This window comes from Chiloscyllium punctatum, chromosome 29, assembly GCF_047496795.1.
Source record: "Chiloscyllium punctatum isolate Juve2018m chromosome 29, sChiPun1.3, whole genome shotgun sequence".
In the NCBI taxonomy this organism is placed as follows: Eukaryota; Metazoa; Chordata; class Chondrichthyes; order Orectolobiformes; family Hemiscylliidae; genus Chiloscyllium; species Chiloscyllium punctatum.
The window spans coordinates 49,197,988-49,264,839 of NC_092767.1; positions in this window are offsets into that span (position 1 = coordinate 49,197,988).

Here is a 66,852-nt window from a genome sequence, read left to right on the forward strand (position 1 = left end):
TCCCAGTGCAGAGGCCAGTGAGGGGAATCGAGTCCCAGTGCGGAGGCCAGTGAGGGGAATCGAGTCCCAGTTCGGAGGCCAGTGAAGGGAATCGGGTCCCAGTGCGGAGGCCAGTGAGGGGAATCGAGTCCCAGTGCAGAAGCCAGTGAGGGGAATCGAGTCCCAGTGGGGAGGCCAGTGAGGGGAATCGAGTACCAGTGCAGAGGCCAGTGAGGGGAATCGAGTCCCAGTGCAGAAGCCAGTGAGGGGAATCGAGTCCCAGTGCGGAGGCCAGTGAGGGGAATCGAGTCCCAGTGCAGAAGCCAGTGAGGGGAATCGAGTCCCAGTGGGGAGGCCAGTGAGGGGAATCGAGTCCCAGTGCAGAGGCCAGTGAGGGGAATCGAGTCCCAGTACGGAGGCCAGTGAGGGGAATTGTGTCCGAGTGCGGAGGCCAGTGAGGGGAATCGAGTCCCAGTGCAGAGGTCAGTGAGGGGAATCGAGTCCCAGTGCAGAGGCCAGTGAGGGAATCGAGTCCCAGTGCAGAGGCCAGTGAGGGGAATCGAGTCCCAGTGCAGAGGTCAGTGAGGGGAATCGAGTCCCTGTGCAGAGGCCAGTGAGGGGAATCGAGTCCCAGTGCAGAGGCCAGTGAGGGGAATCGAGTCCCAGTGTGGAGGCCAGTGAGGGGAATCGAGTCCCATTGCGGAGGCCAGTGAAGGGAATCGGGTCCCAGTGCGGAGGCCAGTGAGGGGAATTGAGTCCCAGTGCAGAAGCCAGTGAGGGCAATCGAGTCCCAGTGGGGAGGCCAGTGAGGGGAATCGAGTACCAGTGCAGAGGCCAGTGAGGGGAATCGAGTCCCAGTGGGGAGGCCAGTGAGGGGAATCGAGTACCAGTGCAGAGGCCAGTGAGGGGAATCGAGTACCAGTGCAGAGGCCAGGGAGGGGAAACGAGTCCCAGTGCAGAGGCCAGTGAGGGGAATCGAGTCCCAGTGCGGAGGCCAGTGAGGGGAATCGAGTCCCAGTGCGGAGGTCAGTGTGGGGAATCGAGTCCCAGTGCGGAGGTCAGTGAGGGGAATCGAGTCCCAGTGCAGAGGCCAGTGAGGGGAATCAAGTTCCAGTGCAGAGGCCAGTGAGGGGAATCGAGTTCCAGTGCAGAAGCCAGTGAGGGGAATCGAGTCCCAGTGCGGAGGTCAGTGAGGGGAATCGAGTCCAAGTGCGGAGGTCAGTGAGGGGAATCGAGTCCCAGTGCAGAGGCCAGTGAGGGGAATCAAGTTCCAGTGCAGAGGCCAGTGAGGGGAATCGAGTTCCAGTGCAGAAGCCAGTGAGGGGAATCGAGTCCCAGTGCGGAGGTCAGTGAGGGGAATCGAGTCCCAGTGCAGAGGCCAGTGAGGGGAATCGAGTCCCACTGCGGAGGTCAATGTGGGGAATCAAGTCCAAGTGTGGAGGCCAGTGAGCGGAATTGAGTCCCAGTGCAGAAGCCAGTGAGGGGAATCGAGTCCAAGTGCGGAGGTCAGTGAGGGGAATCGAGTCCAAGTGCGGAGGTCAGTGAGGGGAATCGAGTCCCAGTGCAGAGGCCAGTGAGGGGAATCAAGTTCCAGTGCAGAGGCCAGTGAGGGGAATCGAGTTCCAGTGCAGAAGCCAGTGAGGGGAATCGAGTCCCAGTGCGGAGGTCAGTGAGGGGAATCGAGTCCCAGTGCAGAGGCCAGTGAGGGGAATCGAGTCCCACTGCGGAGGTCAATGTGGGGAATCAAGTCCAAGTGTGGAGGCCAGTGAGCGGAATTGAGTCCCAGTGCAGAAGCCAGTGAGGGGAATCGAGTCCAAGTGCGGAGGTCAGTGAGGGGAATCGAGTCCCAGTGCAGAGGCCAGTGAGGGGTATCGAGTCCCAGTGCAGAGGCCAGTGAGGAGAACCAAGTTCCAGAGCAGAGGCCAGTGAGGGGAATCGAGTTCCAGTGCAGAAGCCAGTGAGGGGAATCGAGTTACAGTGCAGAAGCCAGTGAGGGGAATCGAGTCCCAGTGCGGAGGTCAGTGAGGGGAATCGAGTCCCAGTGTGAAGGCCATTGAGGAGAATCGAGTCCCAGTGCAGAGGCCAGTTAGGGGAATTGGGTCCCAGTGCGGAGGCCAGTGAGGGGAAACAAGTCCTGGTGCAGAGGCCAGTGAGGGGAATCGAGTCCCAGTGCGGAGGCCATTGAGGGGAATCGAGTCCCAGTGCGGAGGTCAGTGTTGGGAATCGAGTCCCAGTGCGGAGGCCAGTGAGGGGAATTGAGTCCCACTGCGGAGGTCAGTTAGGGGAATCGAGTCCCAGTGTGAAGGCCATTGAGGGGAATCGAGTCCCAGTGCAGAGGCCAGTGAGGGGAATCGAGTCCCAGTGTGAAGGCCATTGAGGAGAATCGAGTCCCAGTGCAGAGGCCAGTGAGGGGAATTGGGTCCCAGTGCGGAGGCCAGTGAGGGGAAACAAGTCCTGGTGCAGAGGCCAGTGAGGGGAATCGAGTCCCAGTGCAGAGGCCATTGAGGGGAATCGAGTCCCAGTGCAGAGGTCAGTGAGGGGAATCGAGTCCCAGTGCAGAGGTCAGTGAGGGGAATTGAGTCCCAGTGCGGAGGCCAGTGAGCGGAATCGAGTCCAAGTGCAGAGGTCAGTGTGGGGAATCAAGTCCCAGTGCGGAGGCCAGTGAGGGGAATCGAGTCCCAGTGCAGAAGCCAGTGAGGGGAATCAAGTTCCAGTGCAGAGGCCAGTGAGGGGAATCGAATCCTGGTGCAGAGGCCAGTGAGGGGAATCAAGTTCCAGTGTGGACGTCAGTGTGGGGAATCAAGTCCCAGTGTGGAGGCCAGTGAGGGGAATCGAGTCCCAGTGTGAAGGCCATTGAGGGGAATTGAGTCCCAGTGCAGAGGCCAGTGAGGGGAATTGAGTCCCAGTGCAGAGGCCAGTGAGGGCAATCGAGTCCCAGTACGGAGGCCAGTGAGGGGAATTGTGTCCGAGTGCGGAGGCCAGTGAGGGGAATCGAGTCCCAGTGCAGAGGTCAGTGAGGGGAATCGAGTCCCAGTGCAGAGGCCAGTGAGGGAATCGAATCCCAGTGCAGAGGCCAGTGAGGGGAATCGAGTCCCAGTGCAGAGGCCAGTGAGGGGAATCGAGTCCCAGTGCAGAGGCCAGTGAGGGGAATCGAGTCCTGGTGCAGAGGCCAGTGAGGGGAATCAAGTTCCAGTGTGGACGTCAGTGTGGGGAATCAAGTCCCAGTGTGGAGGCCAGTGAGGGGAATCGAGTCCCAGTGTGAAGGCCATTGAGGGGAATTGAGTCCCAGTGCAGAGGCCAGTGAGGGGAATCAAGTTCCATTGCAGAGGCCAGTGAGGGGAATCAAGTCCCAGTGCGGAGGCGAGTGAAGGGAATCGGGTCCCAGTGCGGAGGCCAGTGAGCGGAATCGAGTCCCAGTGCGGAGGCCAGTGAGGGGAATTGAGTCCCAGTGCGGAGGCTAGTGAGGGGAATCAAGTCCCAGTGCGGAGGCCAGTGAGCGGAATCGAGTCCAAGTGCGGAGGTCAGTGTGGGGAATCGAGTCCCAGTGCGGAGGTCAGTGAGGGGAATCGAGTCCCAGTGCAGAGGCCAGTGAGGGGAATCAAGTTCCAGTGCAGAGGCCAGTGAGGGGAATCGAGTCCAAGTGCGGAGGTCAGTGAGGGGAATCGAGTCCCAGTGCAGAGGCCAGTGAGGGGAATCAAGTTCCAGTGCAGAGGCCAGTGAGGGGAATCGAGTTCCAGTGCAGAAGCCAGTGAGGGGAATCGAGTCCCAGTGCGGAGGTCAGTGAGGGGAATCGAGTCCCAGTGCAGAGGCCAGTGAGGGGAATCGAGTCCCACTGCGGAGGTCAATGTGGGGAATCAAGTCCAAGTGTGGAGGCCAGTGAGCGGAATTGAGTCCCAGTGCAGAAGCCAGTGAGGGGAATCGAGTCCAAGTGCGGAGGTCAGTGAGGGGAATCGAGTCCCAGTGCAGAGGCCAGTGAGGGGAATCGAGTCCCAGTGCAGAGGCCAGTGAGGAGAACCAAGTTCCAGAGCAGAGGCCAGTGAGGGGAATCGAGTTCCAGTGCAGAAGCCAGTGAGGGGAATCGAGTTACAGTGCAGAAGCCAGTGAGGGGAATCGAGTCCCAGTGCGGAGGTCAGTGAGGGGAATCGAGTCCCAGTGTGAAGGCCATTGAGGAGAATCGAGTCCCAGTGCAGAGGCCAGTGAGGGGAATTGGGTCCCAGTGCGGAGGCCAGTGAGGGGAAACAAGTCCTGGTGCAGAGGCCAGTGAGGGGAATCGAGTCCCAGTGCGGAGACCAGTGAGGGGAATTGAGTCCCAGTGCGGAGGCCATTGAGGGGAATCGAGTCCCAGTGCAGAGGTCAGTGAGTGGAATTGAGTCCCAGTGCGGAGGCCAGTGAGCGGAATCGAGTCCAAGTGCAGAGGTCAGTGTGGGGAATCAAGTCCCAGTGCGGAGGCCAGTGAGGGGAATCGAGTCCCAGTGCAGAAGCCAGTGAGGGGAATCAAGTTCCAGTGCAGAGGCCAGTGAGGGGAATCGAATCCTGGTGCAGAGGCCAGTGAGGGGAATCAAGTTCCAGTGTGGACGTCAGTGTGGGGAATCAAGTCCCAGTGTGGAGGCCAGTGAGGGGAATCGAGTCCCAGTGTGAAGGCCATTGAGGGGAATTGAGTCCCAGTGCAGAGGCCAGTGAGGGGAATTGAGTCCCAGTGCAGAGGCCAGTGAGGGCAATCGAGTCCCAGTGCAGAGGTCAGTGAGGGGAATCGAGTCCCAGTGCAGAGGCCAGTGAGGGAATCGAGTCCCAGTGTGAAGGCCATTGAGGGGAATTGAGTCCCAGTGCAGAGGCCAGTGAGGGGAATCAAGTTCCAGTGTGGACGTCAGTGTGGGGAATCAAGTCCCAGTGTGGAGGCCAGTGAGGGGAATCGAGTCCCAGTGTGAAGGCCATTGAGGGGAATTGAGTCCCAGTGCAGAGGCCAGTGAGGGGAATCAAGTTCCATTGCAGAGGCCAGTGAGGGGAATCAAGTCCCAGTGCGGAGTCGAGTGAAGGGAATCGGGTCCCAGTGCGGAGGCCATTGAGGGGAATTGAGTCCCAGTGCAGAGGCCAGTGAGGGGAATTGAGTCCCAGTGCAGAGGCCAGTGAGGGCAATCGAGTCCCAGTGCGGAGGCCAGTGAGGGGAATCGAGTCCCAGTGCGGAGGCCAGTGAAGGGAATCGGGTCCCAGTGCGGAGGCCAGTGAGGGGAATCGAGTCCCAGTGCAGAAGCCAGTGAGGGGAATCGAGTCCCAGTGGGGAGGCCAGTGAGGGGATTCGAGACCCAGTGCAGAGGCCAGTGAGGGGAATCGAGTCCCAGTGCAGAAGCCAGTGAGGGGAATCGAGTCCCAGTGGGGAGGCCAGTGAGGGGAATCGAGTACCAGTGCAGAGGCCAGTGAGGGGAATCGAGTCCCAGTGCAGAGGCCAGTGAGGGGAATCGAGTCCCAGTGCGGAGGCCAGTGAGGGGAATCGAGTCCCAGTGCGGAGGTCAGTGTTGGGAATCGAGTCCCAGTGCGGAGGCCAGTGAGGGGAATTGAGTCCCACTGCGGAGGTCAGTTAGGGGAATCGAGTCCCAGTGTGAAGGCCATTGAGGGGAATCGAGTCCCAGTGCAGAGGCCAGTGAGGAGAATCGAGTCCCAGTGCAGAGGCCAGTGAGGGGAATTGGGTCCCAGTGCGGAGGCCAGTGAGGGGAAACAAGTCCTGGTGCAGAGGCCAGTGAGGGGAATCGAGTCCCAGTGCAGAGGCCATTGAGGGGAATCGAGTCCCAGTGCAGAGGTCAGTGAGGGGAATCGAGTCCCAGTGCAGAGGTCAGTGAGGGGAATTGAGTCCCAGTGCGGAGGCCAGTGAGCGGAATCGAGTCCAAGTGCAGAGGTCAGTGTGGGGAATCAAGTCCCAGTGCGGAGGCCAGTGAGGGGAATCGAGTCCCAGTGCAGAAGCCAGTGAGGGGAATCAAGTTCCAGTGCAGAGGCCAGTGAGGGGAATCGAATCCTGGTGCAGAGGCCAGTGAGGGGAATCAAGTTCCAGTGTGGACGTCAGTGTGGGGAATCAAGTCCCAGTGTGGAGGCCAGTGAGGGGAATCGAGTCCCAGTGTGAAGGCCATTGAGGGGAATTGAGTCCCAGTGCAGAGGCCAGTGAGGGGAATTGAGTCCCAGTGCAGAGGCCAGTGAGGGCAATCGAGTCCCAGTACGGAGGCCAGTGAGGGGAATTGTGTCCGAGTGCGGAGGCCAGTGAGGGGAATCGAGTCCCAGTGCAGAGGTCAGTGAGGGGAATCGAGTCCCAGTGCAGAGGCCAGTGAGGGAATCGAGTCCCAGTGCAGAGGCCAGTGAGGGGAATCGAGTCCCAGTGCAGAGGCCAGTGAGGGGAATCGAGTCCCAGTGCAGAGGCCAGTGAGGGGAATCGAGTCCTGGTGCAGAGGCCAGTGAGGGGAATCAAGTTCCAGTGTGGACGTCAGTGTGGGGAATCAAGTCCCAGTGTGGAGGCCAGTGAGGGGAATCGAGTCCCAGTGTGAAGGCCATTGAGGGGAATTGAGTCCCAGTGCAGAGGCCAGTGAGGGGAATCAAGTTCCATTGCAGAGGCCAGTGAGGGGAATCAAGTCCCAGTGCGGAGGCGAGTGAAGGGAATCGGGTCCCAGTGCGGAGGCCAGTGAGCGGAATCGAGTCCCAGTGCGGAGGCCAGTGAGGGGAATTGAGTCCCAGTGCGGAGGCTAGTGAGGGGAATCGAGTCCCAGTGCGGAGGCCAGTGAGCGGAATCGAGTCCAAGTGCGGAGGTCAGTGTGGGGAATCGAGTCCCAGTGCGGAGGTCAGTGAGGGGAATCGAGTCCCAGTGCAGAGGCCAGTGAGGGGAATCGAGTCCCAGTGCGGAGGCCAGTGAGGGGAATCGAGTCCAAGTGCGGAGGCCAGTGAGGGGAATCGAGTCCCAGTGCGGAGGTCAGTGAGGGGAATCGAGTCCCAGTGCGGAGGTCAGTGAGGAGAATCGAGTCCCAGTGCGGAGGCCAGTGAGGGGAATCGAGTCACAGTGCAGAGGTCAGTGAGGGGAATCGAGTCCCAGTGCGGAGGCCAGTGAGCGGAATCGAGTCCCAGTGCGGAGGTCAGTTTGGGGAATCGAGTCCCAGTGCGGTGGCCAGTGAGGGGAATCGAGTCCCAGTGCAGAGCCAGTGAGGGGAATTGAGTCCCAGTGCGGAGGCCAGTGAGGGGAATCGAGTCCCAGTGCAGAGGCCAGTGAGGGGAATCGAGTCCCAGTACGGAGGCCAGTGAGGGGAATTGTGTCCGAGTGCGGAGGCCAGTGAGGGGAATCGAGTCCCAGTGCAGAGGTCAGTGAGGGGAATCGAGTCCCAGTGCAGAGGCCAGTGAGGGAATCGAGTCCCAGTGCAGAGGCCAGTGAGGGGAATCGAGTCCCAGTGCAGAGGCCAGTGAGGGGAATCGAGTCCCTGTGCAGAGGCCAGTGAGGGGAATCGAGTCCCAGTGCGGAGGCCAGTGAGTGGAATCGAGTCCCAGTGCGGAGGCCAGTGAAGGGAATCGGGTCCCAGTGCGGAGGCCAGTGAGGGGAATCGAGTCCCAGTGCAGAGGCCAGTGAGGGGAATCGAGTCCCAGTGCGGAGGCCAGTGAGGGGAATCGAGTCCCAGTTCGGAGGCCAGTGAAGGGAATCGGGTCCCAGTGCGGAGGCCAGTGAGGGGAATCGAGTCCCAGTGCAGAAGCCAGTGAGGGGAATCGAGTCCCAGTGGGGAGGCCAGTGAGGGGAATCGAGTCCCAGTGCAGAGGCCAGTGAGGGGAATCGAGTCCCAGTACGGAGGCCAGTGAGGGGAATTGTGTCCGAGTGCGGAGGCCAGTGAGGGGAATCGAGTCCCAGTGCAGAGGTCAGTGAGGGGAATCGAGTCCCAGTGCAGAGGCCAGTGAGGGAATCGAGTCCCAGTGCAGAGGCCAGTGAGGGGAATCGAGTCCCAGTGCAGAGGTCAGTGAGGGGAATCGAGTCCCTGTGCAGAGGCCAGTGAGGGGAATCGAGTCCCAGTGCAGAGGCCAGTGAGGGGAATCGAGTCCCAGTGCGGAGGCCAGTGAGGGGAATCGAGTCCCATTGCGGAGGCCAGTGAAGGGAATCGGGTCCCAGTGCGGAGGCCAGTGAGGGGAATTGAGTCCCAGTGCAGAAGCCAGTGAGGGCAATCGAGTCCCAGTGGGGAGGCCAGTGAGGGGAATCGAGTACCAGTGCAGAGGCCAGTGAGGGGAATCGAGTCCCAGTGGGGAGGCCAGTGAGGGGAATCGAGTACCAGTGCAGAGGCCAGTGAGGGGAATCGAGTACCAGTGCAGAGGCCAGGGAGGGGAAACGAGTCCCAGTGCAGAGGCCAGTGAGGGGAATCGAGTCCCAGTGCGGAGGCCAGTGAGGGGAATCGAGTCCCAGTGCGGAGGTCAGTGTGGGGAATCGAGTCCCAGTGCGGAGGCCAGTGAGGAGAACCCAGTTCCAGAGCAGAGGCCAGTGAGGGGAATCGAGTCCCTGTGCAGAGGCCAGTGAGGGGAATCGAGTCCCAGTGCAGAGGCCAGTGAGGGGAATCGAGTCCCAGTGCGGAGGCCAATGAGGGGAATCGAGTCCCAGTTCGGAGGCCAGTGAAGGGAATCGGGTCCCAGTGCGGAGGCCAGTGAGGGGAATCGAGTCCCAGTGCAGAAGCCAGTGAGGGGAATCGAGTACCAGTGCAGAGGCCAGTGAGGGGAATCGAGTCCCAGTGCAGAAGCCAGTGAAGGGAATCGGGTCCCAGTGCGGAGGCCAGTGAGGGGAATCGAGTCCCAGTGCAGAAGCCAGTGAGGGGAATCGAGTCCCAGTGGGGAGGCCAGTGAGGGGAATCGAGTACCAGTGCAGAGGCCAGTGAGGGGAATCGAGTACCAGTGCAGAGGCCAGGGAGGGGAATCGAGTCCCAGTGCAGAGGCCAGTGAGGGGAATCGAGTCCCAGTGCGGAGGCCAGTGAGGGGAATCGAGTCCCAGTGCGGAGGCCAGTGAGGAGAACCAAGTTCCAGAGCAGAGGCCAGTGAGGGGAATCGAGTTCCAGTGCAGAAGCCAGTGAGGGGAATCGAGTTACAGTGCAGAAGCCAGTGAGGGGAATCGAGTCCCAGTGCGGAGGTCAGTGAGGGGAATCGAGTCCCAGTGTGAAGGCCATTGAGGAGAATCGAGTCCCAGTGCAGAGGCCAGTGAGGGGAATTGGGTCCCAGTGCGGAGGCCAGTGAGGGGAAACAAGTCCTGGTGCAGAGGCCAGTGAGGGGAATCGAGTCCCAGTGCGGAGACCAGTGAGGGGAATTGAGTCCCAGTGCGGAGGCCATTGAGGGGAATCGAGTCCCAGTGCAGAGGTCAGTGAGGGGAATTGAGTCCCAGTGCGGAGGCCAGTGAGCGGAATCGAGTCCAAGTGCAGAGGTCAGTGTGGGGAATCAAGTCCCAGTGCGGAGGCCAGTGAGGGGAATCGAGTCCCAGTGCAGAAGCCAGTGAGAGGAATCAAGTTCCAGTGCAGAGGCCAGTGAGGGGAATCGAATCCTGGTGCAGAGGCCAGTGAGGGGAATCAAGTTCCAGTGTGGACGTCAGTGTGGGGAATCAAGTCCCAGTGTGGAGGCCAGTGAGGGGAATCGAGTCCCAGTGTGAAGGCCATTGAGGGGAATCGAGTCCCAGTGTGAAGGCCATTGAGGGGAATTGAGTCCCAGTGCAGAGGCCAGTGAGGGGAATTGAGTCCCAGTGCAGAGGCCAGTGAGGGCAATCGAGTCCCAGTACGGAGGCCAGTGAGGGGAATTGTGTCCGAGTGCGGAGGCCAGTGAGGGGAATCGAGTCCCAGTGCAGAGGTCAGTGAGGGGAATCGAGTCCCAGTGCAGAGGCCAGTGAGGGAATCGAGTCCCAGTGCAGAGGCCAGTGAGGGGAATCGAGTCCCAGTGCAGAGGCCAGTGAGGGGAATCGAGTCCCAGTGCAGAGGCCAGTGAGGGGAATCGAGTCCTGGTGCAGGGGCCAGTGAGGGGAATCAAGATCCAGTGTGGACGTCAGTGTGGGGAATCAAGTCCCAGTGTGGAGGCCAGTGAGGGGAATCGAGTCCCAGTGTGAAGGCCATTGAGGGGAATTGAGTCCCAGTGCAGAGGCCAGTGAGGGGAATCAAGTTCCAGTGCAGAGGCCAGTGAGGGGAATCAAGTCCCAGTGCGGAGGCGAGTGAAGGGAATCGGGTCCCAGTGCAGAGGCCAGTGAGGGGAATCGAGTCCCAGTGCGGAGGCCAGTGAGGGGAATCGAGTCCCAGTGCGGAGGTCAGTGTTGGGAATCGAGTCCCAGTGCGGAGGCCAGTGAGGGGAATTGAGTCCCACTGCGGAGGTCAGTGAGGGGAATTGGGTCCCAGTGCGGAGGCCAGTGAGGGGAAACAAGTCCTGGTGCAGAGGCCAGTGAGGGGAATCGAGTCCCAGTGCAGAGGCCTTTGAGGGGAATCGAGTCCCAGTGCAGAGGTCAGTGACGGGAATTGAGTCCCAGTGCGGAGGCCAGTGAGCGGAATCGAGTCCAAGTGCAGAGGTCAGTGTGGGGAATCAAGTCCCAGTGCGGAGGCCAGTGAGGGGAATCGAGTCCCAGTGCAGAAGCCAGTGAGGGGAATCAAGTTCCAGTGCAGAGGCCAGTGAGGGGAATCGAATCCTGGTGCAGAGGCCAGTGAGGGGAATCGAGTCCCAGTGCGGAGGCCAGTGAGGGGAATCGAGTCCAAGTGCGGAGGCCAGTGAGGGGAATCGAGTCCCAGTGCGGAGGTCAGTGAGGGGAATCGAGTCCCAGTGCGGAGGCCAGTGAGGGGAATTGTGTCCGAGTGCGGAGGCCAGTGAGGGGAATCGAGTCCCAGTGCAGAGGTCAGTGAGGGGAATCGAGTCCCAGTGCAGAGGCCAGTGAGGGAATCGAGTCCCAGTGCAGAGGCCAGTGAGGGGAATCGAGTCCCAGTGCAGAGGCCAGTGAGGGGAATCGAGTCCCTGTGCAGAGGCCAGTGAGGGGAATCGAGTCCCAGTGCGGAGGCCAGTGAGGGGAATCGAGTCCCAGTGCGGAGGCCAGTGAAGGGAATCGGGTCCCAGTGCGGAGGCCAGTGAGGGGAATCGAGTCCCAGTGCAGAAGCCAGTGAGGGGAATCGAGTCCCAGTGGGGAGGCCAGTGAGGGGAATCGAGTACCAGTGCAGAGGCCAGTGAGGGGAATCGAGTCCCAGTGCAGAAGCCAGTGAGGGGAATCGAGTCCCAGTGGGGAGGCCAGTGAGGGGAATCGAGTCCCTGTGCAGAGGCCAGTGAGGGGAATCGAGTCCCAGTGCAGAGGCCAGTGAGGGGAATCGAGTCCCAGTGCGGAGGCCAGTGAGGGGAATCGAGTCCCAGTTCGGAGGCCAGTGAAGGGAATCGGGTCCCAGTGCGGAGGCCAGTGAGGGGAATCGAGTCCCAGTGCAGAAGCCAGTGAGGGGAATCGAGTCCCAGTGGGGAGGCCAGTGAGGGGAATCGAGTACCAGTGCAGAGGCCAGTGAGGGGAATCGAGTCCCAGTGCAGAAGCCAGTGAGGGGAATCGAGTCCCAGTGCGGAGGCCAGTGAGGGGAATCGAGTCCCAGTGCAGAAGCCAGTGAGGGGAATCGAGTCCCAGTGGGGAGGCCAGTGAGGGGAATCGAGTCCCAGTGCAGAGGCCAGTGAGGGGAATCGAGTCCCAGTACGGAGGCCAGTGAGGGGAATTGTGTCCGAGTGCGGAGGCCAGTGAGGGGAATCGAGTCCCAGTGCAGAGGTCAGTGAGGGGAATCGAGTCCCAGTGCAGAGGCCAGTGAGGGAATCGAGTCCCAGTGCAGAGGCCAGTGAGGGGAATCGAGTCCCAGTGCAGAGGTCAGTGAGGGGAATCGAGTCCCTGTGCAGAGGCCAGTGAGGGGAATCGAGTCCCAGTGCAGAGGCCAGTGAGGGGAATCGAGTCCCAGTGTGGAGGCCAGTGAGGGGAATCGAGTCCCATTGCGGAGGCCAGTGAAGGGAATCGGGTCCCAGTGCGGAGGCCAGTGAGGGGAATTGAGTCCCAGTGCAGAAGCCAGTGAGGGCAATCGAGTCCCAGTGGGGAGGCCAGTGAGGGGAATCGAGTACCAGTGCAGAGGCCAGTGAGGGGAATCGAGTCCCAGTGGGGAGGCCAGTGAGGGGAATCGAGTACCAGTGCAGAGGCCAGTGAGGGGAATCGAGTACCAGTGCAGAGGCCAGGGAGGGGAAACGAGTCCCAGTGCAGAGGCCAGTGAGGGGAATCGAGTCCCAGTGCGGAGGCCAGTGAGGGGAATCGAGTCCCAGTGCGGAGGTCAGTGTGGGGAATCGAGTCCCAGTGCGGAGGTCAGTGAGGGGAATCGAGTCCCAGTGCAGAGGCCAGTGAGGGGAATCAAGTTCCAGTGCAGAGGCCAGTGAGGGGAATCGAGTTCCAGTGCAGAAGCCAGTGAGGGGAATCGAGTCCCAGTGCGGAGGTCAGTGAGGGGAATCGAGTCCAAGTGCGGAGGTCAGTGAGGGGAATCGAGTCCCAGTGCAGAGGCCAGTGAGGGGAATCAAGTTCCAGTGCAGAGGCCAGTGAGGGGAATCGAGTTCCAGTGCAGAAGCCAGTGAGGGGAATCGAGTCCCAGTGCGGAGGTCAGTGAGGGGAATCGAGTCCCAGTGCAGAGGCCAGTGAGGGGAATCGAGTCCCACTGCGGAGGTCAATGTGGGGAATCAAGTCCAAGTGTGGAGGCCAGTGAGCGGAATTGAGTCCCAGTGCAGAAGCCAGTGAGGGGAATCGAGTCCAAGTGCGGAGGTCAGTGAGGGGAATCGAGTCCAAGTGCGGAGGTCAGTGAGGGGAATCGAGTCCCAGTGCAGAGGCCAGTGAGGGGAATCAAGTTCCAGTGCAGAGGCCAGTGAGGGGAATCGAGTTCCAGTGCAGAAGCCAGTGAGGGGAATCGAGTCCCAGTGCGGAGGTCAGTGAGGGGAATCGAGTCCCAGTGCAGAGGCCAGTGAGGGGAATCGAGTCCCACTGCGGAGGTCAATGTGGGGAATCAAGTCCAAGTGTGGAGGCCAGTGAGCGGAATTGAGTCCCAGTGCAGAAGCCAGTGAGGGGAATCGAGTCCAAGTGCGGAGGTCAGTGAGGGGAATCGAGTCCCAGTGCAGAGGCCAGTGAGGGGTATCGAGTCCCAGTGCAGAGGCCAGTGAGGAGAACCAAGTTCCAGAGCAGAGGCCAGTGAGGGGAATCGAGTTCCAGTGCAGAAGCCAGTGAGGGGAATCGAGTTACAGTGCAGAAGCCAGTGAGGGGAATCGAGTCCCAGTGCGGAGGTCAGTGAGGGGAATCGAGTCCCAGTGTGAAGGCCATTGAGGAGAATCGAGTCCCAGTGCAGAGGCCAGTTAGGGGAATTGGGTCCCAGTGCGGAGGCCAGTGAGGGGAAACAAGTCCTGGTGCAGAGGCCAGTGAGGGGAATCGAGTCCCAGTGCGGAGGCCATTGAGGGGAATCGAGTCCCAGTGCGGAGGTCAGTGTTGGGAATCGAGTCCCAGTGCGGAGGCCAGTGAGGGGAATTGAGTCCCACTGCGGAGGTCAGTTAGGGGAATCGAGTCCCAGTGTGAAGGCCATTGAGGGGAATCGAGTCCCAGTGCAGAGGCCAGTGAGGGGAATCGAGTCCCAGTGTGAAGGCCATTGAGGAGAATCGAGTCCCAGTGCAGAGGCCAGTGAGGGGAATTGGGTCCCAGTGCGGAGGCCAGTGAGGGGAAACAAGTCCTGGTGCAGAGGCCAGTGAGGGGAATCGAGTCCCAGTGCAGAGGCCATTGAGGGGAATCGAGTCCCAGTGCAGAGGTCAGTGAGGGGAATCGAGTCCCAGTGCAGAGGTCAGTGAGGGGAATTGAGTCCCAGTGCGGAGGCCAGTGAGCGGAATCGAGTCCAAGTGCAGAGGTCAGTGTGGGGAATCAAGTCCCAGTGCGGAGGCCAGTGAGGGGAATCGAGTCCCAGTGCAGAAGCCAGTGAGGGGAATCAAGTTCCAGTGCAGAGGCCAGTGAGGGGAATCGAATCCTGGTGCAGAGGCCAGTGAGGGGAATCAAGTTCCAGTGTGGACGTCAGTGTGGGGAATCAAGTCCCAGTGTGGAGGCCAGTGAGGGGAATCGAGTCCCAGTGTGAAGGCCATTGAGGGGAATTGAGTCCCAGTGCAGAGGCCAGTGAGGGGAATTGAGTCCCAGTGCAGAGGCCAGTGAGGGCAATCGAGTCCCAGTACGGAGGCCAGTGAGGGGAATTGTGTCCGAGTGCGGAGGCCAGTGAGGGGAATCGAGTCCCAGTGCAGAGGTCAGTGAGGGGAATCGAGTCCCAGTGCAGAGGCCAGTGAGGGAATCGAATCCCAGTGCAGAGGCCAGTGAGGGGAATCGAGTCCCAGTGCAGAGGCCAGTGAGGGGAATCGAGTCCCAGTGCAGAGGCCAGTGAGGGGAATCGAGTCCTGGTGCAGAGGCCAGTGAGGGGAATCAAGTTCCAGTGTGGACGTCAGTGTGGGGAATCAAGTCCCAGTGTGGAGGCCAGTGAGGGGAATCGAGTCCCAGTGTGAAGGCCATTGAGGGGAATTGAGTCCCAGTGCAGAGGCCAGTGAGGGGAATCAAGTTCCATTGCAGAGGCCAGTGAGGGGAATCAAGTCCCAGTGCGGAGGCGAGTGAAGGGAATCGGGTCCCAGTGCGGAGGCCAGTGAGCGGAATCGAGTCCCAGTGCGGAGGCCAGTGAGGGGAATTGAGTCCCAGTGCGGAGGCTAGTGAGGGGAATCAAGTCCCAGTGCGGAGGCCAGTGAGCGGAATCGAGTCCAAGTGCGGAGGTCAGTGAGGGGAATCGAGTCCCAGTGCAGAGGCCAGTGAGGGGAATCAAGTTCCAGTGCAGAGGCCAGTGAGGGGAATCGAGTTCCAGTGCAGAAGCCAGTGAGGGGAATCGAGTCCCAGTGCGGAGGTCAGTGAGGGGAATCGAGTCCCAGTGCAGAGGCCAGTGAGGGGAATCGAGTCCCACTGCGGAGGTCAATGTGGGGAATCAAGTCCAAGTGTGGAGGCCAGTGAGCGGAATTGAGTCCCAGTGCAGAAGCCAGTGAGGGGAATCGAGTCCAAGTGCGGAGGTCAGTGAGGGGAATCGAGTCCCAGTGCAGAGGCCAGTGAGGGGAATCGAGTCCCAGTGCAGAGGCCAGTGAGGAGAACCAAGTTCCAGAGCAGAGGCCAGTGAGGGGAATCGAGTTCCAGTGCAGAAGCCAGTGAGGGGAATCGAGTTACAGTGCAGAAGCCAGTGAGGGGAATCGAGTCCCAGTGCGGAGGTCAGTGAGGGGAATCGAGTCCCAGTGTGAAGGCCATTGAGGAGAATCGAGTCCCAGTGCAGAGGCCAGTGAGGGGAATTGGGTCCCAGTGCGGAGGCCAGTGAGGGGAAACAAGTCCTGGTGCAGAGGCCAGTGAGGGGAATCGAGTCCCAGTGCGGAGACCAGTGAGGGGAATTGAGTCCCAGTGCGGAGGCCATTGAGGGGAATCGAGTCCCAGTGCAGAGGTCAGTGAGTGGAATTGAGTCCCAGTGCGGAGGCCAGTGAGCGGAATCGAGTCCAAGTGCAGAGGTCAGTGTGGGGAATCAAGTCCCAGTGCGGAGGCCAGTGAGGGGAATCGAGTCCCAGTGCAGAAGCCAGTGAGGGGAATCAAGTTCCAGTGCAGAGGCCAGTGAGGGGAATCGAATCCTGGTGCAGAGGCCAGTGAGGGGAATCAAGTTCCAGTGTGGACGTCAGTGTGGGGAATCAAGTCCCAGTGTGGAGGCCAGTGAGGGGAATCGAGTCCCAGTGTGAAGGCCATTGAGGGGAATTGAGTCCCAGTGCAGAGGCCAGTGAGGGGAATTGAGTCCCAGTGCAGAGGCCAGTGAGGGCAATCGAGTCCCAGTGCAGAGGTCAGTGAGGGGAATCGAGTCCCAGTGCAGAGGCCAGTGAGGGAATCGAGTCCCAGTGTGAAGGCCATTGAGGGGAATTGAGTCCCAGTGCAGAGGCCAGTGAGGGGAATCAAGTTCCAGTGTGGACGTCAGTGTGGGGAATCAAGTCCCAGTGTGGAGGCCAGTGAGGGGAATCGAGTCCCAGTGTGAAGGCCATTGAGGGGAATTGAGTCCCAGTGCAGAGGCCAGTGAGGGGAATCAAGTTCCATTGCAGAGGCCAGTGAGGGGAATCAAGTCCCAGTGCGGAGGCGAGTGAAGGGAATCGGGTCCCAGTGCGGAGGCCATTGAGGGGAATTGAGTCCCAGTGCAGAGGCCAGTGAGGGGAATTGAGTCCCAGTGCAGAGGCCAGTGAGGGCAATCGAGTCCCAGTGCGGAGGCCAGTGAGGGGAATCGAGTCCCAGTGCGGAGGCCAGTGAAGGGAATCGGGTCCCAGTGCGGAGGCCAGTGAGGGGAATCGAGTCCCAGTGCAGAAGCCAGTGAGGGGAATCGAGTCCCAGTGGGGAGGCCAGTGAGGGGATTCGAGACCCAGTGCAGAGGCCAGTGAGGGGAATCGAGTCCCAGTGCAGAAGCCAGTGAGGGGAATCGAGTCCCAGTGGGGAGGCCAGTGAGGGGAATCGAGTACCAGTGCAGAGGCCAGTGAGGGGAATCGAGTCCCAGTGCAGAGGCCAGTGAGGGGAATCGAGTCCCAGTGCGGAGGCCAGTGAGGGGAATCGAGTCCCAGTGCGGAGGTCAGTGTTGGGAATCGAGTCCCAGTGCGGAGGCCAGTGAGGGGAATTGAGTCCCACTGCGGAGGTCAGTTAGGGGAATCGAGTCCCAGTGTGAAGGCCATTGAGGGGAATCGAGTCCCAGTGCAGAGGCCAGTGAGGAGAATCGAGTCCCAGTGCAGAGGCCAGTGAGGGGAATTGGGTCCCAGTGCGGAGGCCAGTGAGGGGAAACAAGTCCTGGTGCAGAGGCCAGTGAGGGGAATCGAGTCCCAGTGCAGAGGCCATTGAGGGGAATCGAGTCCCAGTGCAGAGGTCAGTGAGGGGAATCGAGTCCCAGTGCAGAGGTCAGTGAGGGGAATTGAGTCCCAGTGCGGAGGCCAGTGAGCGGAATCGAGTCCAAGTGCAGAGGTCAGTGTGGGGAATCAAGTCCCAGTGCGGAGGCCAGTGAGGGGAATCGAGTCCCAGTGCAGAAGCCAGTGAGGGGAATCAAGTTCCAGTGCAGAGGCCAGTGAGGGGAATCGAATCCTGGTGCAGAGGCCAGTGAGGGGAATCAAGTTCCAGTGTGGACGTCAGTGTGGGGAATCAAGTCCCAGTGTGGAGGCCAGTGAGGGGAATCGAGTCCCAGTGTGAAGGCCATTGAGGGGAATTGAGTCCCAGTGCAGAGGCCAGTGAGGGGAATTGAGTCCCAGTGCAGAGGCCAGTGAGGGCAATCGAGTCCCAGTACGGAGGCCAGTGAGGGGAATTGTGTCCGAGTGCGGAGGCCAGTGAGGGGAATCGAGTCCCAGTGCAGAGGTCAGTGAGGGGAATCGAGTCCCAGTGCAGAGGCCAGTGAGGGAATCGAGTCCCAGTGCAGAGGCCAGTGAGGGGAATCGAGTCCCAGTGCAGAGGCCAGTGAGGGGAATCGAGTCCCAGTGCAGAGGCCAGTGAGGGGAATCGAGTCCTGGTGCAGAGGCCAGTGAGGGGAATCAAGTTCCAGTGTGGACGTCAGTGTGGGGAATCAAGTCCCAGTGTGGAGGCCAGTGAGGGGAATCGAGTCCCAGTGTGAAGGCCATTGAGGGGAATTGAGTCCCAGTGCAGAGGCCAGTGAGGGGAATCAAGTTCCAGTGCAGAGGCCAGTGAGGGGAATCAAGTCCCAGTGCGGAGGCGAGTGAAGGGAATCGGGTCCCAGTGCGGAGGCCAGTGAGCGGAATCGAGTCCCAGTGCGGAGGCCAGTGAGGGGAATTGAGTCCCAGTGCGGAGGCTAGTGAGGGGAATCGAGTCCCAGTGCGGAGGCCAGTGAGCGGAATCGAGTCCAAGTGCGGAGGTCAGTGTGGGGAATCGAGTCCCAGTGCGGAGGTCAGTGAGGGGAATCGAGTCCCAGTGCAGAGGCCAGTGAGGGGAATCGAGTCCCAGTGCGGAGGCCAGTGAGGGGAATCGAGTCCAAGTGCGGAGGCCAGTGAGGGGAATCGAGTCCCAGTGCGGAGGTCAGTGAGGGGAATCGAGTCCCAGTGCGGAGGTCAGTGAGGAGAATCGAGTCCCAGTGCGGAGGCCAGTGAGGGGAATCGAGTCACAGTGCAGAGGTCAGTGAGGGGAATCGAGTCCCAGTGCGGAGGCCAGTGAGCGGAATCGAGTCCCAGTGCGGAGGTCAGTTTGGGGAATCGAGTCCCAGTGCGGTGGCCAGTGAGGGGAATCGAGTCCCAGTGCAGAGCCAGTGAGGGGAATTGAGTCCCAGTGCGGAGGCCAGTGAGGGGAATCGAGTCCCAGTGCAGAGGCCAGTGAGGGGAATCGAGTCCCAGTACGGAGGCCAGTGAGGGGAATTGTGTCCGAGTGCGGAGGCCAGTGAGGGGAATCGAGTCCCAGTGCAGAGGTCAGTGAGGGGAATCGAGTCCCAGTGCAGAGGCCAGTGAGGGAATCGAGTCCCAGTGCAGAGGCCAGTGAGGGGAATCGAGTCCCAGTGCAGAGGCCAGTGAGGGGAATCGAGTCCCTGTGCAGAGGCCAGTGAGGGGAATCGAGTCCCAGTGCGGAGGCCAGTGAGTGGAATCGAGTCCCAGTGCGGAGGCCAGTGAAGGGAATCGGGTCCCAGTGCGGAGGCCAGTGAGGGGAATCGAGTCCCAGTGCAGAGGCCAGTGAGGGGAATCGAGTCCCAGTGCGGAGGCCAGTGAGGGGAATCGAGTCCCAGTTCGGAGGCCAGTGAAGGGAATCGGGTCCCAGTGCGGAGGCCAGTGAGGGGAATCGAGTCCCAGTGCAGAAGCCAGTGAGGGGAATCGAGTCCCAGTGGGGAGGCCAGTGAGGGGAATCGAGTCCCAGTGCAGAGGCCAGTGAGGGGAATCGAGTCCCAGTACGGAGGCCAGTGAGGGGAATTGTGTCCGAGTGCGGAGGCCAGTGAGGGGAATCGAGTCCCAGTGCAGAGGTCAGTGAGGGGAATCGAGTCCCAGTGCAGAGGCCAGTGAGGGAATCGAGTCCCAGTGCAGAGGCCAGTGAGGGGAATCGAGTCCCAGTGCAGAGGTCAGTGAGGGGAATCGAGTCCCTGTGCAGAGGCCAGTGAGGGGAATCGAGTCCCAGTGCAGAGGCCAGTGAGGGGAATCGAGTCCCAGTGCGGAGGCCAGTGAGGGGAATCGAGTCCCATTGCGGAGGCCAGTGAAGGGAATCGGGTCCCAGTGCGGAGGCCAGTGAGGGGAATTGAGTCCCAGTGCAGAAGCCAGTGAGGGCAATCGAGTCCCAGTGGGGAGGCCAGTGAGGGGAATCGAGTACCAGTGCAGAGGCCAGTGAGGGGAATCGAGTCCCAGTGGGGAGGCCAGTGAGGGGAATCGAGTACCAGTGCAGAGGCCAGTGAGGGGAATCGAGTACCAGTGCAGAGGCCAGGGAGGGGAAACGAGTCCCAGTGCAGAGGCCAGTGAGGGGAATCGAGTCCCAGTGCGGAGGCCAGTGAGGGGAATCGAGTCCCAGTGCGGAGGTCAGTGTGGGGAATCGAGTCCCAGTGCGGAGGCCAGTGAGGAGAACCCAGTTCCAGAGCAGAGGCCAGTGAGGGGAATCGAGTCCCTGTGCAGAGGCCAGTGAGGGGAATCGAGTCCCAGTGCAGAGGCCAGTGAGGGGAATCGAGTCCCAGTGCGGAGGCCAGTGAGGGGAATCGAGTCCCAGTTCGGAGGCCAGTGAAGGGAATCGGGTCCCAGTGCGGAGGCCAGTGAGGGGAATCGAGTCCCAGTGCAGAAGCCAGTGAGGGGAATCGAGTACCAGTGCAGAGGCCAGTGAGGGGAATCGAGTCCCAGTGCAGAAGCCAGTGAAGGGAATCGGGTCCCAGTGCGGAGGCCAGTGAGGGGAATCGAGTCCCAGTGCAGAAGCCAGTGAGGGGAATCGAGTCCCAGTGGGGAGGCCAGTGAGGGGAATCGAGTACCAGTGCAGAGGCCAGTGAGGGGAATCGAGTACCAGTGCAGAGGCCAGGGAGGGGAATCGAGTCCCAGTGCAGAGGCCAGTGAGGGGAATCGAGTCCCAGTGCGGAGGCCAGTGAGGGGAATCGAGTCCCAGTGCGGAGGCCAGTGAGGAGAACCAAGTTCCAGAGCAGAGGCCAGTGAGGGGAATCGAGTTCCAGTGCAGAAGCCAGTGAGGGGAATCGAGTTACAGTGCAGAAGCCAGTGAGGGGAATCGAGTCCCAGTGCGGAGGTCAGTGAGGGGAATCGAGTCCCAGTGTGAAGGCCATTGAGGAGAATCGAGTCCCAGTGCAGAGGCCAGTGAGGGGAATTGGGTCCCAGTGCGGAGGCCAGTGAGGGGAAACAAGTCCTGGTGCAGAGGCCAGTGAGGGGAATCGAGTCCCAGTGCGGAGACCAGTGAGGGGAATTGAGTCCCAGTGCGGAGGCCATTGAGGGGAATCGAGTCCCAGTGCAGAGGTCAGTGAGGGGAATTGAGTCCCAGTGCGGAGGCCAGTGAGCGGAATCGAGTCCAAGTGCAGAGGTCAGTGTGGGGAATCAAGTCCCAGTGCGGAGGCCAGTGAGGGGAATCGAGTCCCAGTGCAGAAGCCAGTGAGAGGAATCAAGTTCCAGTGCAGAGGCCAGTGAGGGGAATCGAATCCTGGTGCAGAGGCCAGTGAGGGGAATCAAGTTCCAGTGTGGACGTCAGTGTGGGGAATCAAGTCCCAGTGTGGAGGCCAGTGAGGGGAATCGAGTCCCAGTGTGAAGGCCATTGAGGGGAATCGAGTCCCAGTGTGAAGGCCATTGAGGGGAATTGAGTCCCAGTGCAGAGGCCAGTGAGGGGAATTGAGTCCCAGTGCAGAGGCCAGTGAGGGCAATCGAGTCCCAGTACGGAGGCCAGTGAGGGGAATTGTGTCCGAGTGCGGAGGCCAGTGAGGGGAATCGAGTCCCAGTGCAGAGGTCAGTGAGGGGAATCGAGTCCCAGTGCAGAGGCCAGTGAGGGAATCGAGTCCCAGTGCAGAGGCCAGTGAGGGGAATCGAGTCCCAGTGCAGAGGCCAGTGAGGGGAATCGAGTCCCAGTGCAGAGGCCAGTGAGGGGAATCGAGTCCTGGTGCAGGGGCCAGTGAGGGGAATCAAGATCCAGTGTGGACGTCAGTGTGGGGAATCAAGTCCCAGTGTGGAGGCCAGTGAGGGGAATCGAGTCCCAGTGTGAAGGCCATTGAGGGGAATTGAGTCCCAGTGCAGAGGCCAGTGAGGGGAATCAAGTTCCAGTGCAGAGGCCAGTGAGGGGAATCAAGTCCCAGTGCGGAGGCGAGTGAAGGGAATCGGGTCCCAGTGCGGAGGCCATTGAGGGGAATTGAGTCCCAGTGCAGAGGCCAGTGAGGGGAATTGAGTCCCAGTGCAGAGGCCAGTGAGGGCAATCGAGTCCCAGTGCGGAGGCCAGTGAGGGGAATCGAGTCCCAGTGCGGAGGCCAGTGAAGGGAATCGGGTCCCAGTGCGGAGGCCAGTGAGGGGAATCGAGTCCCAGTGCAGAAGCCAGTGAGGGGAATCGAGTCCCAGTGGGGAGGCCAGTGAGGGGATTCGAGACCCAGTGCAGAGGCCAGTGAGGGGAATCGAGTCCCAGTGCAGAAGCCAGTGAGGGGAATCGAGTCCCAGTGGGGAGGCCAGTGAGGGGAATCGAGTACCAGTGCAGAGGCCAGTGAGGGGAATCGAGTCCCAGTGCAGAGGCCAGTGAGGGGAATCGAGTCCCAGTGCGGAGGCCAGTGAGGGGAATCGAGTCCCAGTGCGGAGGTTAGTGTTGGGAATCGAGTCCCAGTGCGGAGGCCAGTGAGGGGAATTGAGTCCCACTGCGGAGGTCAGTTAGGGGAATCGAGTCCCAGTGTGAAGGCCATTGAGGGGAATCGAGTCCCAGTGCAGAGGCCAGTGAGGGGAATCGAGTCCCAGTGTGAAGGCCATTGAGGAGAATCGAGTCCCAGTGCAGAGGCCAGTGAGGGGAATTGGGTCCCAGTGCGGAGGCCAGTGAGGGGAAACAAGTCCTGGTGCAGAGGCCAGTGAGGGGAATCGAGTCCCAGTGCAGAGGCCTTTGAGGGGAATCGAGTCCCAGTGCAGAGGTCAGTGAGGGGAATTGAGTCCCAGTGCGGAGGCCAGTGAGCGGAATCGAGTCCAAGTGCAGAGGTCAGTGTGGGGAATCTAGTCCCAGTGCGGAGGCCAGTGAGGGGAATCGAGTCCCAGTGCAGAAGCCAGTGAGGGGAATCAAGTTCCAGTGCAGAGGCCAGTGAGGGGAATCGAATCCTGGTGCAGAGGCCAGTGAGGGGAATCAAGTTCCAGTGTGGACGTCAGTGTGGGGAATCAAGTCCCAGTGTGGAGGCCAGTGAGGGGAATCGAGTCCCAGTGTGAAGGCCATTGAGGGGAATTGAGTCCCAGTGCAGAGGCCAGTGAGGGGAATTGAGTCCCAGTGCAGAGGCCAGTGAGGGCAATCGAGTCCCAGTACGGAGGCCAGTGAGGGGAATTGTGTCCGAGTGCGGAGGCCAGTGAGGGGAATCGAGTCCCAGTGCAGAAGCCAGTGAGGGGAATCGAGTCCCAGTGGGGAGGCCAGTGAGGGGATTCGAGACCCAGTGCAGAGGCCAGTGAGGGGAATCGAGTCCCAGTGCAGAAGCCAGTGAGGGGAATCGAGTCCCAGTGGGGAGGCCAGTGAGGGGAATCGAGTACCAGTGCAGAGGCCAGTGAGGGGAATCGAGTCCCAGTGCAGAGGCCAGTGAGGGGAATCGAGTCCCAGTGCGGAGGCCAGTGAGGGGAATCGAGTCCCAGTGCGGAGGTCAGTGTTGGGAATCGAGTCCCAGTGCGGAGGCCAGTGAGGGGAATTGAGTCCCACTGCGGAGGTCACTTAGGGGAATCGAGTCCCAGTGTGAAGGCCATTGAGGGGAATCGAGTCCCAGTGCAGAGGCCAGTGAGGGGAATCGAGTCCCAGTGTGAAGGCCATTGAGGAGAATCGAGTCCCAGTGCAGAGGCCTGTGAGGGGAATTGGGTCCCAGTGCGGAGGCCAGTGAGGGGAAACAAGTCCTGGTGCAGAGGCCAGTGAGGGGAATCGAGTCCCAGTGCGGAGGTCAGTGAGGGGAATCGAGTCCCAGTGCAGAGGCCAGTGAGGGGAATCAAGTTCCAGTGCAGAGGCCAGTGAGGGGAATCGAGTCCCAGTGCAGAAGCCAGTGAGGGGAATCAAGTTCCAGTGCAGAGGCCAGTGAGGGGAATCGAATCCTGGTGCAGAGGCCAGTGAGGGGAATCAAGTTCCAGTGTGGACGTCAGTGTGGGGAATCAAGTCCCAGTGTGGAGGCCAGTGAGGGGAATCGAGTCCCAGTGTGAAGGCCATTGAGGGGAATTGAGTCCCAGTGCAGAGGCCAGTGAGGGGAATTGAGTCCCAGTGCAGAGGCCAGTGAGGGCAATCGAGTCCCAGTGCGGAGGCCAGTGAGGGGAATCGAGTCCCAGTGCGGAGGCCAGTGAAGGGAATCGGGTCCCAGTGCGGAGGCCAGTGAGGGGAATCGAGTCCCAGTGCAGTAGCCAGTGAGGGGAATCGAGTCCCAGTGGGGAGGCCAGTGAGGGGATTCGAGACCCAGTGCAGAGGCCAGTGAGGGGAATCGAGTCCCAGTGCAGAAGCCAGTGAGGGGAATCGAGTCCCAGTGGGGAGGCCAGTGAGGGGAATCGAGTACCAGTGCAGAGGCCAGTGAGGAGAATCGAGTCCCAGTGCAGAGGCCAGTGAGGGGAATCGAGTCCCAGTGGGGAGGCCAGTGAGGGGATTCGAGACCCAGTGCAGAGGCCAGTGAGGGGAATCGAGTCCCAGTGCAGAAGCCAGTGAGGGGAATCGAGTCCCAGTGGGGAGGCCATTGAGGGGAATTGGGTCCCAGTGCGGAGGCCAGTGAGGAGAAACAAGTCCTGGTGCAGAGGCCAGTGAGGGGAATCGAGTCCCAGTGCGGAGGTCAGTGAGGGGAATCGAGTCCCAGTGCAGAGGTCAGTGAGGGGAATCGAGTCCCAGTGCAGAGGCCAGTGAGGGAATCGAGTCCCAGTGCAGAGGCCAGTGAGGGGAATCGAGTCCCAGTTCAGAGGCCAGTGAGGGGAATCGAGTTCCAGTGCAGAAGCCAGTGAGGGGAATCGAGTTACAGTGCAGAAGCCAGTGAGGGGAATCGAGTCCCAGTGCGGAGGTCAGTGAGGGGAATCGAGTCCCAGTGTGAAGGCCATTGAGGAGAATCGAGTCCCAGTGCAGAGGCCAGTGAGGGGAATTGGGTCCCAGTGCGGAGGCCAGTGAGGGGAAACAAGTCCTGGTGCAGAGGCCAGTGAGGGGAATCGAGTCCCAGTGCGGAGACCAGTGAGGGGAATTGAGTCCCAGTGCGGAGGCCATTGAGGGGAATCGAGTCCCAGTGCAGAGGTCAGTGAGGGGAATTGGGTCCCAGTGCGGAGGCCAGTGAGGGGAAACAAGTCCTGGTGCAGAGGCCAGTGATGGGAATCGAATCCTGGTGCAGAGGCCAGTGAGGGGAATCAAGTTCCAGTGTGGACGTCAGTGTGGGGAATCGAGTCCCAGTGCAGAGGCCAGTGAGGGGAATCGAGTCCTGGTGCAGAGGCCAGTGAGGGGAATCAAGTTCCAGTGTGGACGTCAGTGTGGGGAATCAAGTCCCAGTGTGGAGGCCAGTGAGGGGAATCGAGTCCCAGTGTGAAGGCCATTGAGGGGAATTGAGTCCCAGTGCAGAGGCCAGTGAGGGGAATCAAGTTCCATTGCAGAGGCCAGTGAGGGGAATCAAGTCCCAGTGCGGAGGCGAGTGAAGGGAATCGGGTCCCAGTGCGGAGGCCAGTGAGCGGAATCGAGTCCCAGTGCGGAGGCCAGTGAGGGGAATTGAGTCCCAGTGCGGAGGCTAGTGAGGGGAATCGAGTCCCAGTGCGGAGGCCAGTGAGCGGAATCGAGTCCAAGTGCGGAGGTCAGTGTGGGGAATCGAGTCCCAGTGCGGAGGTCAGTGAGGGGAATCGAGTCCCAGTGCAGAGGCCAGTGAGGGGAATCGAGTACCAGTGCAGAGGCCAGTGAGGGGAATCGAGTACCAGTGCAGAGGCCAGGGAGGGGAAACGAGTCCCAGTGCAGAGGCCAGTGAGGGGAATCGAGTCCCAGTGCGGAGGCCAGTGAGGGGAATCGAGTCCCAGTGCGGAGGTCAGTGTGGGGAATCGAGTCCCAGTGCGGAGGCCAGTGAGGAGAACCAAGTTCCAGAGCAGAGGCCAGTGAGGGGAATCGAGTCCCTGTGCAGAGGCCAGTGAGGGGAATCGAGTCCCAGTGCAGAGGCCAGTGAGGGGAATCGAGTCCCAGTGCGGAGGCCAGTGAGGGGAATCGAGTCCCAGTTCGGAGGCCAGTGAAGGGAATCGGGTCCCAGTGCGGAGGCCAGTGAGGGGAATCGAGTCCCAGTGCAGAAGCCAGTGAGGGGAATCGAGTACCAGTGCAGAGGCCAGTGAGGGGAATCGAGTCCCAGTGCAGAAGCCAGTGAAGGGAATCGGGTCCCAGTGCGGAGGCCAGTGAGGGGAATCGAGTCCCAGTGCAGAAGCCAGTGAGGGGAATCGAGTCCCAGTGGGGAGGCCAGTGAGGGGAATCGAGTACCAGTGCAGAGGCCAGTGAGGGGAATCGAGTACCAGTGCAGAGGCCAGGGAGGGGAATCGAGTCCCAGTGCAGAGGCCAGTGAGGGGAATCGAGTCCCAGTGCGGAGGTCAGTGAGGGGAATCGAGTCCCAGTGTGAAGGCCATTGAGGAGAATCGAGTCCCAGTGCAGAGGCCAGTGAGGGGAATTGGGTCCCAGTGCGGAGGCCAGTGAGGGGAAACAAGTCCTGGTGCAGAGGCCAGTGAGGGGAATCGAGTCCCAGTGCGGAGACCAGTGCGGGGAATTGAGTCCCAGTGCGGAGGCCATTGAGGGGAATCGAGTCCCAGTGCAGAGGTCAGTGAGGGGAATTGAGTCCCAGTGCGGAGGCCAGTGAGCGGAATCGAGTCCAAGTGCAGAGGTCAGTGTGGGGAATCAAGTCCCAGTGCGGAGGCCAGTGAGGGGAATCGAGTCCCAGTGCAGAAGCCAGTGAGGGGAATCAAGTTCCAGTGCAGAGGCCAGTGAGGGGAATCGAATCCTGGTGCAGAGGCCAGTGAGGGGAATCAAGTTCCAGTGTGGACGTCAGTGTGGGGAATCAAGTCCCAGTGTGGAGGCCAGTGAGGGGAATCGAGTCCCAGTGTGAAGGCCATTGAGGGGAATTGAGTCCCAGTGCAGAGGCCAGTGAGGGGAATTGAGTCCCAGTGCAGAGGCCAGTGAGGGCAATCGAGTCCCAGTACGGAGGCCAGTGAGGGGAATTGTGTCCGAGTGCGGAGGCCAGTGAGGGGAATCGAGTCCCAGTGCAGAGGTCAGTGAGGGGAATCGAGTCCCAGTGCAGAGGCCAGTGAGGGGAATTGAGTCCCAGTGCAGAGGCCAGTGAGGGCAATCGAGTCCCAGTACGGAGGCCAGTGAGGGGAATTGTGTCCGAGTGCGGAGGCCAGTGAGGGGAATCGAGTCCCAGTGCAGAGGTCAGTGAGGGGAATCGAGTCCCAGTGCAGAGGCCAGTGAGGGAATCGAGTCCCAGTGCAGAGGCCAGTGAGGGGAATCGAGTCCCAGTGCAGAGGCCAGTGAGGGGAATCGAGTCCCAGTGCAGAGGCCAGTGAGGGGAATCGAGTCCTGGTGCAGGGGCCAGTGAGGGGAATCAAGATCCAGTGTGGACGTCAGTGTGGGGAATCAAGTCCCAGTGTGGAGGCCAGTGAGGGGAATCGAGTCCCAGTGTGAAGGCCATTGAGGGGAATTGAGTCCCAGTGCAGAGGCCAGTGAGGGGAATCGAGTCCCAGTGCGGAGGCCAGTGAGGGGAATCGAGTCCCAGTTCGGAGGCCAGTGAAGGGAATCGGGTCCCAGTGCGGAGGCCAGTGAGGGGAATCGAGTCCCAGTGCAGAAGCCAGTGAGGGGAATCGAGTCCCAGTGGGGAGGCCAGTGAGGGGAATCGAGTCCCAGTGCAGAGGCCAGTGAGGGGAATCGAGTCCCAGTACGGAGGCCAGTGAGGGGAATTGTGTCCGAGTGCGGAGGCCAGTGAGGGGAATCGAGTCCCAGTGCAGAGGTCAGTGAGGGGAATCGATTCCCAGTGCAGAGGCCAGTGAGGGAATCGAGTCCCAGTGCAGAGGCCAGTGAGGGGAATCGAGTCCCAGTGCAGAGGTCAGTGAGGGGAATCGAGTCCCTGTGCAGAGGCCAGTGAGGGGAATCGAGTCCCAGTGCAGAGGCCAGTGAGGGGAATCGAGTCCCAGTGCGGAGGCCAGTGAGGGGAATCGAGTCCCATTGCGGAGGCCAGTGAAGGGAATCGGGTCCCAGTGCGGAGGCCAGTGAGGGGAATTGAGTCCCAGTGCAGAAGCCAGTGAGGGCAATCGAGTCCCAGTGGGGAGGCCAGTGAGGGGAATCGAGTACCAGTGCAGAGGCCAGTGAGGGGAATCGAGTCCCAGTGGGGAGGCCAGTGAGGGGAATCGAGTACCAGTGCAGAGGCCAGTGAGGGGAATCGAGTACCAGTGCAGAGGCCAGGGAGGGGAAACGAGTCCCAGTGCAGAGGCCAGTGAGGGGAATCGAGTCCCCGTGCGGAGGCCAGTGAGGGGAATCGAGTCCCAGTGCGGAGGTCAGTGTGGGGAATCGAGTCCCAGTGCGGAGGCCAGTGAGGAGAACCAAGTTCCAGAGCAGAGGCCAGTGAGGGGAATCGAGTCCCTGTGCAGAGGCCAGTGAGGGGAATCGAGTCCCAGTGCAGAGGCCAGTGAGGGGAATCGAGTCCCAGTGCGGAGGCCAGTGAGGGGAATCGAGTCCCAGTTCGGAGGCCAGTGAAGGGAATCGGGTCCCAGTGCGGAGGCCAGTGAGGGGAATCGAGTCCCAGTGCAGAAGCCAGTGAGGGGAATCGAGTACCAGTGCAGAGGCCAGTGAGGGGAATCGAGTCCCAGTGCAGAAGCCAGTGAAGGGAATCGGGTCCCAGTGCGGAGGCCAGTGAGGGGAATCGAGTCCCAGTGCAGAAGCCAGTGAGGGGAATCGAGTCCCAGTGGGGAGGCCAGTGAGGGGAATCGAGTACCAGTGCAGAGGCCAGTGAGGGGAATCGAGTACCAGTGCAGAGGCCAGGGAGGGGAATCGAGTCCCAGTGCAGAGGCCAGTGAGGGGAATCGAGTCCCAGTGCGGAGGCCAGTGAGGGGAATCGAGTCCCAGTGCGGAGGCCAGTGAGGAGAACCAAGTTCCAGAGCAGAGGCCAGTGAGGGGAATCGAGTTCCAGTGCAGAAGCCAGTGAGGGGAATCGAGTTACAGTGCAGAAGCCAGTGAGGGGAATCGAGTCCCAGTGCGGAGGTCAGTGAGGGGAATCGAGTCCCAGTGTGAAGGCCATTGAGGAGAATCGAGTCCCAGTGCAGAGGCCAGTGAGGGGAATTGGGTCCCAGTGCGGAGGCCAGTGAGGGGAAACAAGTCCTGGTGCAGAGGCCAGTGAGGGGAATCGAGTCCCAGTGCGGAGACCAGTGAGGGGAATTGAGTCCCAGTGCGGAGGCCATTGAGGGGAATCGAGTCCCAGTGCAGAGGTCAGTGAGGGGAATTGAGTCCCAGTGCGGAGGCCAGTGAGCGGAATCGAGTCCAAGTGCAGAGGTCAGTGTGGGGAATCAAGTCCCAGTGCGGAGGCCAGTGAGGGGAATCGAGTCCCAGTGCAGAAGCCAGTGAGGGGAATCAAGTTCCAGTGCAGAGGCCAGTGAGGGGAATCGAATCCTGGTGCAGAGGCCAGTGAGGGGAATCAAGTTCCAGTGTGGACGTCAGTGTGGGGAATCAAGTCCCAGTGTGGAGGCCAGTGAGGGGAATCGAGTCCCAGTGTGAAGGCCATTGAGGGGAATCGAGTCCCAGTGTGAAGGCCATTGAGGGGAATTGAGTCCCAGTGCAGAGGCCAGTGAGGGGAATTGAGTCCCAGTGCAGAGGCCAGTGAGGGCAATCGAGTCCCAGTACGGAGGCCAGTGAGGGGAATTGTGTCCGAGTGCGGAGGCCAGTGAGGGGAATCGAGTCCCAGTGCAGAGGTCAGTGAGGGGAATCGAGTCCCAGTGCAGAGGCCAGTGAGGGAATCGAGTCCCAGTGCAGAGGCCAGTGAGGGGAATCGAGTCCCAGTGCAGAGGCCAGTGAGGGGAATCGAGTCCCAGTGCAGAGGCCAGTGAGGGGAATCGAGTCCTGGTGCAGGGGCCAGTGAGGGGAATCAAGATCCAGTGTGGACGTCAGTGTGGGGAATCAAGTCCCAGTGTGGAGGCCAGTGAGGGGAATCGAGTCCCAGTGTGAAGGCCATTGAGGGGAATTGAGTCCCAGTGCAGAGGCCAGTGAGGGGAATCAAGTTCCAGTGCAGAGGCCAGTGAGGGGAATCAAGTCCCAGTGCGGAGGCGAGTGAAGGGAATCGGGTCCCAGTGCGGAGGCCATTGAGGGGAATTGAGTCCCAGTGCAGAGGCCAGTGAGGGGAATTGAGTCCCAGTGCAGAGGCCAGTGAGGGCAATCGAGTCCCAGTGCGGAGGCCAGTGAGGGGAATCGAGTCCCAGTGCGGAGGCCAGTGAAGGGAATCGGGTCCCAGTGCGGAGGCCAGTGAGGGGAATCGAGTCCCAGTGCAGAAGCCAGTGAGGGGAATCGAGTCCCAGTGGGGAGGCCAGTGAGGGGATTCGAGACCCAGTGCAGAGGCCAGTGAGGGGAATCGAGTCCCAGTGCAGAAGCCAGTGAGGGGAATCGAGTCCCAGTGGGGAGGCCAGTGAGGGGAATCGAGTACCAGTGCAGAGGCCAGTGAGGGGAATCGAGTCCCAGTGCAGAGGCCAGTGAGGGGAATCGAGTCCCAGTGCGGAGGCCAGTGAGGGGAATCGAGTCCCAGTGCGGAGGTCAGTGTTGGGAATCGAGTCCCAGTGCGGAGGCCAGTGAGGGGAATTGAGTCCCACTGCGGAGGTCAGTTAGGGGAATCGAGTCCCAGTGTGAAGGCCATTGAGGGGAATCGAGTCCCAGTGCAGAGGCCAGTGAGGGGAATCGAGTCCCAGTGTGAAGGCCATTGAGGAGAATCGAGTCCCAGTGCAGAGGCCAGTGAGGGGAATTGGGTCCCAGTGCGGAGGCCAGTGAGGGGAAACAAGTCCTGGTGCAGAGGCCAGTGAGGGGAATCGAGTCCCAGTGCAGAGGCCTTTGAGGGGAATCGAGTCCCAGTGCAGAGGTCAGTGAGGGGAATTGAGTCCCAGTGCGGAGGCCAGTGAGCGGAATCGAGTCCAAGTGCAGAGGTCAGTGTGGGGAATCAAGTCCCAGTGCGGAGGCCAGTGAGGGGAATCGAGTCCCAGTGCAGAAGCCAGTGAGGGGAATCAAGTTCCAGTGCAGAGGCCAGTGAGGGGAATCGAATCCTGGTGCAGAGGCCAGTGAGGGGAATCAAGTTCCAGTGTGGACGTCAGTGTGGGGAATCAAGTCCCAGTGTGGAGGCCAGTGAGGGGAATCGAGTCCCAGTGTGAAGGCCATTGAGGGGAATTGAGTCCCAGTGCAGAGGCCAGTGAGGGGAATCGAGTCCCAGTGCAGAGGCCAGTGAGGGCAATCGAGTCCCAGTACGGAGGCCAGTGAGGGGAATTGTGTCCGAGTGCGGAGGCCAGTGAGGGGAATCGAGTCCCAGTGCAGAAGCCAGTGAGGGGAATCGAGTCCCAGTGGGGAGGCCAGTGAGGGGAATCGAGTCCCAGTGCAGAGGCCAGTGAGGGGAATCGAGTCCCAGTGCAGAAGCCAGTGAGGGGAATCGAGTCCCAGTGGGGAGGCCAGTGAGGGGAATCGAGTACCAGTGCAGAGGCCAGTGAGGGGAATCGAGTCCCAGTGCAGAGGCCAGTGAGGGGAATCGAGTCCCAGTGCGGAGGCCAGTGAGGGGAATCGAGTCCCAGTGCGGAGGTCAGTGTTGGGAATCGAGTCCCAGTGCGGAGGCCAGTGAGGGGAATTGAGTCCCACTGCGGAGGTCACTTAGGGGAATCGAGTCCCAGTGTGAAGGCCATTGAGAGGAATCGAGTCCCAGTGCAGAGGCCAGTGAGGGGAATCAAGTTCCAGTGCAGAGGCCAGTGAGGGGAATCGAGTCCCAGTGCAGAAGCCAGTGAGGGGAATCAAGTTCCAGTGCAGAGGCCAGTGAGGGGAAACAAGTCCTGGTGCAGAGGCCAGTGAGGGGAATCGAGTCCCAGTGCGGAGGTCAGTGAGGGGAATCGAGTCCCAGTGCAGAGGCCAGTGAGGGGAATCAAGTTCCAGTGCAGAGGCCAGTGAGGGGAATCGAGTCCCAGTGCAGAAGCCAGTGAGGGGAATCAAGTTCCAGTGCAGAGGCCAGTGAGGGGAATCGAATCCTGGTGCAGAGGCCAGTGAGGGGAATCAAGTTCCAGTGTGGACGTCAGTGTGGGGAATCAAGTCCCAGTGTGGAGGCCAGTGAGGGGAATCGAGTCCCAGTGTGAAGGCCATTGAGGGGAATTGAGTCCCAGTGCAGAGGCCAGTGAGGGGAATCGAGTCCCAGTACAGAAGCCAGTGAGGGGAATCGAGTCCCAGTGGGGAGGCCAGTGAGGGGATTCGAGACCCAGTGCAGAGGCCAGTGAGGGGAATCGAGTCCCAGTGCAGAAGCCAGTGAGGGGAATCGAGTCCCAGTGGGGAGGCCATTGAGGGGAATTGGGTCCCAGTGCGGAGGCCAGTGAGGGGAAACAAGTCCTGGTGCAGAGGCCAGTGAGGGGAATCGAGTCCCAGTGCGGAGGTCAGTGAGGGGAATCGAGTCCCAGTGCAGAGGTCAGTGAGGGGAATCGAGTCCCAGTGCAGAGGCCAGTGAGGGAATCGAGTCCCAGTGCAGAGGCCAGTGAGGGGAATCGAGTCCCAGTGCGGAGGTCAGTGAGGGGAATCGAGTCCCAGTGTGAAGGCCATTGAGGAGAATCGAGTCCCAGTGCAGAGGCCAGTGAGGGGAATTGGGTCCCAGTGCGGAGGCCAGTGAGGGGAAACAAGTCCTGGTGCAGAGGCCAGTGAGGGGAATCGAGTCCCAGTGCGGAGACCAGTGAGGGGAATTGAGTCCCAGTGCGGAGGCCATTGAGGGGAATCGAGTCCCAGTGCAGAGGTCAGTGAGGGGAATTGGGTCCCAGTGCGGAGGCCAGTGAGGGGAAACAAGTCCTGGTGCAGAGGCCAGTGAGGGGAATCGAATCCTGGTGCAGAGGCCAGTGAGGGGAATCAAGTTCCAGTGTGGACGTCAGTGTGGGGAATCGAGTCCCAGTGCAGAGGCCAGTGAGGGGAATCGAGTCCTGGTGCAGAGGCCAGTGAGGGGAATCAAGTTCCAGTGTGGACGTCAGTGTGGGGAATCAAGTCCCAGTGTGGAGGCCAGTGAGGGGAATCGAGTCCCAGTGTGAAGGCCATTGAGGGGAATTGAGTCCCAGTGCAGAGGCCAGTGAGGGGAATCAAGTTCCATTGCAGAGGCCAGTGAGGGGAATCAAGTCCCAGTGCGGAGGCGAGTGAAGGGAATCGGGTCCCAGTGCGGAGGCCAGTGAGGGGAATCGAGTCACAGTGCAGAGGTCAGTGAGGGGAATCGAGTCCCAGTGCGGAGGCCAGTGAGGGGAATCGAGTCACAGTGCAGAGGTCAGTGAGGGGAATCGAGTCCCAGTGCGGAGGCCAGTGAGCGGAATCGAGTCCCAGTGCGGAGGTCAGTTTGGGGAATCGAGTCCCAGTGCGGTGGCCAGTGAGGGGAATCGAGTCCCAGTGCAGAGCCAGTGAGGGGAATTGAGTCCCAGTGCGGAGGCCAGTGAGGGGAATCGAGTCCCAGTGCAGAGGCCAGTGAGGGGAATCGAGTCCCAGTACGGAGGCCAGTGAGGGGAATTGTGTCCGAGTGCGGAGGCCAGTGAGGGGAATCGAGTCCCAGTGCAGAGGTCAGTGAGGGGAATCGAGTCCCAGTGCAGAGGCCAGTGAGGGAATCGAGTCCCAGTGCAGAGGCCAGTGAGGGGAATCGAGTCCCAGTGCAGAGGCCAGTGAGGGGAATCGAGTCCCTGTGCAGAGGCCAGTGAGGGGAATCGAGTCCCAGTGCGGAGGCCAGTGAGTGGAATCGAGTCCCAGTGCGGAGGCCAGTGAAGGGAATCGGGTCCCAGTGCGGAGGCCAGTGAGGGGAATCGAGTCCCAGTGCAGAGGCCAGTGAGGGGAATCGAGTCCCAGTGCGGAGGCCAGTGAGGGGAATCGAGTCCCAGTTCGGAGGCCAGTGAAGGGAATCGGGTCCCAGTGCGGAGGCCAGTGAGGGGAATCGAGTCCCAGTGCAGAAGCCAGTGAGGGGAATCGAGTCCCAGTGGGGAGGCCAGTGAGGGGAATCGAGTCCCAGTGCAGAGGCCAGTGAGGGGAATCGAGTCCCAGTACGGAGGCCAGTGAGGGGAATTGTGTCCGAGTGCGGAGGCCAGTGAGGGGAATCGAGTCCCAGTGCAGAGGTCAGTGAGGGGAATCGAGTCCCAGTGCAGAGGCCAGTGAGGGAATCGAGTCCCAGTGCAGAGGCCAGTGAGGGGAATCGAGTCCCAGTGCAGAGGTCAGTGAGGGGAATCGAGTCCCTGTGCAGAGGCCAGTGAGGGGAATCGAGTCCCAGTGCAGAGGCCAGTGAGGGGAATCGAGTCCCAGTGCGGAGGCCAGTGAGGGGAATCGAGTCCCATTGCGGAGGCCAGTGAAGGGAATCGGGTCCCAGTGCGGAGGCCAGTGAGGGGAATTGAGTCCCAGTGCAGAAGCCAGTGAGGGCAATCGAGTCCCAGTGGGGAGGCCAGTGAGGGGAATCGAGTACCAGTGCAGAGGCCAGTGAGGGGAATCGAGTCCCAGTGGGGAGGCCAGTGAGGGGAATCGAGTACCAGTGCAGAGGCCAGTGAGGGGAATCGAGTACCAGTGCAGAGGCCAGGGAGGGGAAACGAGTCCCAGTGCAGAGGCCAGTGAGGGGAATCGAGTCCCAGTGCGGAGGCCAGTGAGGGGAATCGAGTCCCAGTGCGGAGGTCAGTGTGGGGAATCGAGTCCCAGTGCGGAGGCCAGTGAGGAGAACCAAGTTCCAGAGCAGAGGCCAGTGAGGGGAATCGAGTCCCTGTGCAGAGGCCAGTGAGGGGAATCGAGTCCCAGTGCAGAGGCCAGTGAGGGGAATCGAGTCCCAGTGCGGAGGCCAGTGAGGGGAATCGAGTCCCAGTTCGGAGGCCAGTGAAGGGAATCGGGTCCCAGTGCGGAGGCCAGTGAGGGGAATCGAGTCCCAGTGCAGAAGCCAGTGAGGGGAATCGAGTACCAGTGCAGAGGCCAGTGAGGGGAATCGAGTCCCAGTGCAGAAGCCAGTGAAGGGAATCGGGTCCCAGTGCGGAGGCCAGTGAGGGGAATCGAGTCCCAGTGCAGAAGCCAGTGAGGGGAATCGAGTCCCAGTGGGGAGGCCAGTGAGGGGAATCGAGTACCAGTGCAGAGGCCAGTGAGGGGAATCGAGTACCAGTGCAGAGGCCAGGGAGGGGAATCGAGTCCCAGTGCAGAGGCCAGTGAGGGGAATCGAGTCCCAGTGCGGAGGCCAGTGAGGGGAATCGAGTCCCAGTGCGGAGGTCAGTGTGGGGAATCGAGTCCCAGTGTGGAGGCCAGTGAGGAGAACCAAGTTCCAGAGCAGAGGCCAGTGAGGGGAATCGAGTTCCAGTGCAGAAGCCAGTGAGGGGAATCGAGTTACAGTGCAGAAGCCAGTGAGGGGAATCGAGTCCCAGTGCGGAGGTCAGTGAGGGGAATCGAGTCCCAGTGTGAAGGCCATTGAGGAGAATCGAGTCCCAGTGCAGAGGCCAGTGAGGGGAATTGGGTCCCAGTGCGGAGGCCAGTGAGGGGAAACAAGTCCTGGTGCAGAGGCCAGTGAGGGGAATCGAGTCCCAGTGCGGAGACCAGTGAGGGGAATTGAGTCCCAGTGCGGAGGCCATTGAGGGGAATCGAGTCCCAGTGCAGAGGTCAGTGAGGGGAATTGAGTCCCAGTGCGGAGGCCAGTGAGCGGAATCGAGTCCAAGTGCAGAGGTCAGTGTGGGGAATCAAGTCCCAGTGCGGAGGCCAGTGAGGGGAATCGAGTCCCAGTGCAGAAGCCAGTGAGAGGAATCAAGTTCCAGTGCAGAGGCCAGTGAGGGGAATCGAATCCTGGTGCAGAGGCCAGTGAGGGGAATCAAGTTCCAGTGTGGACGTCAGTGTGGGGAATCAAGTCCCAGTGTGGAGGCCAGTGAGGGGAATCGAGTCCCAGTGTGAAGGCCATTGAGGGGAATCGAGTCCCAGTGTGAAGGCCATTGAGGGGAATTGAGTCCCAGTGCAGAGGCCAGTGAGGGGAATTGAGTCCCAGTGCAGAGGCCAGTGAGGGCAATCGAGTCCCAGTACGGAGGCCAGTGAGGGGAATTGTGTCCGAGTGCGGAGGCCAGTGAGGGGAATCGAGTCCCAGTGCAGAGGTCAGTGAGGGGAATCGAGTCCCAGTGCAGAGGCCAGTGAGGGAATCGAGTCCCAGTGCAGAGGCCAGTGAGGGGAATCGAGTCCCAGTGCAGAGGCCAGTGAGGGGAATCGAGTCCCAGTGCAGAGGCCAGTGAGGGGAATCGAGTCCTGGTGCAGGGGCCAGTGAGGGGAATCAAGATCCAGTGTGGACGTCAGTGTGGGGAATCAAGTCCCAGTGTGGAGGCCAGTGAGGGGAATCGAGTCCCAGTGTGAAGGCCATTGAGGGGAATTGAGTCCCAGTGCAGAGGCCAGTGAGGGGAATCAAGTTCCAGTGCAGAGGCCAGTGAGGGGAATCAAGTCCCAGTGCGGAGGCGAGTGAAGGGAATCGGGTCCCAGTGCGGAGGCCATTGAGGGGAATTGAGTCCCAGTGCAGAGGCCAGTGAGGGGAATTGAGTCCCAGTGCAGAGGCCAGTGAGGGCAATCGAGTCCCAGTGCGGAGGCCAGTGAGGGGAATCGAGTCCCAGTGCGGAGGCCAGTGAAGGGAATCGGGTCCCAGTGCGGAGGCCAGTGAGGGGAATCGAGTCCCAGTGCAGAAGCCAGTGAGGGGAATCGAGTCCCAGTGGGGAGGCCAGTGAGGGGATTCGAGACCCAGTGCAGAGGCCAGTGAGGGGAATCGAGTCCCAGTGCAGAAGCCAGTGAGGGGAATCGAGTCCCAGTGGGGAGGCCAGTGAGGGGAATCGAGTACCAGTGCAGAGGCCAGTGAGGGGAATCGAGTCCCAGTGCAGAGGCCAGTGAGGGGAATCGAGTCCCAGTGCGGAGGCCAGTGAGGGGAATCGAGTCCCAGTGCGGAGGTCAGTGTTGGGAATCGAGTCCCAGTGCGGAGGCCAGTGAGGGGAATTGAGTCCCACTGCGGAGGTCAGTTAGGGGAATCGAGTCCCAGTGTGAAGGCCATTGAGGGGAATCGAGTCCCAGTGCAGAGGCCAGTGAGGGGAATCGAGTCCCAGTGTGAAGGCCATTGAGGAGAATCGAGTCCCAGTGCAGAGGCCAGTGAGGGGAATTGGGTCCCAGTGCGGAGGCCAGTGAGGGGAAACAAGTCCTGGTGCAGAGGCCAGTGAGGGGAATCGAGTCCCAGTGCAGAGGCCTTTGAGGGGAATCGAGTCCCAGTGCAGAGGTCAGTGAGGGGAATTGAGTCCCAGTGCGGAGGCCAGTGAGCGGAATCGAGTCCAAGTGCAGAGGTCAGTGTGGGGAATCTAGTCCCAGTGCGGAGGCCAGTGAGGGGAATCGAGTCCCAGTGCAGAAGCCAGTGAGGGGAATCAAGTTCCAGTGCAGAGGCCAGTGAGGGGAATCGAATCCTGGTGCAGAGGCCAGTGAGGGGAATCAAGTTCCAGTGTGGACGTCAGTGTGGGGAATCAAGTCCCAGTGTGGAGGCCAGTGAGGGGAATCGAGTCCCAGTGTGAAGGCCATTGAGGGGAATTGAGTCCCAGTGCAGAGGCCAGTGAGGGGAATTGAGTCCCAGTGCAGAGGCCAGTGAGGGCAATCGAGTCCCAGTACGGAGGCCAGTGAGGGGAATTGTGTCCGAGTGCGGAGGCCAGTGAGGGGAATCGAGTCCCAGTGCAGAAGCCAGTGAGGGGAATCGAGTCCCAGTGGGGAGGCCAGTGAGGGGATTCGAGACCCAGTGCAGAGGCCAGTGAGGGGAATCGAGTCCCAGTGCAGAAGCCAGTGAGGGGAATCGAGTCCCAGTGGGGAGGCCAGTGAGGGGAATCGAGTACCAGTGCAGAGGCCAGTGAGGGGAATCGAGTCCCAGTGCAGAGGCCAGTGAGGGGAATCGAGTCCCAGTGCGGAGGCCAGTGAGGGGAATCGAGTCCCAGTGCGGAGGTCAGTGTTGGGAATCGAGTCCCAGTGCGGAGGCCAGTGAGGGGAATTGAGTCCCACTGCGGAGGTCACTTAGGGGAATCGAGTCCCAGTGTGAAGGCCATTGAGGGGAATCGAGTCCCAGTGCAGAGGCCAGTGAGGGGAATCGAGTCCCAGTGTGAAGGCCATTGAGGAGAATCGAGTCCCAGTGCAGAGGCCAGTGAGGGGAATTGGGTCCCAGTGCGGAGGCCAGTGAGGGGAAACAAGTCCTGGTGCAGAGGCCAGTGAGGGGAATCGAGTCCCAGTGCGGAGGTCAGTGAGGGGAATCGAGTCCCAGTGCAGAGGCCAGTGAGGGGAATCAAGTTCCAGTGCAGAGGCCAGTGAGGGGAATCGAGTCCCAGTGCAGAAGCCAGTGAGGGGAATCAAGTTCCAGTGCAGAGGCCAGTGAGGGGAATCGAATCCTGGTGCAGAGGCCAGTGAGGGGAATCAAGTTCCAGTGTGGACGTCAGTGTGGGGAATCAAGTCCCAGTGTGGAGGCCAGTGAGGGGAATCGAGTCCCAGTGTGAAGGCCATTGAGGGGAATTGAGTCCCAGTGCAGAGGCCAGTGAGGGGAATTGAGTCCCAGTGCAGAGGCCAGTGAGGGCAATCGAGTCCCAGTGCGGAGGCCAGTGAGGGGAATCGAGTCCCAGTGCGGAGGCCAGTGAAGGGAATCGGGTCCCAGTGCGGAGGCCAGTGAGGGGAATCGAGTCCCAGTGCAGTAGCCAGTGAGGGGAATCGAGTCCCAGTGGGGAGGCCAGTGAGGGGATTCGAGACCCAGTGCAGAGGCCAGTGAGGGGAATCGAGTCCCAGTGCAGAAGCCAGTGAGGGGAATCGAGTCCCAGTGGGGAGGCCAGTGAGGGGAATCGAGTACCAGTGCAGAGGCCAGTGAGGAGAATCGAGTCCCAGTGCAGAGGCCAGTGAGGGGAATCGAGTCCCAGTGGGGAGGCCAGTGAGGGGATTCGAGACCCAGTGCAGAGGCCAGTGAGGGGAATCGAGTCCCAGTGCAGAAGCCAGTGAGGGGAATCGAGTCCCAGTGGGGAGGCCATTGAGGGGAATTGGGTCCCAGTGCGGAGGCCAGTGAGGGGAAACAAGTCCTGGTGCATAGGCCAGTGAGGGGAATCGAGTCCCAGTGCGGAGGTCAGTGAGGGGAATCGAGTCCCAGTGCAGAGGTCAGTGAGGGGAATCGAGTCCCAGTGCAGAGGCCAGTGAGGGAATCGAGTCCCAGTGCAGAGGCCAGTGAGGGGAATCGAGTCCCAGTTCAGAGGCCAGTGAGGGGAATCGAGTTCCAGTGCAGAAGCCAGTGAGGGGAATCGAGTTACAGTGCAGAAGCCAGTGAGGGGAATCGAGTCCCAGTGCGGAGGTCAGTGAGGGGAATCGAGTCCCAGTGTGAAGGCCATTGAGGAGAATCGAGTCCCAGTGCAGAGGCCAGTGAGGGGAATTGGGTCCCAGTGCGGAGGCCAGTGAGGGGAAACAAGTCCTGGTGCAGAGGCCAGTGAGGGGAATCGAGTCCCAGTGCGGAGACCAGTGAGGGGAATTGAGTCCCAGTGCGGAGGCCATTGAGGGGAATCGAGTCCCAGTGCAGAGGTCAGTGAGGGGAATTGGGTCCCAGTGCGGAGGCCAGTGAGGGGAAACAAGTCCTGGTGCAGAGGCCAGTGATGGGAATCGAATCCTGGTGCAGAGGCCAGTGAGGGGAATCAAGTTCCAGTGTGGACGTCAGTGTGGGGAATCGAGTCCCAGTGCAGAGGCCAGTGAGGGGAATCGAGTCCTGGTGCAGAGGCCAGTGAGGGGAATCAAGTTCCAGTGTGGACGTCAGTGTGGGGAATCAAGTCCCAGTGTGGAGGCCAGTGAGGGGAATCGAGTCCCAGTGTGAAGGCCATTGAGGGGAATTGAGTCCCAGTGCAGAGGCCAGTGAGGGGAATCAAGTTCCATTGCAGAGGCCAGTGAGGGGAATCAAGTCCCAGTGCGGAGGCGAGTGAAGGGAATCGGGTCCCAGTGCGGAGGCCAGTGAGCGGAATCGAGTCCCAGTGCGGAGGCCAGTGAGGGGAATTGAGTCCCAGTGCGGAGGCTAGTGAGGGGAATCGAGTCCCAGTGCGGAGGCCAGTGAGCGGAATCGAGTCCAAGTGCGGAGGTCAGTGTGGGGAATCGAGTCCCAGTGCGGAGGTCAGTGAGGGGAATCGAGTCCCAGTGCAGAGGCCAGTGAGGGGAATCGAGTACCAGTGCAGAGGCCAGTGAGGGGAATCGAGTACCAGTGCAGAGGCCAGGGAGGGGAAACGAGTCCCAGTGCAGAGGCCAGTGAGGGGAATCGAGTCCCAGTGCGGAGGCCAGTGAGGGGAATCGAGTCCCAGTGCGGAGGTCAGTGTGGGGAATCGAGTCCCAGTGCGGAGGCCAGTGAGGAGAACCAAGTTCCAGAGCAGAGGCCAGTGAGGGGAATCGAGTCCCTGTGCAGAGGCCAGTGAGGGGAATCGAGTCCCAGTGCAGAGGCCAGTGAGGGGAATCGAGTCCCAGTGCGGAGGCCAGTGAGGGGAATCGAGTCCCAGTTCGGAGGCCAGTGAAGGGAATCGGGTCCCAGTGCGGAGGCCAGTGAGGGGAATCGAGTCCCAGTGCAGAAGCCAGTGAGGGGAATCGAGTACCAGTGCAGAGGCCAGTGAGGGGAATCGAGTCCCAGTGCAGAAGCCAGTGAAGGGAATCGGGTCCCAGTGCGGAGGCCAGTGAGGGGAATCGAGTCCCAGTGCAGAAGCCAGTGAGGGGAATCGAGTCCCAGTGGGGAGGCCAGTGAGGGGAATCGAGTACCAGTGCAGAGGCCAGTGAGGGGAATCGAGTACCAGTGCAGAGGCCAGGGAGGGGAATCGAGTCCCAGTGCAGAGGCCAGTGAGGGGAATCGAGTCCCAGTGCGGAGGTCAGTGAGGGGAATCGAGTCCCAGTGTGAAGGCCATTGAGGAGAATCGAGTCCCAGTGCAGAGGCCAGTGAGGGGAATTGGGTCCCAGTGCGGAGGCCAGTGAGGGGAAACAAGTCCTGGTGCAGAGGCCAGTGAGGGGAATCGAGTCCCAGTGCGGAGACCAGTGCGGGGAATTGAGTCCCAGTGCGGAGGCCATTGAGGGGAATCGAGTCCCAGTGCAGAGGTCAGTGAGGGGAATTGAGTCCCAGTGCGGAGGCCAGTGAGCGGAATCGAGTCCAAGTGCAGAGGTCAGTGTGGGGAATCAAGTCCCAGTGCGGAGGCCAGTGAGGGGAATCGAGTCCCAGTGCAGAAGCCAGTGAGGGGAATCAAGTTCCAGTGCAGAGGCCAGTGAGGGGAATCGAATCCTGGTGCAGAGGCCAGTGAGGGGAATCAAGTTCCAGTGTGGACGTCAGTGTGGGGAATCAAGTCCCAGTGTGGAGGCCAGTGAGGGGAATCGAGTCCCAGTGTGAAGGCCATTGAGGGGAATTGAGTCCCAGTGCAGAGGCCAGTGAGGGGAATTGAGTCCCAGTGCAGAGGCCAGTGAGGGCAATCGAGTCCCAGTACGGAGGCCAGTGAGGGGAATTGTGTCCGAGTGCGGAGGCCAGTGAGGGGAATCGAGTCCCAGTGCAGAGGTCAGTGAGGGGAATCGAGTCCCAGTGCAGAGGCCAGTGAGGGGAATTGAGTCCCAGTGCAGAGGCCAGTGAGGGCAATCGAGTCCCAGTACGGAGGCCAGTGAGGGGAATTGTGTCCGAGTGCGGAGGCCAGTGAGGGGAATCGAGTCCCAGTGCAGAGGTCAGTGAGGGGAATCGAGTCCCAGTGCAGAGGCCAGTGAGGGAATCGAGTCCCAGTGCAGAGGCCAGTGAGGGGAATCGAGTCCCAGTGCAGAGGCCAGTGAGGGGAATCGAGTCCCAGTGCAGAGGCCAGTGAGGGGAATCGAGTCCTGGTGCAGGGGCCAGTGAGGGGAATCAAGATCCAGTGTGGACGTCAGTGTGGGGAATCAAGTCCCAGTGTGGAGGCCAGTGAGGGGAATCGAGTCCCAGTGTGAAGGCCATTGAGGGGAATTGAGTCCCAGTGCAGAGGCCAGTGAGGGGAATCGAGTCCCAGTGCGGAGGCCAGTGAGGGGAATCGAGTCCCAGTTCGGAGGCCAGTGAAGGGAATCGGGTCCCAGTGCGGAGGCCAGTGAGGGGAATCGAGTCCCAGTGCAGAAGCCAGTGAGGGGAATCGAGTCCCAGTGGGGAGGCCAGTGAGGGGAATCGAGTCCCAGTGCAGAGGCCAGTGAGGGGAATCGAGTCCCAGTACGGAGGCCAGTGAGGGGAATTGTGTCCGAGTGCGGAGGCCAGTGAGGGGAATCGAGTCCCAGTGCAGAGGTCAGTGAGGGGAATCGATTCCCAGTGCAGAGGCCAGTGAGGGAATCGAGTCCCAGTGCAGAGGCCAGTGAGGGGAATCGAGTCCCAGTGCAGAGGTCAGTGAGGGGAATCGAGTCCCTGTGCAGAGGCCAGTGAGGGGAATCGAGTCCCAGTGCAGAGGCCAGTGAGGGGAATCGAGTCCCAGTGCGGAGGCCAGTGAGGGGAATCGAGTCCCATTGCGGAGGCCAGTGAAGGGAATCGGGTCCCAGTGCGGAGGCCAGTGAGGGGAATTGAGTCCCAGTGCAGAAGCCAGTGAGGGCAATCGAGTCCCAGTGGGGAGGCCAGTGAAGGGAATCGAGTCCCAGTGGGGAGGCCAGTGAGGGGAATCGAGTACCAGTGCAGAGGCCAGTGAGGGGAATCGAGTACCAGTGCAGAGGCCAGGGAGGGGAAACGAGTCCCAGTGCAGAGGCCAGTGTGGGGAATCGAGTCCCCGTGCGGAGGCCAGTGAGGGGAATCGAGTCCCAGTGCGGAGGTCAGTGTGGGGAATCGAGTCCCAGTGCGGAGGCCAGTGAGGAGAACCAAGTTCCAGAGCAGAGGCCAGTGAGGGGAATCGAGTCCCTGTGCAGAGGCCAGTGAGGGGAATCGAGTCCCAGTGCAGAGGCCAGTGAGGGGAATCGAGTCCCAGTGCGGAGGCCAGTGAGGGGAATCGAGTCCCAGTTCGGAGGCCAGTGAAGGGAATCGGGTCCCAGTGCGGAGGCCAGTGAGGGGAATCGAGTCCCAGTGCAGAAGCCAGTGAGGGGAATCGAGTACCAGTGCAGAGGCCAGTGAGGGGAATCGAGTCCCAGTGCAGAAGCCAGTGAAGGGAATCGGGTCCCAGTGCGGAGGCCAGTGAGGGGAATCGAGTCCCAGTGCAGAAGCCAGTGAGGGGAATCGAGTCCCAGTGGGGAGGCCAGTGAGGGGAATCGAGTACCAGTGCAGAGGCCAGTGAGGGGAATCGAGTACCAGTGCAGAGGCCAGGGAGGGGAATCGAGTCCCAGTGCAGAGGCCAGTGAGGGGAATCGAGTCCCAGTGCGGAGGCCAGTGAGGGGAATCGAGTCCCAGTGCGGAGGCCAGTGAGGAGAACCAAGTTCCAGAGCAGAGGCCAGTGAGGGGAATCGAGTTCCAGTGCAGAAGCCAGTGAGGGGAATCGAGTTACAGTGCAGAAGCCAGTGAGGGGAATCGAGTCCCAGTGCGGAGGTCAGTGAGGGGAATCGAGTCCCAGTGTGAAGGCCATTGAGGAGAATCGAGTCCCAGTGCAGAGGCCAGTGAGGGGAATTGGGTCCCAGTGCGGAGGCCAGTGAGGGGAAACAAGTCCTGGTGCAGAGGCCAGTGAGGGGAATCGAGTCCCAGTGCGGAGACCAGTGAGGGGAATTGAGTCCCAGTGCGGAGGCCATTGAGGGGAATCGAGTCCCAGTGCAGAGGTCAGTGAGGGGAATTGAGTCCCAGTGCGGAGGCCAGTGAGCGGAATCGAGTCCAAGTGCAGAGGTCAGTGTGGGGAATCAAGTCCCAGTGCGGAGGCCAGTGAGGGGAATCGAGTCCCAGTGCAGAAGCCAGTGAGGGGAATCAAGTTCCAGTGCAGAGGCCAGTGAGGGGAATCGAATCCTGGTGCAGAGGCCAGTGAGGGGAATCAAGTTCCAGTGTGGACGTCAGTGTGGGGAATCAAGTCCCAGTGTGGAGGCCAGTGAGGGGAATCGAGTCCCAGTGTGAAGGCCATTGAGGGGAATCGAGTCCCAGTGTGAAGGCCATTGAGGGGAATTGAGTCCCAGTGCAGAGGCCAGTGAGGGGAATTGAGTCCCAGTGCAGAGGCCAGTGAGGGCAATCGAGTCCCAGTACGGAGGCCAGTGAGGGGAATTGTGTCCGAGTGCGGAGGCCAGTGAGGGGAATCGAGTCCCAGTGCAGAGGTCAGTGAGGGGAATCGAGTCCCAGTGCAGAGGCCAGTGAGGGAATCGAGTCCCAGTGCAGAGGCCAGTGAGGGGAATCGAGTCCCAGTGCAGAGGCCAGTGAGGGGAATCGAGTCCCAGTGCAGAGGCCAGTGAGGGGAATCGAGTCCTGGTGCAGGGGCCAGTGAGGGGAATCAAGATCCAGTGTGGACGTCAGTGTGGGGAATCAAGTCCCAGTGTGGAGGCCAGTGAGGGGAATCGAGTCCCAGTGTGAAGGCCATTGAGGGGAATTGAGTCCCAGTGCAGAGGCCAGTGAGGGGAATCAAGTTCCAGTGCAGAGGCCAGTGAGGGGAATCAAGTCCCAGTGCGGAGGCGAGTGAAGGGAATCGGGTCCCAGTGCGGAGGCCATTGAGGGGAATTGAGTCCCAGTGCAGAGGCCAGTGAGGGGAATTGAGTCCCAGTGCAGAGGCCAGTGAGGGCAATCGAGTCCCAGTGCGGAGGCCAGTGAGGGGAATCGAGTCCCAGTGCGGAGGCCAGTGAAGGGAATCGGGTCCCAGTGCGGAGGCCAGTGAGGGGAATCGAGTCCCAGTGCAGAAGCCAGTGAGGGGAATCGAGTCCCAGTGGGGAGGCCAGTGAGGGGATTCGAGACCCAGTGCAGAGGCCAGTGAGGGGAATCGAGTCCCAGTGCAGAAGCCAGTGAGGGGAATCGAGTCCCAGTGGGGAGGCCAGTGAGGGGAATCGAGTACCAGTGCAGAGGCCAGTGAGGGGAATCGAGTCCCAGTGCAGAGGCCAGTGAGGGGAATCGAGTCCCAGTGCGGAGGCCAGTGAGGGGAATCGAGTCCCAGTGCGGAGGTCAGTGTTGGGAATCGAGTCCCAGTGCGGAGGCCAGTGAGGGGAATTGAGTCCCACTGCGGAGGTCAGTTAGGGGAATCGAGTCCCAGTGTGAAGGCCATTGAGGGGAATCGAGTCCCAGTGCAGAGGCCAGTGAGGGGAATCGAGTCCCAGTGTGAAGGCCATTGAGGAGAATCGAGTCCCAGTGCAGAGGCCAGTGAGGGGAATTGGGTCCCAGTGCGGAGGCCAGTGAGGGGAAACAAGTCCTGGTGCAGAGGCCAGTGAGGGGAATCGAGTCCCAGTGCAGAGGCCTTTGAGGGGAATCGAGTCCCAGTGCAGAGGTCAGTGAGGGGAATTGAGTCCCAGTGCGGAGGCCAGTGAGCGGAATCGAGTCCAAGTGCAGAGGTCAGTGTGGGGAATCAAGTCCCAGTGCGGAGGCCAGTGAGGGGAATCGAGTCCCAGTGCAGAAGCCAGTGAGGGGAATCAAGTTCCAGTGCAGAGGCCAGTGAGGGGAATCGAATCCTGGTGCAGAGGCCAGTGAGGGGAATCAAGTTCCAGTGTGGACGTCAGTGTGGGGAATCAAGTCCCAGTGTGGAGGCCAGTGAGGGGAATCGAGTCCCAGTGTGAAGGCCATTGAGGGGAATTGAGTCCCAGTGCAGAGGCCAGTGAGGGGAATCGAGTCCCAGTGCAGAGGCCAGTGAGGGCAATCGAGTCCCAGTACGGAGGCCAGTGAGGGGAATTGTGTCCGAGTGCGGAGGCCAGTGAGGGGAATCGAGTCCCAGTGCAGAAGCCAGTGAGGGGAATCGAGTCCCAGTGGGGAGGCCAGTGAGGGGAATCGAGTCCCAGTGCAGAGGCCAGTGAGGGGAATCGAGTCCCAGTGCAGAAGCCAGTGAGGGGAATCGAGTCCCAGTGGGGAGGCCAGTGAGGGGAATCGAGTACCAGTGCAGAGGCCAGTGAGGGGAATCGAGTCCCAGTGCAGAGGCCAGTGAGGGGAATCGAGTCCCAGTGCGGAGGCCAGTGAGGGGAATCGAGTCCCAGTGCGGAGGTCAGTGTTGGGAATCGAGTCCCAGTGCGGAGGCCAGTGAGGGGAATTGAGTCCCACTGCGGAGGTCACTTAGGGGAATCGAGTCCCAGTGTGAAGGCCATTGAGAGGAATCGAGTCCCAGTGCAGAGGCCAGTGAGGGGAATCAAGTTCCAGTGCAGAGGCCAGTGAGGGGAATCGAGTCCCAGTGCAGAAGCCAGTGAGGGGAATCAAGTTCCAGTGCAGAGGCCAGTGAGGGGAAACAAGTCCTGGTGCAGAGGCCAGTGAGGGGAATCGAGTCCCAGTGCGGAGGTCAGTGAGGGGAATCGAGTCCCAGTGCAGAGGCCAGTGAGGGGAATCAAGTTCCAGTGCAGAGGCCAGTGAGGGGAATCGAGTCCCAGTGCAGAAGCCAGTGAGGGGAATCAAGTTCCAGTGCAGAGGCCAGTGAGGGGAATCGAATCCTGGTGCAGAGGCCAGTGAGGGGAATCAAGTTCCAGTGTGGACGTCAGTGTGGGGAATCAAGTCCCAGTGTGGAGGCCAGTGAGGGGAATCGAGTCCCAGTGTGAAGGCCATTGAGGGGAATTGAGTCCCAGTGCAGAGGCCAGTGAGGGGAATCGAGTCCCAGTACAGAAGCCAGTGAGGGGAATCGAGTCCCAGTGGGGAGGCCAGTGAGGGGATTCGAGACCCAGTGCAGAGGCCAGTGAGGGGAATCGAGTCCCAGTGCAGAAGCCAGTGAGGGGAATCGAGTCCCAGTGGGGAGGCCATTGAGGGGAATTGGGTCCCAGTGCGGAGGCCAGTGAGGGGAAACAAGTCCTGGTGCAGAGGCCAGTGAGGGGAATCGAGTCCCAGTGCGGAGGTCAGTGAGGGGAATCGAGTCCCAGTGCAGAGGTCAGTGAGGGGAATCGAGTCCCAGTGCAGAGGCCAGTGAGGGAATCGAGTCCCAGTGCAGAGGCCAGTGAGGGGAATCGAGTCCCAGTGCAGAGGCCAGTGAGGGGAATCGAGTTCCAGTGCAGAAGCCAGTGAGGGGAATCGAGTTACAGTGCAGAAGCCAGTGAGGGGAATCGAGTCCCAGTGCGGAGGTCAGTGAGGGGAATCGAGTCCCAGTGTGAAGGCCATTGAGGAGAATCGAGTCCCAGTGCAGAGGCCAGTGAGGGGAATTGGGTCCCAGTGCGGAGGCCAGTGAGGGGAAACAAGTCCTGGTGCAGAGGCCAGTGAGGGGAATCGAGTCCCAGTGCGGAGACCAGTGAGGGGAATTGAGTCCCAGTGCGGAGGCCATTGAGGGGAATCGAGTCCCAGTGCAGAGGTCAGTGAGGGGAATTGGGTCCCAGTGCGGAGGCCAGTGAGGGGAAACAAGTCCTGGTGCAGAGGCCAGTGAGGGGAATCGAATCCTGGTGCAGAGGCCAGTGAGGGGAATCAAGTTCCAGTGTGGACGTCAGTGTGGGGAATCGAGTCCCAGTGCAGAGGCCAGTGAGGGGAATCGAGTCCTGGTGCAGAGGCCAGTGAGGGGAATCAAGTTCCAGTGTGGACGTCAGTGTGGGGAATCAAGTCCCAGTGTGGAGGCCAGTGAGGGGAATCGAGTCCCAGTGTGAAGGCCATTGAGGGGAATTGAGTCCCAGTGCAGAGGCCAGTGAGGGGAATCAAGTTCCATTGCAGAGGCCAGTGAGGGGAATCAAGTCCCAGTGCGGAGGCGAGTGAAGGGAATCGGGTCCCAGTGCGGAGGCCAGTGAGCGGAATCGAGTCCCAGTGCGGAGGCCAGTGAGGGGAATTGAGTCCCAGTGCGGAGGCTAGTGAGGGGAATCGAGTCCCAGTGCGGAGGCCAGTGAGCGGAATCGAGTCCAAGTGCGGAGGTCAGTGTGGGGAATCGAGTCCCAGTGCGGAGGTCAGTGAGGGGAATCGAGTCCCAGTGCAGAGGCCAGTGAGGGGAATCGAGTACCAGTGCAGAGGCCAGTGAGGGGAATCGAGTACCAGTGCAGAGGCCAGGGAGGGGAAACGAGTCCCAGTGCAGAGGCCAGTGAGGGGAATCGAGTCCCAGTGCGGAGGCCAGTGAGGGGAATCGAGTCCCAGTGCGGAGGTCAGTGTGGGGAATCGAGTCCCAGTGCGGAGGCCAGTGAGGAGAACCAAGTTCCAGAGCAGAGGCCAGTGAGGGGAATCGAGTCCCTGTGCAGAGGCCAGTGAGGGGAATCGAGTCCCAGTGCAGAGGCCAGTGAGGGGAATCGAGTCCCAGTGCGGAGGCCAGTGAGGGGAATCGAGTCCCAGTTCGGAGGCCAGTGAAGGGAATCGGGTCCCAGTGCGGAGGCCAGTGAGGGGAATCGAGTACCAGTGCAGAGGCCAGTGAGGGGAATCGAGTCCCAGTGCAGAAGCCAGTGAAGGGAATCGGGTCCCAGTGCGGAGGCCAGTGAGGGGAATCGAGTCCCAGTGCAGAAGCCAGTGAGGGGAATCGAGTCCCAGTGGGGAGGCCAGTGAGGGGAATCGAGTACCAGTGCAGAGGCCAGTGAGGGGAATCGAGTACCAGTGCAGATGCCAGGCAGGGGAATCGTGTCCCAGTGCAGAGGCCAGTGAGGGGAATCGAGTCCCAGTGCGGAGGCCAGTGAGGGGAATCGAGTCCCAGTGCGGAGGTCAGTGTGGGGAATCGAGTCCCAGTGCGGAGGCCAGTGAGGAGAACCAAGTTCCAGAGCAGAGGCCAGTGAGGGGAATCGAGTTCCAGTGCAGAAGCCAGTGAGGGGAATCGAGTTACAGTGCAGAAGCCAGTGAGGGGAATCGAGTCCCAGTGCGGAGGTCAGTGAGGGGAATCGAGTCCCAGTGTGAAGGCCATTGAGGAGAATCGAGTCCCAGTGCAGAGGCCAGTGAGGGGAATTGGGTCCCAGTGCGGAGGCCAGTGAGGGGAAACAAGTCCTGGTGCAGAGGCCAGTGAGGGGAATCGAGTCCCAGTGCGGAGACCAGTGCGGGGAATTGAGTCCCAGTGCGGAGGCCATTGAGGGGAATCGAGTCCCAGTGCAGAGGTCAGTGAGGGGAATTGAGTCCCAGTGCGGAGGCCAGTGAGCGGAATCGAGTCCAAGTGCAGAGGTCAGTGTGGGGAATCAAGTCCCAGTGCGGAGGCCAGTGAGGGGAATCGAGTCCCAGTGCAGAAGCCAGTGAGGGGAATCAAGTTCCAGTGCAGAGGCCAGTGAGGGGAATCGAATCCTGGTGCAGAGGCCAGTGAGGGGAATCAAGTTCCAGTGTGGACGTCAGTGTGGGGAATCAAGTCCCAGTGTGGAGGCCAGTGAGGGGAATCGAGTCCCAGTGTGAAGGCCATTGAGGGGAATTGAGTCCCAGTGCAGAGGCCAGTGAGGGGAATTGAGTCCCAGTGCAGAGGCCAGTGAGGGCAATCGAGTCCCAGTACGGAGGCCAGTGAGGGGAATTGTGTCCGAGTGCGGAGGCCAGTGAGGGGAATCGAGTCCCAGTGCAGAGGTCAGTGAGGGGAATCGAGTCCCAGTGCAGAGGCCAGTGAGGGAATCGAGTCCCAGTGCAGAGGCCAGTGAGGGGAATCGAGTCCCAGTGCAGAAGCCAGTGAGGGGAATCGAGTCCCAGTGCAGAGGCCAGTGAGGGGAATCGAGTCCTGGTGCAGGGGCCAGTGAGGGGAATCAAGATCCAGTGTGGACGTCAGTGTGGGGAATCAAGTCCCAGTGTGGAGGCCAGTGAGGGGAATCGAGTCCCAGTGTGAAGGCCATTGAGGGGAATTGAGTCCCAGTGCAGAGGCCAGTGAGGGGAATCAAGTTCCAGTGCAGAGGCCAGTGAGGGGAATCAAGTCCCAGTGCGGAGGCGAGTGAAGGGAATCGGGTCCCAGTGCGGAGGCCATTGAGGGGAATTGAGTCCCAGTGCAGAGGCCAGTGAGGGGAATTGAGTCCCAGTGCAGAGGCCAGTGAGGGCAATCGAGTCCCAGTGCGGAGGCCAGTGAGGGGAATCGAGTCCCAGTGCGGAGGCCAGTGAAGGGAATCGGGTCCCAGTGCGGAGGCCAGTGAGGGGAATCGAGTCCCAGTGCAGAAGCCAGTGAGGGGAATCGAGTCCCAGTGGGGAGGCCAGTGAGGGCAATCGAGTCCCAGTACGGAGGCCAGTGAGGGGAATTGTGTCCGAGTGCGGAGGCCAGTGAGGGGAATCGAGTCCCAGTGCAGAAGCCAGTGAGGGGAATCGAGTCCCAGTGGGGAGGCCAGTGAGGGGATTCGAGACCCAGTGCAGAGGCCAGTGAGGGGAATCGAGTCCCAGTGCAGAAGCCAGTGAGGGGAATCGAGTCCCAGTGGGGAGGCCAGTGAGGGGAATCGAGTACCAGTGCAGAGGCCAGTGAGGGGAATCGAGTCCCAGTGCAGAGGCCAGTGAGGGGAATCGAGTCCCAGTGCGGAGGCCAGTGAGGGGAATCGAGTCCCAGTGCGGAGGTCAGTGTTGGGAATCGAGTCCCAGTGCGGAGGCCAGTGAGGGGAATTGAGTCCCACTGCGGAGGTCACTTAGGGGAATCGAGTCCCAGTGTGAAGGCCATTGAGGGGAATCGAGTCCCAGTGCAGAGGCCAGTGAGGGGAATCAAGTTCCAGTGCAGAGGCCAGTGAGGGGAATCGAGTCCCAGTGCAGAAGCCAGTGAGGGGAATCAAGTTCCAGTGCAGAGGCCAGTGAGGGGAAACAAGTCCTGGTGCAGAGGCCAGTGAGGGGAATCGAGTCCCAGTGCGGAGGTCAGTGAGGGGAATCGAGTCCCAGTGCAGAGGCCAGTGAGGGGAATCAAGTTCCAGTGCAGAGGCCAGTGAGGGGAATCGAGTCCCAGTGCAGAAGCCAGTGAGGGGAATCAAGTTCCAGTGCAGAGGCCAGTGAGGGGAATCGAATCCTGGTGCAGAGGCCAGTGAGGGGAATCAAGTTCCAGTGTGGACGTCAGTGTGGGGAATCAAGTCCCAGTGTGGAGGCCAGTGAGGGGAATCGAGTCCCAGTGTGAAGGCCATTGAGGGGAATTGAGTCCCAGTGCAGAGGCCAGTGAGGGGAATCGAGTCCCAGTGCAGAAGCCAGTGAGGGGAATCGAGTCCCAGTGGGGAGGCCAGTGAGGGGATTCGAGACCCAGTGCAGAGGCCAGTGAGGGGAATCGAGTCCCAGTGCAGAAGCCAGTGAGGGGAATCGAGTCCCAGTGGGGAGGCCAGTGAGGGGAATCGAGTACCAGTGCAGAGGCCAGTGAGGAGAATCGAGTCCCAGTGCAGAGGCCAGTGAGGGGAATCGAGTCCCAGTGGGGAGGCCAGTGAGGGGATTCGAGACCCAGTGCAGAGGCCAGTGAGGGGAATCGAGTCCCAGTGCAGAAGCCAGTGAGGGGAATCGAGTCCCAGTGGGGAGGCCATTGAGGGGAATTGGGTCCCAGTGCGGAGGCCAGTGAGGGGAAACAAGTCCTGGTGCAGAGGCCAGTGAGGGGAATCGAGTCCCAGTGCGGAGGTCAGTGAGGGGAATCGAGTCCCAGTGCAGAGGTCAGTGAGGGGAATCGAGTCCCAGTGCAGAGGCCAGTGAGGGAATCGAGTCCCAGTGCAGAGGCCAGTGAGGGGAATCGAGTCCCAGTGCAGAGGCCAGTGAGGGGAATCGAGTTCCAGTGCAGAAGCCAGTGAGGGGAATCGAGTTACAGTGCAGAAGCCAGTGAGGGGAATCGAGTCCCAGTGCGGAGGTCAGTGAGGGGAATCGAGTCCCAGTGTGAAGGCCATTGAGGAGAATCGAGTCCCAGTGCAGAGGCCAGTGAGGGGAATTGGGTCCCAGTGCGGAGGCCAGTGAGGGGAAACAAGTCCTGGTGCAGAGGCCAGTGAGGGGAATCGAGTCCCAGTGCGGAGACCAGTGAGGGGAATTGAGTCCCAGTGCGGAGGCCATTGAGGGGAATCGAGTCCCAGTGCAGAGGTCAGTGAGGGGAATTGGGTCCCAGTGCGGAGGCCAGTGAGGGGAAACAAGTCCTGGTGCAGAGGCCAGTGAGGGGAATCGAATCCTGGTGCAGAGGCCAGTGAGGGGAATCAAGTTCCAGTGTGGACGTCAGTGTGGGGAATCGAGTCCCAGTGCAGAGGCCAGTGAGGGGAATCGAGTCCTGGTGCAGAGGCCAGTGAGGGGAATCAAGTTCCAGTGTGGACGTCAGTGTGGGGAATCAAGTCCCAGTGTGGAGGCCAGTGAGGGGAATCGAGTCCCAGTGTGAAGGCCATTGAGGGGAATTGAGTCCCAGTGCAGAGGCCAGTGAGGGGAATCAAGTTCCATTGCAGAGGCCAGTGAGGGGAATCAAGTCCCAGTGCGGAGGCGAGTGAAGGGAATCGGGTCCCAGTGCGGAGGCCAGTGAGCGGAATCGAGTCCCAGTGCGGAGGCCAGTGAGGGGAATTGAGTCCCAGTGCGGAGGCTAGTGAGGGGAATCGAGTCCCAGTGCGGAGGCCAGTGAGCGGAATCGAGTCCAAGTGCGGAGGTCAGTGTGGGGAATCGAGTCCCAGTGCGGAGGTCAGTGAGGGGAATCGAGTCCCAGTGCAGAGGCCAGTGAGGGGAATCGAGTACCAGTGCAGAGGCCAGTGAGGGGAATCGAGTACCAGTGCAGAGGCCAGGGAGGGGAAACGAGTCCCAGTGCAGAGGCCAGTGAGGGGAATCGAGTCCCAGTGCGGAGGCCAGTGAGGGGAATCGAGTCCCAGTGCGGAGGTCAGTGTGGGGAATCGAGTCCCAGTGCGGAGGCCAGTGAGGAGAACCAAGTTCCAGAGCAGAGGCCAGTGAGGGGAATCGAGTCCCTGTGCAGAGGCCAGTGAGGGGAATCGAGTCCCAGTGCAGAGGCCAGTGAGGGGAATCGAGTCCCAGTGCGGAGGCCAGTGAGGGGAATCGAGTCCCAGTGCGGAGGTCAGTGTTGGGAATCGAGTCCCAGTGCGGAGGCCAGTGAGGGGAATTGAGTCCCACTGCGGAGGTCAGTTAGGGGAATCGAGTCCCAGTGTGAAGGCCATTGAGGGGAATCGAGTCCCAGTGCAGAGGCCAGTGAGGGGAATCGAGTCCCAGTGTGAAGGCCATTGAGGAGAATCGAGTCCCAGTGCAGAGGCCAGTGAGGGGAATTGAGTCCCAGTGCAGAGGCCAGTGAGGGCAATCGAGTCCCAGTGCGGAGGCCAGTGAGGGGAATCGAGTCCCAGTGCGGAGGCCAGTGAAGGGAATCGGGTCCCAGTGCGGAGGCCAGTGAGGGGAATCGAGTCCCAGTGCAGAAGCCAGTGAGGGGAATCGAGTCCCAGTGGGGAGGCCAGTGAGGGGATTCGAGACCCAGTGCAGAGGCCAGTGAGGGGAATCGAGTCCCAGTGCAGAAGCCAGTGAGGGGAATCGAGTCCCAGTGGGGAGGCCAGTGAGGGGAATCGAGTACCAGTGCAGAGGCCAGTGAGGGGAATCGAGTCCCAGTGCAGAGGCCAGTGAGGGGAATCGAGTCCCAGTGCGGAGGCCAGTGAGGGGAATCGAGTCCCAGTGCGGAGGTCAGTGTTGGGAATCGAGTCCCAGTGCGGAGGCCAGTGAGGGGAATTGAGTCCCACTGCGGAGGTCAGTTAGGGGAATCGAGTCCCAGTGTGAAGGCCATTGAGGGGAATCGAGTCCCAGTGCAGAGGCCAGTGAGGGGAATCGAGTCCCAGTGTGAAGGCCATTGAGGAGAATCGAGTCCCAGTGCAGAGGCCAGTGAGGGGAATTGGGTCCCAGTGCGGAGGCCAGTGAGGGGAAACAAGTCCTGGTGCAGAGGCCAGTGAGGGGAATCGAGTCCCAGTGCAGAGGCCATTGAGGGGAATCGAGTCCCAGTGCAGAGGTCAGTGAGGGGAATCGAGTCCCAGTGCAGAGGTCAGTGAGGGGAATTGAGTCCCAGTGCGGAGGCCAGTGAGCGGAATCGAGTCCAAGTGCAGAGGTCAGTGTGGGGAATCAAGTCCCAGTGCGGAGGCCAGTGAGGGGAATCGAGTCCCAGTGCAGAAGCCAGTGAGGGGAATCAAGTTCCAGTGCAGAGGCCAGTGAGGGGAATCGAATCCTGGTGCAGAGGCCAGTGAGGGGAATCAAGTTCCAGTGTGGACGTCAGTGTGGGGAATCAAGTCCCAGTGTGGAGGCCAGTGAGGGGAATCGAGTCCCAGTGTGAAGGCCATTGAGGGGAATTGAGTCCCAGTGCAGAGGCCAGTGAGGGGAATTGAGTCCCAGTGCAGAGGCCAGTGAGGGCAATCGAGTCCCAGTACGGAGGCCAGTGAGGGGAATTGTGTCCGAGTGCGGAGGCCAGTGAGGGGAATCGAGTCCCAGTGCAGAGGTCAGTGAGGGGAATCGAGTCCCAGTGCAGAGGCCAGTGAGGGAATCGAGTCCCAGTGCAGAGGCCAGTGAGGGGAATCGAGTCCCAGTGCAGAGGCCAGTGAGGGGAATCGAGTCCCAGTGCAGAGGCCAGTGAGGGGAATCGAGTCCTGGTGCAGAGGCCAGTGAGGGGAATCAAGTTCCAGTGTGGACGTCAGTGTGGGGAATCAAGTCCCAGTGTGGAGGCCAGTGAGGGGAATCGAGTCCCAGTGTGAAGGCCATTGAGGGGAATTGAGTCCCAGTGCAGAGGCCAGTGAGGGGAATCAAGTTCCATTGCAGAGGCCAGTGAGGGGAATCAAGTCCCAGTGCGGAGGCGAGTGAAGGGAATCGGGTCCCAGTGCGGAGGCCAGTGAGCGGAATCGAGTCCCAGTGCGGAGGCCAGTGAGGGGAATTGAGTCCCAGTGCGGAGGCTAGTGAGGGGAATCGAGTCCCAGTGCGGAGGCCAGTGAGCGGAATCGAGTCCAAGTGCGGAGGTCAGTGTGGGGAATCGAGTCCCAGTGCGGAGGTCAGTGAGGGGAATCGAGTCCCAGTGCAGAGGCCAGTGAGGGGAATCGAGTCCCAGTGCGGAGGCCAGTGAGGGGAATCGAGTCCAAGTGCGGAGGCCAGTGAGGGGAATCGAGTCCCAGTGCGGAGGTCAGTGAGGGGAATCGAGTCCCAGTGCGGAGGTCAGTGAGGAGAATCGAGTCCCAGTGCGGAGGCCAGTGAGGGGAATCGAGTCACAGTGCAGAGGTCAGTGAGGGGAATCGAGTCCCAGTGCGGAGGCCAGTGAGCGGAATCGAGTCCCAGTGCGGAGGTCAGTTTGGGGAATCGAGTCCCAGTGCGGTGGCCAGTGAGGGGAATCGAGTCCCAGTGCAGAGCCAGTGAGGGGAATTGAGTCCCAGTGCGGAGGCCAGTGAGGGGAATCGAGTCCCAGTGCAGAGGCCAGTGAGGGGAATCGAGTCCCAGTACGGAGGCCAGTGAGGGGAATTGTGTCCGAGTGCGGAGGCCAGTGAGGGGAATCGAGTCCCAGTGCAGAGGTCAGTGAGGGGAATCGAGTCCCAGTGCAGAGGCCAGTGAGGGAATCGAGTCCCAGTGCAGAGGCCAGTGAGGGGAATCGAGTCCCAGTGCAGAGGCCAGTGAGGGGAATCGAGTCCCTGTGCAGAGGCCAGTGAGGGGAATCGAGTCCCAGTGCAGAAGCCAGTGAGGGGAATCAAGTTCCAGTGCAGAGGCCAGTGAGTGGAAACAAGTCCTGGTGCAGAGGCCAGTGAGGGGAATCGAGTCCCAGTGCGGAGGTCAGTGAGGGGAATCGAGTCCCAGTGCAGAGGCCAGTGAGGGGAATCAAGTTCCAGTGCAGAGGCCAGTGAGGGGAATCGAGTCCCAGTGCAGAAGCCAGTGAGGGGAATCGAGTCCCAGTGGGGAGGCCAGTGAGGGGAATCGAGTCCCTGTGCAGAGGCCAGTGAGGGGAATCGAGTCCCAGTGCAGAGGCCAGTGAGGGGAATCGAGTCCCAGTTCGGAGGCCAGTGAAGGGAATCGGGTCCCAGTGCGGAGGCCAGTGAGGGGAATCGAGTCCCAGTGCAGAAGCCAGTGAGGGGAATCGAGTCCCATTGGGGAGGCCAGTGAGGGGAATCGAGTCCCAGTGCAGAGGCCAGTGAGGGGAATCGAGTCCCAGTACGGAGGCCAGTGAGGTGAATTGTGTCCGAGTGCGGAGGCCAGTGAGGGGAATCGAGTCCCAGTGCAGAGGTCAGTGAGGGGAATCGAGTCCCAGTGCAGAGGCCAGTGAGGGAATCGAGTCCCAGTGCAGAGGCCAGTGAGGGGAATCGAGTCCCAGTGCAGAGGTCAGTGAGGGGAATCGAGTCCCTGTGCAGAGGCCAGTGAGGGGAATCGAGTCCCAGTGCAGAGGCCAGTGAGGGGAATCGAGTCCCAGTGCGGAGGCCAGTGAGGGGAATCGAGTCCCATTGCGGAGGCCAGTGAAGGGAATCGGGTCCCAGTGCGGAGGCCAGTGAGGGGAATTGAGTCCCAGTGCAGAAGCCAGTGAGGGCAATCGAGTCCCAGTGGGGAGGCCAGTGAGGGGAATCGAGTACCAGTGCAGAGGCCAGTGAGGGGAATCGAGTCCCAGTGGGGAGGCCAGTGAGGGGAATCGAGTACCAGTGCAGAGGCCAGTGAGGGGAATCGAGTACCAGTGCAGAGGCCAGGGAGGGGAAACGAGTCCCAGTGCAGAGGCCAGTGAGGGGAATCGAGTCCCAGTGCGGAGGCCAGTGAGGAGAACCAAGTTCCAGAGCAGAGGCCAGTGAGGGGAATCGAGTCCCTGTGCAGAGGCCAGTGAGGGGAATCGAGTCCCAGTGCAGAGGCCAGTGAGGGGAATCGAGTACCAGTGCAGAGGCCAGTGAGGGGAATCGAGTACCAGTGCAGAGGCCAGGGAGGGGAATCGAGTCCCAGTGGGGAGGCCAGTGAGGGGAATCGAGTCCCAGTGCGGAGGCCAGTGAGGAGAACCAAGTTCCAGAGCAGAGGCCAGTGAGGGGAATCGAGTCCCTGTGCAGAGGCCAGTGAGGGGAATCGAGTCCCAGTGCAGAGGCCAGTGAGGGGAATCGAGTCCCAGTGCGGAGGCCAGTGAGGGGAATCGAGTACCAGTGCAGAGGCCAGTGAGGGGAATCGAGTCCCAGTGGGGAGGCCAGTGAGGGGAATCGAGTACCAGTGCAGAGGCCAGTGAGGGGAATCGAGTACCAGTGCAGAGGCCAGGGAGGGGAATCGAGTCCCAGTGGGGAGGCCAGTGAGGGGAATCGAGTCCCAGTGCGGAGGCCAGTGAGGAGAACCAAGTTCCAGAGCAGAGGCCAGTGAGGGGAATCGAGTCCCTGTGCAGAGGCCAGTGAGGGGAATCGAGTCCCAGTGCAGAGGCCAGTGAGGGGAATCGAGTCCCAGTGCGGAGGCCAGTGAGGGGAATCGAGTACCAGTGCAGAGGCCAGTGAGGGGAATCGAGTCCCAGTGGGGAGGCCAGTGAGGGGAATCGAGTACCAGTGCAGAGGCCAGTGAGGGGAATCGAGTACCAGTGCAGAGGCCAGGGAGGGGAAACGAGTCCCAGTGCAGAGGCCAGTGAGGGGAATCGAGTCCCAGTGCGGAGGCCAGTGAGGAGAACCAAGTTCCAGAGCAGAGGCCAGTGAGGGGAATCGAGTCCCTGTGCAGAGGCCAGTGAGGGGAATCGAGTCCCAGTGCAGAGGCCAGTGAGGGGAATCGAGTACCAGTGCAGAGGCCAGTGAGGGGAATCGAGTACCAGTGCAGAGGCCAGGGAGGGGAATCGAGTCCCAGTGCGGAGGCCAGTGAGGGGAATCGAGTCCCAGTGCGGAGGCCAGTGAGGAGAACCAAGTTCCAGAGCAGAGGCCAGTGAGGGGAATCGAGTCCCTGTGCAGAGGCCAGTGAGGGGAATCGAGTCCCAGTGCAGAGGCCAGTGAGGGGAATCGAGTCCCAGTGCGGAGGCCAGTGAGGGGAATCGAGTCCCAGTTCGGAGGCCAGTGAAGGGAATCGGGTCCCAGTGCGGAGGCCAGTGAGGGGAATCGAGTCCCAGTGCAGAAGCCAGTGAGGGGAATCGAGTACCAGTGCAGAGGCCAGTGAGGGGAATCGAGTCCCAGTGCAGAAGCCAGTGAAGGGAATCGGGTCCCAGTGCGGAGGCCAGTGAGGGGAATCGAGTCCCAGTGCAGAAGCCAGTGAGGGGAATCGAGTCCCAGTGGGGAGGCCAGTGAGGGGAATCGAGTACCAGTGCAGAGGCCAGTGAGGGGAATCGAGTACCAGTGCAGAGGCCAGGGAGGGGAATCGAGTCCCAGTGCAGAGGCCAGTGAGGGGAATCGAGTCCCAGTGCGGAGGCCAGTGAGGGGAATCGAGTCCCAGTGCGGAGGTCAGTGTGGGGAATCGAGTCCCAGTGCGGAGGCCAGTGAGGAGAACCAAGTTCCAGAGCAGAGGCCAGTGAGGGGAATCGAGTTCCAGTGCAGAAGCCAGTGAGGGGAATCGAGTTACAGTGCAGAAGCCAGTGAGGGGAATCGAGTCCCAGTGCGGAGGTCAGTGAGGGGAATCGAGTCCCAGTGTGAAGGCCATTGAGGAGAATCGAGTCCCAGTGCAGAGGCCAGTGAGGGGAATTGGGTCCCAGTGCGGAGGCCAGTGAGGGGAAACAAGTCCTGGTGCAGAGGCCAGTGAGGGGAATCGAGTCCCAGTGCGGAGACCAGTGAGGGGAATTGAGTCCCAGTGCGGAGGCCATTGAGGGGAATCGAGTCCCAGTGCAGAGGTCAGTGAGGGGAATTGAGTCCCAGTGCGGAGGCCAGTGAGCGGAATCGAGTCCAAGTGCAGAGGTCAGTGTGGGGAATCAAGTCCCAGTGCGGAGGCCAGTGAGGGGAATCGAGTCCCAGTGCAGAAGCCAGTGAGGGGAATCAAGTTCCAGTGCAGAGGCCAGTGAGGGGAATCGAATCCTGGTGCAGAGGCCAGTGAGGGGAATCAAGTTCCAGTGTGGACGTCAGTGTGGGGAATCAAGTCCCAGTGTGGAGGCCAGTGAGGGGAATCGAGTCCCAGTGTGAAGGCCATTGAGGGGAATTGAGTCCCAGTGCAGAGGCCAGTGAGGGGAATTGAGTCCCAGTGCAGAGGCCAGTGAGGGCAATCGAGTCCCAGTACGGAGGCCAGTGAGGGGAATTGTGTCCGAGTGCGGAGGCCAGTGAGGGGAATCGAGTCCCAGTGCAGAGGTCAGTGAGGGGAATCGAGTCCCAGTGCAGAGGCCAGTGAGGGAATCGAGTCCCAGTGCAGAGGCCAGTGAGGGGAATCGAGTCCCAGTGCAGAGGCCAGTGAGGGGAATCGAGTCCCAGTGCAGAGGCCAGTGAGGGGAATCGAGTCCTGGTGCAGGGGCCAGTGAGGGGAATCAAGATCCAGTGTGGACGTCAGTGTGGGGAATCAAGCCCCAGTGTGGAGGCCAGTGAGGGGAATCGAGTCCCAGTGTGAAGGCCATTGAGGGGAATTGAGTCCCAGTGCAGAGGCCAGTGAGGGGAATCAAGTTCCAGTGCAGAGGCCAGTGAGGGGAATCAAGTCCCAGTGCGGAGGCGAGTGAAGGGAATCGGGTCCCAGTGCGGAGGCCATTGAGGGGAATTGAGTCCCAGTGCAGAGGCCAGTGAGGGGAATTGAGTCCCAGTGCAGAGGCCAGTGAGGGCAATCGAGTCCCAGTGCGGAGGCCAGTGAGGGGAATCGAGTCCCAGTGCGGAGGCCAGTGAAGGGAATCGGGTCCCAGTGCGGAGGCCAGTGAGGGGAATCGAGTCCCAGTGCAGAAGCCAGTGAGGGGAATCGAGTCCCAGTGGGGAGGCCAGTGAGGGGATTCGAGACCCAGTGCAGAGGCCAGTGAGGGGAATCGAGTCCCAGTGCAGAAGCCAGTGAGGGGAATCGAGTCCCAGTGGGGAGGCCAGTGAGGGGAATCGAGTACCAGTGCAGAGGCCAGTGAGGGGAATCGAGTCCCAGTGCAGAGGCCAGTGAGGGGAATCGAGTCCCAGTGCGGAGGCCAGTGAGGGGAATCGAGTCCCAGTGCGGAGGTCAGTGTTGGGAATCGAGTCCCAGTGCGGAGGCCAGTGAGGGGAATTGAGTCCCACTGCGGAGGTCAGTTAGGGGAATCGAGTCCCAGTGTGAAGGCCATTGAGGGGAATCGAGTCCCAGTGCAGAGGCCAGTGAGGGGAATCGAGTCCCAGTGTGAAGGCCATTGAGGAGAATCGAGTCCCAGTGCAGAGGCCAGTGAGGGGAATTGGGTCCCAGTGCGGAGGCCAGTGAGGGGAAACAAGTCCTGGTGCAGAGGCCAGTGAGGGGAATCGAGTCCCAGTGCAGAGGCCATTGAGGGGAATCGAGTCCCAGTGCAGAGGTCAGTGAGGGGAATTGAGTCCCAGTGCGGAGGCCAGTGAGCGGAATCGAGTCCAAGTGCAGAGGTCAGTGTGGGGAATCAAGTCCCAGTGCGGAGGCCAGTGAGGGGAATCGAGTCCCAGTGCAGAAGCCAGTGAGGGGAATCAAGTTCCAGTGCAGAGGCCAGTGAGGGGAATCGAATCCTGGTGCAGAGGCCAGTGAGGGGAATCAAGTTCCAGTGTGGACGTCAGTGTGGGGAATCAAGTCCCAGTGTGGAGGCCAGTGAGGGGAATCGAGTCCCAGTGTGAAGGCCATTGAGGGGAATTGAGTCCCAGTGCAGAGGCCAGTGAGGGGAATCGAGTCCCAGTGCAGAGGCCAGTGAGGGCAATCGAGTCCCAGTACGGAGGCCAGTGAGGGGAATTGTGTCCGAGTGCGGAGGCCAGTGAGGGGAATCGAGTCCCAGTGCAGAAGCCAGTGAGGGGAATCGAGTCCCAGTGGGGAGGCCAGTGAGGGGAATCGAGTACCAGTGCAGAGGCCAGTGAGGGGAATCGAGTCCCAGTGCAGAAGCCAGTGAGGGGAATCGAGTCCCAGTGGGGAGGCCAGTGAGGGGAATCGAGTACCAGTGCAGAGGCCAGTGAGGGGAATCGAGTCCCAGTGCAGAGGCCAGTGAGGGGAATCGAGTCCCAGTGCGGAGGCCAGTGAGGGGAATCGAGTCCCAGTGCGGAGGTCAGTGTTGGGAATCGAGTCCCAGTGCGGAGGCCAGTGAGGGGAATTGAGTCCCACTGCGGAGGTCACTTAGGGGAATCGAGTCCCAGTGTGAAGGCCATTGAGAGGAATCGAGTCCCAGTGCAGAGGCCAGTGAGGGGAATCAAGTTCCAGTGCAGAGGCCAGTGAGGGGAATCGAGTCCCAGTGCAGAAGCCAGTGAGGGGAATCAAGTTCCAGTGCAGAGGCCAGTGAGGGGAAACAAGTCCTGGTGCAGAGGCCAGTGAGGGGAATCGAGTCCCAGTGCGGAGGTCAGTGAGGGGAATCGAGTCCCAGTGCAGAGGCCAGTGAGGGGAATCAAGTTCCAGTGCAGAGGCCAGTGAGGGGAATCGAGTCCCAGTGCAGAAGCCAGTGAGGGGAATCAAGTTCCAGTGCAGAGGCCAGTGAGGGGAATCGAATCCTGGTGCAGAGGCCAGTGAGGGGAATCAAGTTCCAGTGTGGACGTCAGTGTGGGGAATCAAGTCCCAGTGTGGAGGCCAGTGAGGGGAATCGAGTCCCAGTGTGAAGGCCATTGAGGGGAATTGAGTCCCAGTGCAGAGGCCAGTGAGGGGAATCGAGTCCCAGTACAGAAGCCAGTGAGGGGAATCGAGTCCCAGTGGGGAGGCCAGTGAGGGGATTCGAGACCCAGTGCAGAGGCCAGTGAGGGGAATCGAGTCCCAGTGCAGAAGCCAGTGAGGGGAATCGAGTCCCAGTGGGGAGGCCATTGAGGGGAATTGGGTCCCAGTGCGGAGGCCAGTGAGGGGAAACAAGTCCTGGTGCAGAGGCCAGTGAGGGGAATCGAGTCCCAGTGCGGAGGTCAGTGAGGGGAATCGAGTCCCAGTGCAGAGGTCAGTGAGGGGAATCGAGTCCCAGTGCAGAGGCCAGTGAGGGAATCGAGTCCCAGTGCAGAGGCCAGTGAGGGGAATCGAGTCCCAGTGCAGAGGCCAGTGAGGGGAATCGAGTTCCAGTGCAGAAGCCAGTGAGGGGAATCGAGTTACAGTGCAGAAGCCAGTGAGGGGAATCGAGTCCCAGTGCGGAGGTCAGTGAGGGGAATCGAGTCCCAGTGTGAAGGCCATTGAGGAGAATCGAGTCCCAGTGCAGAGGCCAGTGAGGGGAATTGGGTCCCAGTGCGGAGGCCAGTGAGGGGAAACAAGTCCTGGTGCAGAGGCCAGTGAGGGGAATCGAGTCCCAGTGCGGAGACCAGTGAGGGGAATTGAGTCCCAGTGCGGAGGCCATTGAGGGGAATCGAGTCCCAGTGCAGAGGTCAGTGAGGGGAATTGGGTCCCAGTGCGGAGGCCAGTGAGGGGAAACAAGTCCTGGTGCAGAGGCCAGTGAGGTAAATCGAATCCTGGTGCAGAGGCCAGTGAGGGGAATCAAGTTCCAGTGTGGACGTCAGTGTGGGGAATCGAGTCCCAGTGCAGAGGCCAGTGAGGGGAATCGAGTCCTGGTGCAGAGGCCAGTGAGGGGAATCAAGTTCCAGTGTGGACGTCAGTGTGGGGAATCAAGTCCCAGTGTGGAGGCCAGTGAGGGGAATCGAGTCCCAGTGTGAAGGCCATTGAGGGGAATTGAGTCCCAGTGCAGAGGCCAGTGAGGGGAATCAAGTTCCATTGCAGAGGCCAGTGAGGGGAATCAAGTCCCAGTGCGGAGGCGAGTGAAGGGAATCGGGTCCCAGTGCGGAGGCCAGTGAGCGGAATCGAGTCCCAGTGCGGAGGCCAGTGAGGGGAATTGAGTCCCAGTGCGGAGGCTAGTGAGGGGAATCGAGTCCCAGTGCGGAGGCCAGTGAGCGGAATCGAGTCCAAGTGCGGAGGTCAGTGTGGGGAATCGAGTCCCAGTGCGGAGGTCAGTGAGGGGAATCGAGTCCCAGTGCAGAGGCCAGTGAGGGGAATCGAGTACCAGTGCAGAGGCCAGTGAGGGGAATCGAGTACCAGTGCAGAGGCCAGGGAGGGGAAACGAGTCCCAGTGCAGAGGCCAGTGAGGGGAATCGAGTCCCAGTGCGGAGGCCAGTGAGGGGAATCGAGTCCCAGTGCGGAGGTCAGTGTGGGGAATCGAGTCCCAGTGCGGAGGCCAGTGAGGAGAACCAAGTTCCAGAGCAGAGGCCAGTGAGGGGAATCGAGTCCCTGTGCAGAGGCCAGTGAGGGGAATCGAGTCCCAGTGCAGAGGCCAGTGAGGGGAATCGAGTCCCAGTGCGGAGGCCAGTGAGGGGAATCGAGTCCCAGTTCGGAGGCCAGTGAAGGGAATCGGGTCCCAGTGCGGAGGCCAGTGAGGGGAATCGAGTCCCAGTGCAGAAGCCAGTGAGGGGAATCGAGTACCAGTGCAGAGGCCAGTGAGGGGAATCGAGTCCCAGTGCAGAAGCCAGTGAAGGGAATCGGGTCCCAGTGCGGAGGCCAGTGAGGGGAATCGAGTCCCAGTGCAGAAGCCAGTGAGGGGAATCGAGTCCCAGTGGGGAGGCCAGTGAGGGGAATCGAGTACCAGTGCAGAGGCCAGTGAGGGGAATCGAGTACCAGTGCAGAGGCCAGGGAGGGGAATCGAGTCCCAGTGCAGAGGCCAGTGAGGGGAATCGAGTCCCAGTGCGGAGGCCAGTGAGGGGAATCGAGTCCCAGTGCGGAGGTCAGTGTGGGGAATCGAGTCCCAGTGCGGAGGCCAGTGAGGAGAACCAAGTTCCATAGCAGAGGCCAGTGAGGGGAATCGAGTTCCAGTGCAGAAGCCAGTGAGGGGAATCGAGTTACAGTGCAGAAGCCAGTGAGGGGAATCGAGTCCCAGTGCGGAGGTCAGTGAGGGGAATCGAGTCCCAGTGTGAAGGCCATTGAGGAGAATCGAGTCCCAGTGCAGAGGCCAGTGAGGGGAATTGGGTCCCAGTGCGGAGGCCAGTGAGGGGAAACAAGTCCTGGTGCAGAGGCCAGTGAGGGGAATCGAGTCCCAGTGCGGAGACCAGTGCGGGGAATTGAGTCCCAGTGCGGAGGCCATTGAGGGGAATCGAGTCCCAGTGCAGAGGTCAGTGAGGGGAATTGAGTCCCAGTGCGGAGGCCAGTGAGCGGAATCGAGTCCAAGTGCAGAGGTCAGTGTGGGGAATCAAGTCCCAGTGCGGAGGCCAGTGAGGGGAATCGAGTCCCAGTGCAGAAGCCAGTGAGGGGAATCAAGTTCCAGTGCAGAGGCCAGTGAGGGGAATCGAATCCTGGTGCAGAGGCCAGTGAGGGGAATCAAGTTCCAGTGTGGACGTCAGTGTGGGGAATCAAGTCCCAGTGTGGAGGCCAGTGAGGGGAATCGAGTCCCAGTGTGAAGGCCATTGAGGGGAATTGAGTCCCAGTGCAGAGGCCAGTGAGGGGAATTGAGTCCCAGTGCAGAGGCCAGTGAGGGCAATCGAGTCCCAGTACGGAGGCCAGTGAGGGGAATTGTGTCCGAGTGCGGAGGCCAGTGAGGGGAATCGAGTCCCAGTGCAGAGGTCAGTGAGGGGAATCGAGTCCCAGTGCAGAGGCCAGTGAGGGAATCGAGTCCCAGTGCAGAGGCCAGTGAGGGGAATCGAGTCCCAGTGCAGAGGCCAGTGAGGGGAATCGAGTCCCAGTGCAGAGGCCAGTGAGGGGAATCGAGTCCTGGTGCAGGGGCCAGTGAGGGGAATCAAGATCCAGTGTGGACGTCAGTGTGGGGAATCAAGTCCCAGTGTGGAGGCCAGTGAGGGGAATCGAGTCCCAGTGTGAAGGCCATTGAGGGGAATTGAGTCCCAGTGCAGAGGCCAGTGAGGGGAATCAAGTTCCAGTGCAGAGGCCAGTGAGGGGAATCAAGTCCCAGTGCGGAGGCGAGTGAAGGGAATCGGGTCCCAGTGCGGAGGCCATTGAGGGGAATTGAGTCCCAGTGCAGAGGCCAGTGAGGGGAATTGAGTCCCAGTGCAGAGGCCAGTGAGGGCAATCGAGTCCCAGTGCGGAGGCCAGTGAGGGGAATCGAGTCCCAGTGCGGAGGCCAGTGAAGGGAATCGGGTCCCAGTGCGGAGGCCAGTGAGGGGAATCGAGTCCCAGTGCAGAAGCCAGTGAGGGGAATCGAGTCCCAGTGGGGAGGCCAGTGAGGGGATTCGAGACCCAGTGCAGAGGCCAGTGAGGGGAATCGAGTCCCAGTGCAGAAGCCAGTGAGGGGAATCGAGTCCCAGTGGGGAGGCCAGTGAGGGGAATCGAGTACCAGTGCAGAGGCCAGTGAGGGGAATCGAGTCCCAGTGCAGAGGCCAGTGAGGGGAATCGAGTCCCAGTGCGGAGGCCAGTGAGGGGAATCGAGTCCCAGTGCGGAGGTCAGTGTTGGGAATCGAGTCCCAGTGCGGAGGCCAGTGAGGGGAATTGAGTCCCACTGCGGAGGTCAGTTAGGGGAATCGAGTCCCAGTGTGAAGGCCATTGAGGGGAATCGAGTCCCAGTGCAGAGGCCAGTGAGGGGAATCGAGTCCCAGTGTGAAGGCCATTGAGGAGAATCGAGTCCCAGTGCAGAGGCCAGTGAGGGGAATTGGGTCCCAGTGCGGAGGCCAGTGAGGGGAAACAAGTCCTGGTGCAGAGGCCAGTGAGGGGAATCGAGTCCCAGTGCAGAGGCCATTGAGGGGAATCGAGTCCCAGTGCAGAGGTCAGTGAGGGGAATTGAGTCCCAGTGCGGAGGCCAGTGAGCGGAATCGAGTCCAAGTGCAGAGGTCAGTGTGGGGAATCAAGTCCCAGTGCGGAGGCCAGTGAGGGGAATCGAGTCCCAGTGCAGAAGCCAGTGAGGGGAATCAAGTTCCAGTGCAGAGGCCAGTGAGGGGAATCGAATCCTGGTGCAGAGGCCAGTGAGGGGAATCAAGTTCCAGTGTGGACGTCAGTGTGGGGAATCAAGTCCCAGTGTGGAGGCCAGTGAGGGGAATCGAGTCCCAGTGTGAAGGCCATTGAGGGGAATTGAGTCCCAGTGCAGAGGCCAGTGAGGGGAATTGAGTCCCAGTGCAGAGGCCAGTGAGGGCAATCGAGTCCCAGTACGGAGGCCAGTGAGGGGAATTGTGTCCGAGTGCGGAGGCCAGTGAGGGGAATCGAGTCCCAGTGCAGAAGCCAGTGAGGGGAATCGAGTCCCAGTGGGGAGGCCAGTGAGGGGATTCGAGACCCAGTGCAGAGGCCAGTGAGGGGAATCGAGTCCCAGTGCAGAAGCCAGTGAGGGGAATCGAGTCCCAGTGGGGAGGCCAGTGAGGGGAATCGAGTACCAGTGCAGAGGCCAGTGAGGGGAATCGAGTCCCAGTGCAGAGGCCAGTGAGGGGAATCGAGTCCCAGTGCGGAGGCCAGTGAGGGGAATCGAGTCCCAGTGCGGAGGTCAGTGTTGGGAATCGAGTCCCAGTGCGGAGGCCAGTGAGGGGAATTGAGTCCCACTGCGGAGGTCACTTAGGGGAATCGAGTCCCAGTGTGAAGGCCATTGAGGGGAATCGAGTCCCAGTGCAGAGGCCAGTGAGGGGAATCGAGTCCCAGTGTGAAGGCCATTGAGGAGAATCGAGTCCCAGTGCAGAGGCCAGTGAGGGGAATTGGGTCCCAGTGCGGAGGCCAGTGAGGGGAAACAAGTCCTGGTGCAGAGGCCAGTGAGGGGAATCGAGTCCCAGTGCGGAGGTCAGTGAGGGGAATCGAGTCCCAGTGCAGAGGCCAGTGAGGGGAATCAAGTTCCAGTGCAGAGGCCAGTGAGGGGAATCGAGTCCCAGTGCAGAAGCCAGTGAGGGGAATCAAGTTCCAGTGCAGAGGCCAGTGAGGGGAATCGAATCCTGGTGCAGAGGCCAGTGAGGGGAATCAAGTTCCAGTGTGGACGTCAGTGTGGGGAATCAAGTCCCAGTGTGGAGGCCAGTGAGGGGAATCGAGTCCCAGTGTGAAGGCCATTGAGGGGAATTGAGTCCCAGTGCAGAGGCCAGTGAGGGGAATTGAGTCCCAGTGCAGAGGCCAGTGAGGGCAATCGAGTCCCAGTGCGGAGGCCAGTGAGGGGAATCGAGTCCCAGTGCGGAGGCCAGTGAAGGGAATCGGGTCCCAGTGCGGAGGCCAGTGAGGGGAATCGAGTCCCAGTGCAGAAGCCAGTGAGGGGAATCGAGTCCCAGTGGGGAGGCCAGTGAGGGGATTCGAGACCCAGTGCAGAGGCCAGTGAGGGGAATCGAGTCCCAGTGCAGAAGCCAGTGAGGGGAATCGAGTCCCAGTGGGGAGGCCAGTGAGGGGAATCGAGTACCAGTGCAGAGGCCAGTGAGGAGAATCGAGTCCCAGTGCAGAGGCCAGTGAGGGGAATCGAGTCCCAGTGGGGAGGCCAGTGAGGGGATTCGAGACCCAGTGCAGAGGCCAGTGAGGGGAATCGAGTCCCAGTGCAGAAGCCAGTGAGGGGAATCGAGTCCCAGTGGGGAGGCCAGTGAGGGGAATCGAGTACCAGTGCAGAGGCCAGTGAGGAGAATCGAGTCCCAGTGCAGAGGCCAGTGAGGGGAATTGGGTCCCAGTGCGGAGGCCAGTGAGGGGAAACAAGTCCTGGTGCAGAGGCCAGTGAGGGGAATCGAGTCCCAGTGCGGAGGTCAGTGAGGGGAATCGAGTCCCAGTGCAGAGGTCAGTGAGGGGAATCGAGTCCCAGTGCAGAGGCCAGTGAGGGAATCGAGTCCCAGTGCAGAGGCCAGTGAGGGGAATCGAGTCCCAGTGCAGAGGCCAGTGAGGGGAATCGAGTTCCAGTGCAGAA